A 72,089-nucleotide genomic window follows, 5' to 3' on the forward strand; every position below is an offset into this window, starting at 1 on the left:
CGGGGTGGAGCGAGATGGGGGAAAGATGATAAGTTCTGTTTTGTCAATGTTGAGTTTTAGAAAGCGGGAGGAGAAGAAGGAGGATATGGCTGATAGACACTCTGGAATCCTGGATAGCAAAGAGGTGACATCCGGACCAGAGAGGTAGATCTGAGTGTCATCGGCGTAGAGGTGGTAGCTGAAGCCATGGGACTCTATGTCCCAGGCCAGAGGTGTAGATGGAGAAGAGAAGAGGCCCAAGTACAGAGCCTTGGGGAACACCAACAGTAAGGGGACGAGGAGAAGAGGTGGTGTGAGAATGGGAGACACTAAAAGTGCGGTTGGAGAGGTAAGAGGAGATCCAGGAGAGGGCTAGGCTAGTGACACCAAGGGATGAGAGGATTTGTAAGAGGAGAAAATGGTCAACTGTGTCGAAGGCAGAAGATAGGTCAAGGAGAAGGAGCACAGAATATTGGCGCGAGGTTTTGGCAGTCAGCAGGTCATTAGCCACTTTGGTGAGGGCGGTTTCTGTGGAATGGTGGGGGCGGAAGCCAGATTGCAGGGAGTCAAAAAGCGAGTTGGATGAAAAATGGGAGGAAAGTTCATGGTAGACATCTTGTTCCAGGAGTTTTGAGGCAAATGGGAGAAGAGAGATGGTGCGGTAGCTGGATAAGGAGGTAGGATCAAGGGATGGCTTTTTGAGGATGGGTGTGATGGTTGCATGTTTGTATAGAGATGGGAAGATGCCAGAAGTTAGTGATAGATTGATAGATGGGTTAGTGCTGGGACAAGTGCTGAGGAGAGGTTGGGGATAAGGTGGGATGGAATTGGGTCAAGTGCGCAGGTGGTGGGATGTGATGTGGAGAGTAGTTTGGAGAGATGCCTTCTTCAAAGAGTAGAGTCTAAGGAGCCCCTGATGTTCACCAGACGGGCTTCAATGTGGAAAAATCCCAGGTTGCTACCCTCAGAGAAGGTCCCTAGTGATCACCAACAGAAGGAAATTGTATGTTCTTCTTCTAAAGGTCCAACTTTAATGTTTCAATGTGATGAGTTTAACCAGACTGGAGCTGAGCAGAGAACCAGAAATGGAACAAGATCCAAATGGCTAGAAGGTTGCTCGGAAGCGAGGAAAGTGGTTGATAGCCAAAAGCACAGATGTGGTTTGCTCACAGAAACAACACCAACAACTGAGCAGAGAGGTCTAGATGTCATGGCAATAAATACCATCAGGCGATTAGCCTAGAATTCACTACAATCTGTGTGCTGACCCTTTAAATAAAGGAGAGCAGGCATACACACTATAGGAAGCCCAATCACACAGGAAGCTGCCTTAGCACAGAATGCTAAGGCTGGTAAGAAGCAGGATGATAAACAGTTTGAAAGAGGGCAGAGTAGCAGACAGATGCCTAGACTGCGCCCCAAGATCTCTTTAACCTCATAGATGTCTTCAGTGTTTGACATTGGTTAAGCATGAGAGGCTTGAAGAGAGAAATGTCAGTTGGACATGTGCAAGGATGGAGGCTAATAAGAAGCTTTATTAATTTGTCTTAGAACCTCAAAGGGTTCTAAGACAGGATACTAACTTCAAACTAAGGACCCGTAGATGAATATTATAAGACGTCAGCCAGACTGTGTGCACAGGAATTTTGGGTGAACCTTTTATTATTATATAGGGATAAGAGGAATAGGACATGCTGTTTTAGAAGGCTACTCCATTGTTCTTTGGCAAGTAAACTGCTCATACTTTACTATACTATACTATGAGTTTCTAGAACACAAAGCCTAAATATATTCCGCACTGCCTCCTGGAGAAGTCCATAATAATGCTGATTTAGTTTAGCTCATGCAGGATCAGGTTGGCGTCTTCTTCTTGTGTAAAACTCTGCTAGATTTACAGTATGTAACATGTCCCAAGCCTGGTTTTCCTTGGCCATGTTCCTTTTGCCAACTTACTGAAATTGCAACTAAACAGTAAACACACATTTATAGCATCAATACATTCTGAACATTGTCCAATTAGATGATAAATCATGCCCCAATTAATATAATATGGCACTTAATAACTCTAAGGGTTTTTCCTTTTTAATTCCATTTTGTTGTTTAGGTAAATCCAGATCAGGCTGCAGTAACATTCTGTATGTAATATGGTAATCTATTTTTAAAGCCCAGTGCAGTGTATTGAAAATATAATTTGTCTGTCTGGAATATGCTTGAAAGCAGATGTGAGTGCCTAATTCATAATGCTCTCATAGTGGAAATTAGTTTAACTCTTCCACATATGTGGAAGCCCCACTCATTTGTACATTACTGGATGAAAGATTCTTTATCGAAATTCTGAGTTTTCTGTTGCCTTAGTAGTTGAGCTATTTTAAACTGCATACTAACAATTCTCATTTGTACTCTGATAAATGTGCAGAATAATCTGGGTTTATGCATTAAGTTGCCACAAATGTCTCAAAATATATAACTCCAGTGAGACATGGAATGGGACATGCCTGTCTCCTCTGCTGAACCCAGAATAACATGAGAATGTGAGGAAAAGTAAAATAAATACCAGTTACCTTGTAACATCTGCTCTCACTCTCTCCAAGTCTGCTTCCAATTTACATTCCATGCTGTAGATTTTGATCAGAATATTGTGAGAGCTAGAGCCAAGGGCTGGGGTTCATTTACTCAGCTCCTTCCCCGAGCAGCCAAGTCACGCGATTTGTGGAGTGGGGATCCCCACCCGTGATTAGCCAGGACGTCTAGGTTTCCAAACTCAGCCATAGAGGCCTCTGCCTCCCCTTGGCCCCATTTGATAACTAATTGCAGAATTTGGGTGGATATACCTGATGTCTGAATTTTTAAAACTGTTTACAATCCCTATAGTGTCTCTGTTTTCTTGCCATGCTATAGGCTAATTAAACCAGGTTGGATTAACTGTATAGAAATTCAGTCTAGCATATTATGTTACTATAAACAGAACTTTAAATCAGGATTTATTAAGACATTTGTTGGAGTAATTGCAAAATGCATATTTTTTATATATAACAGAACCATATGGCTATTACTATTACTAATATTGCCATAAATAATATTACTGAATATAAAGTGTACTACTGTTATGTTCAGAGGCACAACCTGAGCCTTATGGAGTCGTTACTCAAGTAAAGTATTTTTTACTACTTAAGTGCTTTAAGCGACTCTGTACCCACAATCTGCCCTCCCCCCCCCCCCCCCAAAAAAAAAAAAAAAAAAACGCTTGTACCTTCGGATAGCTGCTTTTTATCCAAGATTTGTCCTGTGGTCCGTTCGGCAGGTGATGCAGTTATTGTCATAAAAAATAACTTTTAAACTGGCAGCCCCGTGCCCTTTGGCCGTGGCTTAGTTTGTGTATGCATTAGGCTAGCACAACCTCTCCGTCCCTCCTCCCCACCCTATTCACTATTTTTCCTATTCCTCTGCAGTGAAAACTACACAGATGCCTTAACGATCCAGCCCATGTGCCAGGCTCACACAGCTGACGAAAAGGAGGCAATCTGCCTGGAGCATTCCTAATGACGAGGAGGGTAGAGAGGAGGAACAGAGAGGATATGCCAGTCTAATGCATACACAATGTAAGCCACGGCCAAAGGGCACGGGGCTGCCAGTTTAAAAGCTGTTTTTTATGACATAAACTGCATCACCTGCCGAACGGACCCCAGGACAGATCTTGGATTAAAAGCAGCTATCTGAAGGTACAAGCGGTTTGGGGGGGGCTGGCAGATTGTGGCTACAGAGTCACTGTACCCACAATTTCAATTCCCATTGAAATCCATGGGAGACTTGAGAATTTAAAGCGACACTAAATCCACCTACCCACCCTCCAAAACCACTGGTTCCGAACGTTTGATGAGAGTAAGTCCTTCCCAGCCATGTCTTAAAACGCGCCCAGTGCCTTGGTTAGGGTAGATCATTTTATCTTTAACTCTGCAGCAGCTAAGTCAATGTGGCAGGCCTAGAATGTCTGTGTCCCAGGCCTGTGACACTTCTCCTTTCCTCCTCTCCGCCATCCCCATCATTAGGAACCCTGCTGGCCAGATTTCTCCTATTCATTGCTTGCCTAAACAGCACACATGTGCCACTTCGGATTGTTAAGGATTGTTTAGAAAAGTGATGAAGATGGGAAATCCTGCCCAGGGGCGTTCCTAATGATGAGATGGGAGGGGAGGAAGAAAGGAGAAGCATCACAGGCCTGGGGAAGACACTCTAGACCACACCAAATTGACTCAGCTGTTTTTTTTACGCTAACCAAGGCATTTTAAAAGACATGACCGACTTACTCTCATGAAATGGGCGGTACCAGCAGTTTGAAGGAGTAGGTTGGTGAATACAGTATGGAGTTAACCAGTTTCCCCCCTCTTAGCAGAGCGGAGGGTACCTGGTTAATTTGAAATTGACATTTCGCCCCCAGGGGGTTAAGTTGATTCCCTGGGGTCAAGACTGGGCTCTGTTGGTTGTAAGGGGAGCTGTGAAATTATACTTACTACGACGGTCTAATATTATTTTTATTATTTATTTTTAAAGCTCTTGATTGCAGAGTCCTACACAAGAAAGATGGGGTGACAAATAGAACATTACAAAATCAAAACACCTTACATGAATAAGGTAAATGGCATGCTGGTACCTATGGATAGAGGAACCTGTTCGCGAGGAGTGCCACGGGGGGTGCCGCACGGGGGGGGGGGGGTCACAGGTGAACACTGTGGGGGCCACAGGTGAGCCTCGGGGGGTGCCGCAGGGGATTCCGCAGGTAAGCCACGGGAGGTGGGGGCGGGTGAGCCGGGGCCGCAGGTGAGCTCAGGGGCAGAGGGGGCACACAGTGCTGGTGACCTGGAAGGAGGGAGACAGCAGCAGCTGTCAGTGTCCTCCCTCACTTTAGTGTCCTCCCTCACTTAGAAGCAGGGCTGTGGAGTCGGAGTCGTGGAGGCGGAGTCGGAGCTAGTTTTGTCTGGAGTCAGAGTCGGAGTTGGAGTCGGAGCTAGCTTTGGCTGGAGTCGAAGTCGGAGTTGGAGTCGGAAAAAAATGTACCAACTCCGACTCCAGCTTTAAAAAAATCTTTAAAAAATGTAGAATTGAATTTTGATATGAATTTTACAAGTTTTGCTCATGAATATATATTATGAGCAACATTCTAATAGGACACTGGCCCTATTACATAAGGATGGTCATGGAAAAGTTGTCGGTCACTATTTGGCAGTTTGTTTCTGAGCTGGAAGAGTCCATTGTGTGTGTGTGTGTGTGGGGGGGGGATCTGTGCTGTTCTCTTCCTGGATGCTGGATGACTGTATATGAGCAGCAGTGTAATATGACGATACCCTGTGTAATATAGAGGAGAAGGAGAAGACATAAGTAGTGTAGCAGTAACCTCTGTCCTCAGTGTGGTGTTTTCTCTCTGGGAGAAGATTGTGTGTTTTTCTTCAGTGTTCAATGGCTGCAGCTGTGTGTGTGTGTGGGGGGGGGGGTGCTATGGCTGCAGTAGGCTGTGTGTGTGCTATGACTACAGCAGACTGTGTGTATGTGTGCTATGGCTGCAGCAGGCTGTGTGTATGTGTGCTATGGCTGCAGCAAGCTGTGTGTGTGTGTGCACACACACTATGGCTGCAGCAGGCTGTGTGTGTGTGTGTGTGTGTTTCTGTGTACTATGGCTGCAGCAGGCTGTGTGGGTGTGGGTGTATATGCTATAGCTGCAGCAGGCTGTGTGGGTGTGTGTGTATGCTATGGCTGCAGCAGGCTGTGTGTGTGTGCGTGCTATTGCGTGCCCCCACAGTGACCTTCTATATCACTGTGTGACCTCTATATCACTATGGCTGACGTCTATATTACAGGTATCTGGCATTGTTAGCAGTGTTTAAGTATGGTGAATATTTAGTTAGAAACATAGAAGATTGTCAGCAGGAAAAGACCACCTGCTCCATGTAGTCTAGTTGTGAGTTGTTCAGGACATGGAGGCTGGAGACTGGCTGCATCCACTGCACACACAGGAGAATCTGCTTTATATACAGTATTCCTTTATTCCCTCAGAAGTCGCCCCAGGATCATGAAGGACATTAGGGAGAAGCTGCTGAGCCAGTGTGATAAATAACTCCCCTGGTATATGACTGGCGGCAATTTATGAAGGAGCAGGAGTCGGAGTCGGGAGGTCGGAGTCGGTCCTGATAAAATTCAGGAGTCGGAGTCGGTCCTGATAAAATTCAGGAGTTGGAGACGGAGCTGCGGCTTACCGACTCCACAGCCCTGCTTAAAAGAGCTAACCCAGCCCATTGAAGAGATGGGGGACACATGACCTCGACACGGAGGGTGGGGGCCAGGAGCAGGGAGTGGTGACGAGTTGGACTGAGATTTGATGATTCAATGCGTTGGGTGGGGATGAATGCATCTAGATAACAGCAAAACTGTGCAGAATCCATAATAAATCTGTATTAAAAAGATGGAAAGCTATGGGTGGGGAACGTATTAATGCAAAAATAATTTTGGGGGGAATACCCCTTTAGGTATTAAATAGTTACCTAGGGTTGTGAGAGAGAGAAGATCTGCTGTTTAGCAGAGGTAAGGGCAGATTTAAAGTTAAGGAGTCCTTGTTTGTATGTCTGGAAGTCATCCGTAGAGAGGGTTTTCTTCTAGTGCAATTCAGCAGCCAAGGACACTTGCCTTAGTTGTTTGCTTAGGTTGGCGTACCTGGGCTGTCTATTGATGTCACGTTCTGCTGTCTTTGAGAGTTAAGAGCTGAGGTAATTGTGGAGTTGTAAAAGGTTGTTGCTGCATTTTCTACCCGTCGTCACTATTGCCGCTCAGCCAATCAGTGGCTGAGGCGGGACACTGCACTGCAGTCCTTCCTCAGTCGCTGATTGTCTGAGCTGTTATGGTAAAGACAACTAGATCACTCCTGTAAGTATACTCTCCCCCCATGTGGTTTTAAATATACGGATTTCTCAGGAGGGTACAGTAATGATAATGGGTGATTTTAACTATCTAGATGTAGATCAGGGTCACAGGTAAGCTAAAACTGCAAAGTTGAGAGAATTTCTTAATCTTTTCTAGGATAATTTTTGGGCCACTATGTTGCGGAGCCAGGGGACTTCTAATGTATGTGGGAAAAAAAAATATTTTTCATAAATTTTATAAAGGAAAAATAAATAAATAAACAAACATATTTGGTACGGCCACGTGCGTAATCGTCCAAAGTATTAAATTATCATATTCCAGATCTTGCAAGGTAAATGGCGTAAGTGTAAAGACCCGCCAATATACAAAATTGCTCATTTTTTTGTAATTGTACCGACTTGAGAAACATAGATAACATGTCAGTTTTATCATAGGTTGAACAGTGTAAACACATCTCCACCCCCCCCCCCCCCAAAAAAAAAAAAAAAAATGTTTTTTTTCAATTTCACCTTGCAAATAATTTTTTCCTGGTTTCCCAGTTATTTTTTTGTAAACAATTGTCTATTTTATTCGTTTTTTGTTTTTTTAACACTGTATACAAAAAGCTGTAAGAGTTATACACCAGTCCCCAACACTCCTGATTCAGACATAAAAAGATACAGGTAGCACAATAGTAATGTATCCTCTACAGGGAATCCTATGAGTAACACAAATCAGCAAGCATGTTAATCTAGTAACTTGGACTAGCAAAATCGCCATGGAGCGCCAACAGTGGCGCCATCAATCAGGAAACCAAACACACTGACACGAACAAGACAAGGACAACACAGGGGTGGGGTAAAGGAGACGAACATGGGGTAGGGGGGGGGGGTTGAGCAGCAACTCGGGGCATATATGAAACCTCATAGTAGGCATCCCATTGATTCCAAATTTTCCGAAATTTATCCACACGGTTAGCGTGCATAGCTGTCATGTATTCCATCCTCCTCACCTCTTGTATCCGATTGACCAGCTCAACCGCAGAGGGAATCAATGTCTGCTTCCAATACCGCGCCACCAGGCACTTAGCAGCTGTCAGTATATACAGCAACAGTCTGGCCAAATGCTTCTGCATGGTCTTGGGTGGGACATTTAGAATATATACCATAGGGTCTAAGGGAATAGTACGGCCTGTCACAGTCGCAATCAATCCCTGGATACCGCTCCAATATGGACGGAGCTTAACACAATCCCAAAATATGTGCGGAAAGGAGCCTGGTGCTTCGGAACAACGCCAACAGAGGTGTGTAGACTCAGGATACAGACGGTGTAACAACTCGGGTGTGTGGTACCAGTAAAACAGGATCTTGTACTGGTTTTCCCGATACGACACACTCGAAGAGGATTTGGCCGCTTGCGACCAGATAATTTGCCACACCTGGACGGGAATAGTCCTACCCAGGTAAGTCTCCCATTTAGCCATTTACGGGTGACTTATCTCCTGCCCCTCCTGAGGGGTGTTGAGAAGAGAGTAGATGGTAGAAATTAACCCTCTGGTGGAGGGGGTACTTTTACATAACCACTCAAAGGCGGTTGGTTTCGGGAATGGTGCATATCCCATGATCAATGCTGCCGTGGAGGAGATAATCTCATGATAGGCAGCTGACCATTGTGGGAGGCCCCTTCTGTCCCTCAGGACAGGGAATGTCAGAACTGTCCTGGTAAACGGGTCAACCACATCAGCAAAGTGGAACAAATTACCATGTTGCCATGGAGCTATTTCGTCATATGTACAACTACTCCCTATGAGACTGGTGTATATAATAGGAGTCAGTGGGGACGGGGTAGACCGTAAAGGGTACGCTGTCACCGCGATCTTCCATATGTCTAATGTATGTTTCATGGGACCTAAAAGTGTTGCCCGGTCAGTGCGCGCTATGGGGGACCATAACAACTCACATGGATGGATAGGGGCCAACCAGAGCTTCTCTATTTCCGTCCATTTGGTGAACGCCGGTCTAGCAGTTCCACACACCTCAGATGGACAGCCAAATAGTACTTGTGCAAATCGGGGACTCCAAGCCCACCAGACGTCTTTCCGGCACACAACACCTTTTGCGACACTCTGTGTCAGCCCCCTCTCCATATGAATCGTATCAGTGCCCCTTGAAACCTACGTAGAGCTAGACGTGGGATCGGGACAGGCAGGGTTTCAAGTAAGTAGAGGAACCGCGGGAGAACATTCATTTTCAGGGCATTGATTCTACCAATCCATGAGGTAGTGAGCGCGGACCATTTACATAGCTCCACTTCAATGCGCTGGAATAAGGGCGGGAAGTTAGCTCAATATAGTGTTCTCTAAGAGGGTGTGATATGCGTCCCCAAGTAACGGAGAGAACCTTCCACCCACCTATAAGGGAAAGACGATTTAAGAGACACTAACAGGGCGTCTGGCAGGTTTATCGCTAGCGCCTCAGTCTTATGTGAGTTAATTTTATATCTGGAAAGCATAGCGTATTCATCCAGGAGGGAGTGCAGATTGGGCAGAGAAACCGCTGGACTACTAAGAGTAAGCAGTATGTCATCCGCAAATAGCGAGAGTTTGAATTCTCTGCCCCTAACCTGGACTCCCCGGACATCCGGGGAGAGACTTATGCATGCGGCTAGTGGTTCTATACTAAGTACGAATAAGAGGGGGGAGAGCGGGCACCCTTGCCGGGTTCCGTTATGTATCGAGACTGGTCTCGAGGAGGCATGTGGCAATTTCACTTGTGCAGTTGGCACTGTATAGAGTGCATGTACCGCTTGGAGGAAGGGCCCTGAAAAACCATAAGCTGTTAGGGTCGCAGATAAGAAAGTCCAACTTAGCCTATCAAAGGCTTTCTCTGCGTCTAGACGCAGTAAGTAAAACCCCCTGGGAACCAGTCTTGTTCATAACATCAATCAGGTCTATGGTGCGGCGGGTGTTGTCGCCCGCCTGTCGATTGAGGACAAAACCGACCTGGTCTGCATGGATTAGACCAGGCAGCAGGCCCCCTAGTCTATTGCCTAGAACTTTTGTGAAAATCTTCAGGTCTGCATTCAGCAGAGATATGGGTCTGTAACTAGCCGGGTCTGCAGGGTCCTTGCTCTCCTTCGGAATAACAGTGATAAAAGAACTCAGCATAGTGGAGGGGATAGGGGAGCCCGTCATGTAGGAATTATAGACCTGGAGCAAATGGGGTAATAGCAACGGGGAGAATACTTTATAATATAGATAGGGAAGGCCGTCAGGACCAGGGGATTTCCCATTAGGTAGGTCCTTTATCACTTCTGCCAGTTCCTCTGGGGAGATGGGGCCGTTAAGGAAGCCAGGTTGTCAGAGGTGAGCTGGGGAAGTTGGCACCCATCCAAATAAGATTTAAGTACCTGGTGTCTATCGCTTATTGACCCTGAGGGGGTAGGGGGGAGGGAATAGAGTGTGGAGTAGTAGTCTGCGAATATGGCTGCTATCCGATCTGGTGTATAGTAGAGAGTCCCTGCATTATCTTTTAGAGCAGCTGGCGAGGTCATCATTTTTTGATCACGAAGTTGGGATACTAAAAGTGTATGAGTTTTATTGGCCTTATCATAGTATGTGTGTTTTGTGAAAGAAAGAAGTTTTTCTGTTCTGGCCAGTGCTAGGTCCTTTAGCTTATTCCGGAGCGCCACCACCCCCCTCAAGCTCGAGAGAGAAGGCTTAGTACGCAAAGAGTCCTCCTTCTCTTTAAGTTGCTGTAAATATAGGTCTACCTGATGGGAGGCCGTTTTTTTAAGATGTGAGGAGAGGGAGATGCAGGCACCCAGCTTTATGTGCTTCCCACAGCACAGACGGATCAGCAACACTGCCCTCATTGACCTGAAAGTATTCACGGAGGCCTTGGGCCAACTTGTCCTTATGTACTGTGTGGCGTAGGAGACTTTCATTGAGTCGCCAGTGACATACCCTACGGGGCTGTGACGACAGGTGGAGGTCAATGGTGACAGGCGCATGGTCCGACCATACAATGGGATGAATCTCTGAAGAGGCCATGGCTCTAAGTCCTAGAATGTTCGCTAAAAAAAGATCTATGCGTGTGTGTGTAAGATGGGGGTGGGAGTAGAAGGTATAGGTCCTTTCAGTAGGGTGACAGGCCCTCCACAAGTCAAATACTTGGTGAGATCTCATCAGCCGACGAAAAGCCTTAGACAGTTGAACGGTGCGTATAGGTGGGGCTGTATTCATCATGGTTGACCTATCCGAGGGTGGGGTATTAAAATCGCCCCCTAGAAGCAACAGGGCCGGAGGAAGTCGGGCTATTTTGGCATATATCCTCTCCAGGAAACGGGTCTGGCTGTCATTGGGGGCGTAGACGTTACAAAGCGTGACCTGAACTCCGTCCAGTTTACCATGAAGAATTATATATCTTCCTTGGGGGTCAATGTCGGAGCTATCCTCCTGGAATCGTGTCGTGCGACTAAACAGTATGGCCACCCCAGCCTTTTTTTGATCATTAGTGGCTGAGTATACCACAGGGTACTTAAAGTAGGCAAATTTAATCCCTCCTGTCTGTCCCATTCTATCTTTGATAGCTATGGTGAGTACAATACCTTATCCAGACTTGTGCTGTTTGGGGGCAGCTTCCTCCGCCGGTGGTGCTGGCTGGGTTTTGGTGTGAAATTTTTGGGTCTGGTCCTGTGTATCAGAATTTTTGGGACCCATGTGTATCAGATACCTGCACGAGGTACATGGGGCAGTGTGGCTTGATCAATTCACATACAGAATTCTGATGTTTTTTATGCAGCCGAGAGGTACTAGTATCAGCCATAGGTGTGAGGTGCAGCACTCTTTTTCTTCCCTGAACCGTATTTTGTTTCTCTCTTTTCTCCGTGTTTTGCACTCCTCCTGGTGAGACCCACATGACCGCAATTAGCAGGAGACACCTGAGTGCTCATGGTTTTAATCCCTCCTGTCTGTCCCATTCTATCTTTGATAGCTATGGTGAGTGCAATACCTTATCCAGACTTGTGCTGTTTGGGGGCAGCTTCCTCCGCCGGTGGTGCTGGCTGGGTTTTGGTGTGGCATTTTTGGGTCTGGTCCTGTGGCATGGGGGTTGCAGGGCTGTTCCATGGCCTCCCTTCCCTGACTGTGCACGCCTGCGGGGCTGGTGGTCACTGACCGGCACAGTGTGGACTTAATGTAGGGACCCATGTGTATCAGATACCTGCACGAGGTACATGGGGCAGTGTGGCTTGATCAATTCACATACAGAATTCTGATGCTTTTTATGCAGCCGAGAGGTACTAGTATCAGCCATAGGTGTGAGGTGCAGCACTCTTTTTCTTCCCTGAACCGTAAAGTAGGCAAATTTAAATGTACATGATCTGTCATGGTGGGTCTCCTGGACATAAGCTATGTCTGCTTTCAGGATGGACAGTTATTTCAGCAGTAGGCGCCGCTTAACATTAGAGTTAAGGCCCTTCACATTTAATGTCAGAACACGCACCATGACAGGTTCTCGAATGGGTGGAAGTGATCGCAAATGTACCTGAACCCTATTACAACGGGTTGTAGCCTTAGTAGGTCGGAATCCCAGCCAGTTCTGAACCAGGGAGATGAGAGTAAAGGCAGCAGCCAAACCACCCCACCATCTACATGTAACGGACAGTAGAGGTAACCATGCCTGTAAAACAAAGGGAAAAACATGAGGGAGGGAGACATGAAACATAACAACACAGAAAAACAAAACGAGAAAAAAATATGTTATGTGCCAGGGGGACAACAAGGACCCCTCAGCGCCCTATGAGCAGTGCAAGCATAACCAGTAGATATGAACATGTCTAAACCCCACCCACTAAGGACAGTATAGTGGGTGAGCGGGAAAGTACTCAGTGGGATATAGGGGAAAAAGGAGAGAAGAGATGTGAGAGGAGTCAGCGGAGAGAGCAAACAACACAGTTCGTACGTATGAACGGTGTGCAATACTATCCACAACCAGAATCAAACACGAATCAATACTCCGGTCCATGGCTACCAGTGGGAAGTATAAAGCTATAAGCACGATCCAGAATGTAGAAGAAGGACTTCATATAGAAAAAGGAGGGATGGAAGGACCCAGGCCAGGAAAGGGAAAAAAAAAGTAAGGCTAGAGCATCAAATAAAGCAAACATCAGCTATATGATGAATCGTGTTGCATCAGCGATTCCGCGGTGAGTGTGACTGTGCAGTCACGTTTGGAGGTGATCTGGGAGCATTGCGTTTCCTCGAGGACCGGACCGGTGTCCACACTGGCGGTGGTGGAGGAGGAGGTGGCAAAAGTTCCCAATTTTGCAATCGAGGAGGGGGTATGTCCAGTGTTTCACAGAACGCCTCGAGATCATCTGCCACTCTCATAGTGGCCGATCTTCCATCCCGTCTCGCAGTGAGGCTGAAGGGGAAACCCCACCTGTACGGTATTCCGGTATCACGGAGGAGTTGCAAGAGCGGGCGCAGTCTCTTCCTTTTTTGCAGTGTGACCCACGACAGGTCAGGGAGGAGTTGAATGCTGGAACCCTCATATTCAATATCTCGCAGATCCCTAGCCTTAGTCATTATTGCTTCTTTCAGGGAGTAATTGGTGATACAACAAATCACGTCTCGTGGTAGAGGTGAGGCATCTTTCGGGCGTAGGGCCCTATGTGCTCTGTCCATCTGAATCCGGTGATCCCTAGGGGCCCCTAGGATCTGGTTAAATATGGCCTCTAATGCAGGCCTAAGATCAGAGTCACGGATTTGCTCAGACAGGCCACGAGCTTGGACATTATGTTGACACCCCCTGTTGTCAATTTGCTTCTACGTGGCGTTGATAGTCGCAGATGGCAGAGTGTTGGGTTTGTACAGTAGCTTGAAGATCTTTTATGTAACAACGGGTCTCATCATGGTCAGTCTCTAGGGTTTCAATACGACGAGTCATGTGCTGGAGGTCCGACCGCACTGCTGCAATCTCTGCCTTAAAGGTCTCTTTCACCTCAGTGATCAGTCCCTTGAAGTCATCTTTAGTTGGCATATTTTGCAGGAAGCTAGACCAGTGTGTGTCAGATAGCCCGGGGTGGTCCTATCTCTCTGAAACCGGGGATTGTGATGATCACCAGTCCGCCCTGTCTCGCTGGGACCGCGGTAAGTCCATTCCCATTATGTCTGGGCTGAGGTGCTGCGCACTAGATGTGGAGGCCCGAGGTGGCTGCACAGGAGTACGCCCTGAGTGGGAGGCATCCCGCTGCGGTAGAGGCGCAGGGCTAGAGGATGCAGGGGCTGAAGCAGCCGGTGATGACTGAGGACTAACCTGGTCTTGTATGTTGGGATGCACCCCGGTCACATGGCGCCCGGCTTGTGGCTCATTTTGTACCTGGGAGGCTTCCGGCAGGAATGGAGAGGCATCCGGTCTCAAGGCACTGTCCCGGGGGGCATCCGATGCCGCCGGTAACCGGGTAACCCCATGAGGAGATGGCGGAGTCTCGTGCTGGTGAAGATGCAGAGCGCCTAGTGTGGGTGAGCCAGGATCTGAAGCCTCGCTTCTCGGTCGTCGGCGCCATCTTGGAATTAGCCGGCTGCCGCGCGCTGAGGAGATAGGAGTCCAGGGTGGACGGTGTGGTGGTCCCCGATGCCGGCAACTTAGCCTGGGACTTCTGAGGGGCCCTCTTCCCCATGTAGGTGAGTTGTGGTCCTTGCAAAATGGCTGTAGATCGCTAGATACGGTAGCCTGGGACAGAGCTCTCTGCCTATGCCACTGTCTCCATCGACTTCCGGTCCTGCCCCCATTTCCCAGTTATTTTATGGAAAAATTCAGTCTGCCATTGCAAAGTACAATTAGTGGTGCAAAAAATAAAGGCTCATGTGGGTCTTAATGTGAAAAAAGGAAGTGCTATGACCTTTTAAACACAAGGAGGAAAAACGAAAGTGCAAAAGCGAAAATTTGCCCTGTCCTGAGGGGTTAAAAGAGCTTTAAATAACAAAAAAAATACAAATCAGAGGGGTCAGCTGTAGCCTTTAAAAATTACAAAGAGGTTAATAAAACTTGTAAAAAGGTGCAAAAAGCTGCAAAAATTCCTAATGAAAGGCAGGTGGCCATAGATAGCAAAAAGACCCAAAATTTTTCAAAAAATACTAATGTAAAAAAAAAACAGAGCATGTAAATCCCCTAAATAAATGTGACAGTGAGTTATTTACTGTGGATCAAGAGAATGCTGACTTAGGGGTACATTGACACATCCGCTGTTTTGTCAACAACTACAGACACGCAATCTCGGAGAGAACATAGGACCAATGTTATTTATGGCCCTGTTCACATGTCCGTACATGTGTAAAGGACCTGCTGTAATGCGGACCGCATTTTGCGTCACAGATCGTTATGCTAATGAAGCGGAAATTTAGTGCTCTGTGAAGCACGGAGCACAAGAGATGCACAATAAAAGTGCAGGCCGTGCCCGCGGGTCTGTGGTTGCGGGCTGCACTATGGGTGTGTGAATATAGACTTAAAGCTTGTTGAAAGGCTGTTAAGCAGCCTTTTTGTTAATGAGCACCCAAGCAGCATGCAGTACTTGCTTTAGTATCGAGTACTTTCGAGTAGCCTGATTCTCAAGTGATTACTGTACTCTACAGAACATACTCGTTCTTCTCTAGTTATATGACCAGTGCTATAAATAATAAAGCGCCCCGGAGCGGGTGTCCACTGCTCTTTTCTAGCAAATATAGGCCAATACTATGTGTGCCATATGCTCTGAGACTTAGGACTGTAGTATGCTACTCCCACCACTTGGTGTCACTGTTTCCCAGAACACTATTAAGGTACAGTTGCAGGAGAAGAAATGTATGAGTTAATGGTTTTGGATTGATATTTCTAAGCTAACTGAGATCCAATCCCTGTTGAGGATACCTCACACAAAGTCCTCCCTCACTCCCAGCCTATTTCAGGCCTCAGATTCAGTCTCAGGGTGATTTTCCCCAGTCCTAGAGCTCCCTGGGGATCTACTGTAAGAAAACGAGTTTTTGTTCAGAAGTCATTTGAAAATAGAGAGGAGTTAGGCCGCATTCACACATTCCGTGTTCTGCAAGGAACACAGACATGGAAGGCCTTTACCAGAGTCTGTACCCCGTACGAGAGCATCTCTGATATGCTGCTGGGAGCGAGGGAACTATACAGATATACAGACTCCGGTACATGCCTTCCACGTGCGTGTCCCGTGCAGAACACGGAATGTGTGAATGTGGCCTAACTCTTCTCTTTAACTCACTTCTGAAGGGGTTAGTGCGACACTCTACACAACATAAACCCCTACAAAACAAGAGGTGCAATGTCAGTGTATCCAGCGGTGTGCAACCTACCACCCTTGGCTACTGTGACAAGTGCCCTAGTGGTACTTCAACTACTAGCCCAGCCACATAACACTTGGCCCCCTTTGTCGCTGCAATAATACGTAATAGTTGGGGACCCTGAAACAGATTTTGTATTGCACCCGGTAAATTCAAGTTAGCTTAAAACATAGCTTGGTTTGCTTTTGTATAGTCTCTAAATGCTTTCCATCAATATTATGGTCTGATTAAAATGGTTATAAGCACTAAAATTTAAAGATTTCTACTTAAAGTACCTTTAACCCAAACCCCAAAATATCATATGGTTATAAATGTTTATTTTCCTTTAGTATGCACAGTACTTCATTTGTTAGCGTTACAGGTTGTGCCGAAAAGTACTTCATGTACATGTACATCTGGAGTTACTTTACATGTATGTGAATGAGTTAAACTGATGTCGCATGAAATTGCGCAGTTTAACTGCGACCAGCAACTGATGACAGCTCCCCGACAACAAGCCACGAATCACCACTAGCCTTGACTGGGGATCACTGTGATTGGTCCGTCATAAGAGTAGAACCAATTGCAGTGTAAAATGATCAGAGCCAGGAGTGATGAACAGCCCCACAATGCAGAAAAGTTAAAAACTCAGAAAAAAGATAAATAAATCCCTTCCTACTTTAACCTAATAGTATCCCCTGTCCCTTGTTGTGGGCAGGGCCAGTTGTAGACTAAATTTGGCCCTGGGCAAAGTTGAAGGTGGTGGGGCCCCAAATGCTGAAATATTGTAGCAACAATTTAAGGTCCCCATACATTTTACACTTTTGTTGGTGGTACCTGCTGCTCGTGGTGGGTTCAGCCATCAGTGTAAGGTGCATGGGGTTCTCTGGACAGTCCTCTGACAGATAATATTGCAGTGTCCCAGACGTTTCCTCTTATTTTCCTCAAAAGTGTATTCTTATATCTGAATCAGTCAGTATTTTATTGTCCCTGTTCTGGAAACCATGGTCCACTGCAAACTGTATATTGTGTCACCCCTCTCAGTATTCAGGTCTGTTGTTTCATCTATTTCTTGTATATTTTCAGTATCAGTGTTAATGGTGTGGTGATGCAATGGCTTGATGTTACATGACTGCCCCTGCTGCCATGGTAACCCAAATAGCCATTGAGCTTTGGCTGGGGAGACCATGTGACTTCCTGCCTACCTCAGTCCTGTCTTCTACCTTCAGGGGGACAGGTTGTGTGTGTGTCCTCTCTCCACTGTCAGGAGAGAGACACGAGTGCTCTGCTGCTCCAGCGTTACTAGAAGTGTTCCGGTCCAGTCTGGACCTGGCTGTGTCTTCCTTCTCAAGTCCTAAAGATTCTTATCTCAACCAAAGATCTAGGTGCCGATTCTTCAGTTATTTCTCTCACCATCTCCCATGATCATCCACAGCAAGTATTCGTCTCAGCTTAATTCCGCCCAGTATCTTACTCTCAGTACTACTACTCCCATCATTCAGCACGCTACCATCACAGCCTATTGCAGCATCACCCATTGCGTTGCCTTATCCAAGTCTGCCTTATTCCCGGTTGCATCCGGAGAGACTGTTGCCACTAGTTACCACCGATTCAATAAATGCACAACTACCGTTGTTTCAGAACCCTGGCATTTGTTTAATTATTGGTGTCCTGACTAAGGACAACGAGGAATTGCTCGGCCTCCGCATGGTCAGGTCCCTGCTGGTTAGCTGCTATGCCTCGTGCCAAAACCGTGACTACCATCAGGCAAGTGGCTACCCGCGTTCCTACCCAGTACTACCACCTACTACTACTCTCAGTGGATTGGCCCAGCGCAATATCAGTGGACGTAGGGGGTTAGGCTTGATGGAAAATCAACGCCTAAACTCTTTGTTCTCAGAGAGATAAGCCGCCATCAGATCTCCTATAGAGAACACAGGAACAGTCAGCTGTGTCAAACATTCCTGTGTATGGGGAGGATGGGGCCGGATGGGAGAGATAATTGTCAGCTGAAGGATTGCGGCCAGTTTAAGGGCCGTATTACACAGCCTGCTATTCTGGCGAAGTAAGCACCAATCTGGTAGAATGGAGCTCGCTTAGAGAGCCTACAACATGGCTCGATTATCATGCAGCAAAGACTGATATATATCATTAGTGATGTCTGTGCAATCCTTGCTGTATATAGTAAACAATAAAGATATATACTACCTGATCACGTTCCGCATTGTCCTCAGGCCATGTCTGTGGGATCCCCCAGTCACTGCAGCTGCAGCTCTCACTTCTGGTCCCCTCTCAGCCAATCACTGGTCGTAACAAACAGACAAAGCCTGAGGACACCGGGGAACGTGATCAGGTAATTAACAGCTTTATTATGTTATACGCACGATCATCAGCCGATAATTTTTAAACTTGCCAAAAGACAATGATCAGTTGATGACTGTTGTCTTTATTACACAGAGCGATATCGGCCTGACAATTATTGGTCTGTATATTAGGGCCCTTAGTCACATTAAGTCAGTTCTGGATTGCCGCTACTGTACATGCCAGGACTGCTGCTACTGTACATGCCAGGACTTAATAACTCTATATACAGACCAATATTACCTCCATACCGTTACTGAAGAAAACACACTAAGTATAGGCCAATATTACCACCATAGAGTGACCACTGCAATAATGACACTATATACAGGCCAATATTAGCACCACATCATGACCGCCACATAAAGACTCTATATACACTATATACACAGACCAATATTACTGCTATAAAGCGACCACCACATAATGACTCTATATACACTATATAGAGGCCAATATTAGCACCACACCATGACTGCCACATAAAGACTCTATATACACCATATACAGAACAATATTACTGTCATAGAGTAACCACCACATAATGACTTTTTATATATACTATATAAAGACCAATATAACCGCCATAGACTGACCACCACATAATGACTCTATATACACACTATATACAGACCAATATTACGACCATATATACATATCAGTATATAGTTGGTGGAGGTTCTGTATACCTGTAGTGTATAGTTTTAGGGTCCTGTTTACCTGTAGTGTATAGCTTGGGGTCCTGTATACCTGTAATATACAGTTGGTGGAGGTGCTGTATGCCTGTAGTATAGAGTTGGTGGAGATCTTGTATACCTGAAGTATATAGTTTGGGGATCCTGTATACCTGTAGTGTATAGTTTGGTGGTCCTGTATACCTGTAGTATATAGTTGGTGGAGTTCCTGTATACCTGTAGTGTACAGTTTTGGGGTCCTGTATACCTGTAGTGTATAGTTTGGGGTTCCTGTATACCTGTAGTTTATACTTTTGGGGTCCTGTATACCTGTAGTGTATAGTTGGTGAAGGTACTGTATACCTGTAATGTATAGTTTGGGGGTCCTGTATACCTGTAGTGTTCTGTAGTATATAGCTCGGGGGTCCTGTATACCTGTACTGTATAGTTTGAGGGTCCTGTATACCTGTAGTATAGAGTTGGTGGAGGTGCTGTATACCTGTAGTATAGAGTTGGTGGAGGTACTGTATACCTGTAGTGTATAGTTTGGGGCACCTATATACCTGTAGTATATAGTTGGTTGAGTTCCTGTATACCTGTAGTGTATATTTTTGGGTCCTGTATACCTGTAGTATAGAGTTGGTGGGGTTGCTGTATACCTGTAGTGTACAGTTGGTGGAGGTCCTGTATACCTGTAATGTATAGTTTTGGGGTCCTGTATACCTGAAGTGTTCTGTAGTATATAGCTCGGGGGTCCTGTATACCTGTACTGTATAGTTTTGGGTCCTGTATACCTGTAGTATAGAGTTGGTGGGGTTGCTGTATACCTGTAGTATATAGTTGGTGGAGTTCCTGTATACCTGTAGTGTATAGTTTGGGGTCCTGTATACCTGTAGTATATAGTCGGTGGAGATCCTGTATACCTGTAGTATATAGTCAGTGGAGGTCCTGTATACCTGTAGTATAGAGTTGGTGGAGGTCATGTATACCTGTAGTGTATAGTTTGGGTTCCTGTATACCTGTAGTATATAGTTGGTGGAGGTCCCGTGCACCTGTAGTGTATAGTTTTGGGGTCCTGTATACATGTAGTGTTCTGTATACCTGCAGGGTCGTATTTACCATTAGGCACTTGTGGTCTGCCTAGGGCAGCACCTTGCATGGGTGCAGCACCAGGGAGCAGGTAACTACTTTTTATTTATTTTTATTTTTCTAGTCTTCCACCTCCTGTTCAGACTTGCCAGAAAATCTAGTGTCTTTTCGAAGGGGGGTATGGTAGTATTGGTGAGGTCTGGGGTGGCAGTGTTATCCAGTCACAGTATGGTGGTATTGGTCAGGTCTGGTGTGGCAGTGTCATCCAGTCACAGTATGACGGTATTGGTCAGGTCTGGTAGAGCAGTGTTATCCAGTCACAGTATGGCAGTATTGGTAAGGTCTGGTATGGCGGTGTTATCCAGTCACAGTGTGTCGGTATTGGTCAGGTCTGGTATGGCAGTGTTATCCATTCACAGTATGGCGGTATTGGTCAGGTCTGGTATGGCAGTGTTATCCAGTCACAGTATGGTGGTATTGGTCAGGTCTGGTATGGCAGTGTTATCCAGTCACAGTATGGCGGTATTAGTCAGGTCTGGTATGGCGGTATTGGTCAGGTCTGATATGGTGGTGTCAGGGCCGATTCAAGGGTTTCTGCCGCCTGAGGCAAACCTCAGGCGGCCGCCCCGAGTGATATCCGGCATCCCCCCGGACCGCCCCCCAACGCCCCCCCCCCATCCGCCGCCGCAGCAGCAGCCATCTACTCACCTGTCCCACACCGCAGCCGGCCCGCAATCTCTGCTGTCTCCACATCCCGTCAGGTCCCGCGATGTCACCCTGCAGCTGTCACGGACCTCCAGGCTGTGGTGAGTGAGTGGGGTGATCGGGTCGCGCGGGGCTGTCCCGTGCGACCCGATCACTCCAGCGCGTCCCCCACCGACCCCGGGCACTCACCACAGCCTGGAGGTCCGTGACAGCTGCAGGGTGACATCGCGGGACCTGACGGGATGTGGAGAGCGCGGGCGACGGGACAGGTGAGCGGCCGCTGTCATTTTTGTTAAGTGATACTTAACAAAAATGACAGCAGGGGGGACATAATGCCGCCCCCTGCCGAACCGCAAATTCTGCCGCCTGAGGCGGAAGGCTCATTCCGCCTCATGGCAGAAGCGGGCCTGGGTGGTGTTAAATTTGACCTCTGGAGCTATTACTTACCAATCTATCATAATGCTAATTAGTGAGTGAGGATGGGGTGTCCTCAGGTTTAGTGCTTAGGGCAGCAGCAGCTGGTAATACTGCCCTGTATACATGTACTATATAGATGGAGTAGGGGGTCTACCAGTTATTTCTGTGGATGTTGTGAGGCAGCTGCCCTAGCAACCACAGCTCCCTGTGAAAATGAAAGTAGTAATCCTATTGGTTGCTAAGGCTCCCAACTGCCATTTACTGCTGGGCAGAGCTGCAGCTAATTATGTCACCTGTGTGTGCAGTGTGGAGATTTTCCCATTCATTTCTATGGGGCGGTCTTCCACATCCCCCTGCTCTCCTGTATCTCCTGTATCTGGCAAGGACGGGACATTCACTCTAACCTTCCCGGGCACCCAATGTATCTGTGTGCCAAATTTGGGGTCAAACGGTTTAGGCGTTTGGAAGTCTATATGGGACAGATGGACAGACAGACAGGCAGACTTTCATTTTTATGATATAGATATACATATACACTCACACACATAATAACACATCCATAAAAACACATTATACAGATCCAAACCATCCAGTCCATACACTATACACAGGACATGTAACACACACTACATTCATACATTATACACATAGCAGCAGCAGCAGGCTGGGATCCTCATCCTCCATCGTCCCGACTGCTGAGCTGCAGGAGGAGGAGGTCACGTGATGTAAGAGGAGCTGAGGGGAGGGGGAGCTACACACGGAGGACACACCGAAGCAGACCGTCCTGTAGCCTCTGTGTGACCCCTGGAAGCAGCCATCAGCTGAAGCCAAGGATTCCACTTAGACACTGCAGGACGCTGTCAGTGCGCCCCTGCCCCTAAAACTGCCGTAGAGGAGCCCCCAGGGGATAGGGGCCCTTTGAAATTGCCATGTTTGCCCCCCCCCCCCTAACGCCGGCCCTAGGATAATCTCCCTTATGCCCCATTAATATACCGGCCATCACCCCTGTTACAGTACCTGATAGCAGGGGCGGACACAGACTGCATAGGTCCCCTGTGCAAAAAATGTGCCTGGGCCCCCCCACTGCCTCCCACCAACCTTTGTAAACCTCTCCCTCTGTAGTTGTTCCCTTCATACTGTATACCTCTCCCCCTGTAGTTGTTCCCCCCATACTGTATACCTCTTCCTCTGTCTCCCCCTGTAGTTGTTCCCCCCACACTGTATACCTTTTCCTTTGTCTCCCCCTGTAGTTGTTCCCCCATACTGTCAACCACCCCCTCTGTCTCCCCCTGTAGTTAGGCCCCCATACTGTATACCTCCCCCTGTAGTTGTTCCCTCCATACTGTATACCTCCCCCTCAGTCTCCCCCTTTAGTTTTCCCCCTATACTGTATACCTCTCCCCCTGTAGTTGCTCCCCATAATGTATACCTCCCCCTATGTCTCCCCCTTTAGTTGTTCTCCCCATACTGTATACCTCCCCCTGTAGTTGTTCCCCCCCATACTGTATACCTCTTCCTCTGTTTCCCCTGTGGTTGATCCCCCCATACTGTATACCTCTTCCTCTGTCTCCCCCTGTAGTTGTTCCCCCATGCTGTATACCTCTTCCTCTGTCTCCACCTGTAGTTGCCCCCCCATACTGAATACCTCTTCCTCTGTCTCCCCCTGTAGTTGTTCCCCCCATACTTTATACCTCTTCCTCTGTCTCCCCCTGTAGTTGTTCCCCTATGCTGTATACCTCTTCCTCTGTCTCGCCCTGAAGTTGTCCCCTTCATACTGTATACCTCTTTCTCTGTCTTCCCCTGTAGTTATTCCCCCCCATACTGTATGCCTCCCCCTCTGTCTCCCCCTTTAGTTGTTCCCCCATACTGTATACCTCTCCCCCTGTAGTTGTTCCCCCATACTGTATACCTCTTCCTCTGTCTCCCCCTGTAGTTGTTCCCCCCACACTGTATACCTCTCCCTCTGTCTTCCCCTGTAGTTGTTCCCCCCCATACTGTATACCTCCCCCTGTAGTTGTTCCCCCCATACTGTATACCTTTTCCTGTCTCCCCCTGTAATTGTTCCCCCCATACTGTATACCTCTTCCTCTGTCTCCCTCTATAGTTGTTACCTCCATATTGTATACCTCTTCCTCTGTCTCCTCCTGTAGTTGTTCCCCCCATACTGTATACCTCTTCCTCTGTCTTCTCCTGTAGCTGTCAGTGACAGCAGTTGGCAGTGAGCGGGGGCAGCAGTACACAAGGACACCGGTGAGAGGCCGCCTGGGACCAGGCCGCAGCAGCTTCCTGTAGGACCCGGGCACCCTGCTGTCGCACACCTTCTGCTGACCCTGGCTGCGGCGGTTCCGAGGACATGCTGCCGGGAGTGCCAGGGACACATGGGGCGCAGGACTTGCTAGTTTGTCACCAGATGGGCATCAGGATTAGCATTGAAATCCACGGCTGATCCATGGAGACCCGAACTTTCGGATCAGCCGTGAATTTCACCGGTAATCATGATGCCTGGCTTGTGACAAACTAGCAAGTCCTGCGCCCCATGTTCCCCTGGCACTCCCGGCAGCACATCCTTGGAACCCCCGCAGCCAGGGGCAGCAGTAGGTGTACGACTGCAGGGTGGCTTGGTCCCACAGGAAGCTGCTGCAGCCTGGTCCCAGGTGGCCCCTCACCGGCATCCCTGTGTACTGCCGCCCCCGCTCACAGCAGCAGTGTCCCGCCCTCTCCTCCCCCTCCCCCGACCCATCCCAGAGAGAAAGGGGCTTGTGTAGCAGGTTAGGCTACTGTGGGGCCCTGGGCATTGAAGGGGACCGCCAGGCTGAGAGTCCAAGCCTGGCGGGCACCTCCTCTGCCCAGGGCCCCTGTGCAGCCAAACCGGCTGCACAAACGATAGGTCCGCCACTGCCTGATAGTATACCAGATACCTGATAGCCCCCATTGCTGTACCTTATAGTTGTTTGTGTATTAGGACACTTGTTCAGACCTTTCTACCCCTGCTCTGTTCTAGCAGTGACATTCAGGTACACTAGGGCCACTTCACATATATCAGGTGGTCTGGCTCCATTTCCCTCTGAAACAATAGCAAAGTGCTGGAGAGAAAGTAATGTTTGAATTGATCCCATTTGAATGGCACAGTTCATAATATCTGGTGCTTCAATATGGACTCTGATTTGTGCTTGGAAGATGGGGGCTGTGAAAACATCAAGACAGCAGGAGGGGGTAAAAACATGCACAGTTTCAGACCTCTGTTCACACTAGGTAAAGTTTGCTGAGGGTCCTAACACAGTAGGATCATCTGTGCTGAGGAGCTGGTGGCTGTCAGAACTTCAGTGAGACAGCAGGCAATGTCTACTCTAATGTATTCCCAAAAAGTGTGCACTGCATGAGAATTACTGCAACTGGGCTAATTGAAATTGCCAATGTATAAAAAAGGGGTTATTCTTTAAATTGAACTACAATTGGCTGTTAAAGGGGTACTCCGCAGACTGAGAATTTTTTTTTTGCATTGCTTTAATAAAGTTATATTACCTTATAATATAACAAATATATAAAAAAAATGTATCCTTTTTTATATATATATACGCAGCACACTACACGGCCCCTCTGCTGCCACCAACATTTGTGACAGGAACTGCAGGGCTCTAATTCCCTGCTCTGTTCTAGCTCTGCTGAACAGTGCTATCTCTATACAGAGCACAGGATATATTTCTCTGTAGACTGTAAATTCAAATATACAGTGCACAGGATGAAGAGGGCTAGAGAGGCTGCCCAACATGATGGCAGCGCTGACAGCCTCTGCAATGGGAGCAGTGACTGCGATCATTGCTCTGCGGTAGAAGCAGAGGGAGAAATGATACCAGTCATCCCTATCATTGCAGAGGCTGAGGGCATGGCTGTCATGTTTGGCATGGCTGTCATGTTCCGCCTCCCTGGTGGCAGCAGGGAGGCGGAATTGCCCCTTACTGCTGCCACTAACTAGAACTGTATATGCATTAAAAATAAAAACAGTAATTTTTTTATTTTTTTTCAATAATGAAGTAAAATACATTACTTTGACTTATAGGGCCTCTTAATATGGTGGTTTTGGTAATTTTCCTACAGGAGTCACCCCTCTGCTTCCCCCCCCCCCCCCCCCCCCTAGAGGGATATCTGGCAAGTCCTGTGTTTTGAGACTCCTAAATGAGGCTTCATGGGCTCTTTTTTGCAAGTTTGTATTTCCTAGGAAGCTATACACGTAGGATTTCACTGTGTTGAGCGTTGCAGCCGACAGTCTTCTTTAGCTGGTCTCCCTGAGATCAATGATCTGTTTCTCAAATGGCACTACTAGCTATTGCTCCCACCTAGCCAGAATCCTGATACACACTGATGAGAGGCAATACCCCAAAACAGCTGTCTGTGGCTTGATACCTGGCCTTGGTTTTCTCTTGTCAATACACTGACTTATAGGGCCACTTAATTTAATGGTTTCCCCCCAGGAGTCAACCCTTAGCTGGGCCCTTCCTGAAGGGATATTTGGCAAATCCTGTGTTTTGAAGCCCCATGGGCTCTTTTTTGCGCGTTTGTATTTCCTAGGAAGCCATGCACCTAGAATTTCAGTTTTCTTCAGCTGGTCTTCTGACATTAGTGATGTTTCCCATATGGCACTAATAAGCATTGCTCCTACCTAACCAGAATTCTGCTCTACATTGTTGAGGAGCAACACTGTGAAACAGCTGTCTGTGGATGGATACCTGGCCTTGGTTTTTCCCATGTCCTAACATTAACATTTAGGGACACTTTATTTGGTGGTTTCCCTCCAGAAGCCACCCCTTGAGTGTGGCCCTTCCCAGAGGAATAACTGTCTAGTTCTGTCATGAGGCTCTATAGGCTCTTTTATGCAAATTTATATTTCCCAGGAAGATATCCACATAGGATTTCACTGTGTTGAGTGTTTTAGCTGATGGTGTTTTCGTCAGTTGGTCTCCCTAAGATCAGTGATCTGTTTCCTGTATGGCAGTACTAGACATTGTTCCCACATAGCCAGAATCCTTCTCCAAACTGATGAGGGGCAAAACCCTGAAAGAGCTGTCTGTGGATACCTGGCCTGTGTTTTTTCCCTTGTTATTACATTGACGGATAAGGCCTCTTAATATGGTGGTTTTGGTGATTTCCCTCCAGGAGCCATCCCTTGGCTGGTCCTGTGTTTTGAGACTCTTAAATGATGCTTCATGGGCTCTTTTTGAAAGTTTGTATTTCTCAGGGAGCAATGCACCTAGGATTTCACTGGGTTGAGTACCGACAGTGTTTTCTTTAGCTAGTCTCCCTGAGATCAGTGATCTGTTTCCAAAAGTTATATCACAAAATAATATAACTTTATTAAATCAATATATTAAACATAATTTTTAGAGTACCCCTTTTCTACAAAAAAAAAAGGGTTCTTCCAGTCTTCCAGGGGCGTAGCTAATGTCTCATGGGCCCTGGTGCAAGAAGTGAACTTGGGCCCCCCCACGCAGTACCACGTGACTTCAGAACCGCAACCCATCCCCCACCCCACACGCAGAAATGTGAAAATTTAGCGATGGTGGCACAGGCAGGGCGGCTTCTAGCTTTTTTATTGCCAGAGGCAAAAACAGTTAGGTTCCCTGTATTAAAAAAATAAACAAAGGGTCCTCCTTTAACCCCTTAACGACATCGGGCGTAAACTTACGCCCTCGCGCCCTGGTACTTGGCGCATCAGGGCGTAAATTTACGCCCGATGTTTCCCCGATCGCTGCGTGTTCACACACAGCGGTCGGGGAAGATGGCCTGCTATAAATCATAGCAGGCCATCTTAGCTTCACGGCACGGGGGGTGGTTAACACCCCCCGTGCTTACGATCGCCGCTATTGGCTGATCAATTCAGATCAGCCAATAGCGGCGATCGGAACCTTTCCGGGTCATCGGCGACCCGATGACCCGGAAAAAAATGGCGGTCGGTGCTGTCCGAGGACGGCACCGACCGCCATTACTGTAAAAAGTAATGGTGATCGCCGTGCCACCGGCCCGATCGCCGTGAACGGCCGGCCGTTCACGGCGATCGGGCCGGTGGCACGGCGATCAGAGTCCCACAAAATAGTAAATACCTGCCCTGGACCCCTCAGCTAGGTAGCCGAGGGGTCCAGAGCAGGTATTTGTACATTACTCACCTGTCCCTGGCTCCTGATCGGCGTCTTCCGGGTTCGCGGCATCCTCGTCTTCGTTCGGGTCTTCGGCTTCTTCCGTGACGTCACGTTCGGCTTCTCTCGGCTATTTTCGGCTCCAGCGTCGGCTCTTTCCGTATTTTGCGCTCTGCTGCCCTCTAGCGGCTGATATGTGTAATACACTTATCAGCAGCTACAGGGATGTTCAGAATGTAGAATTTTTTTTTTTTTTTTTCAAATTTTTTTTTTTCTATTTTCCGCACCCTATCGCCGCTGAGTATTGATCAGCATCGCACGAAAGTGCGCTGCTAATCAGCAACTCCTCCTTTTTGGCGTAGGGTGTTTTTTTTCTATATTCTACTGCCACAGTCTGCTAATAAGTGCCGCACATAAGTGCGGCATTTATCAGCAACTCCTTTGTTGGCGTAGTTTTTTTTTTTATACTTACTGTAAAAAAAACATGTAAAAAACACTACATTACACCACACTACATTGAATAAAGTTTGACACTACACCACTATATACCCCATATACTAATCCCCGTATAAAGATGGCCCCAGGGTGTTTTCGGCGTCAGAGGGATACGTTATTATTACCTCCGACACCGAAACAGCCAGTGAGGATGAATGGGGGGATCCTTCTTTCCTCCATTCATCCTCATCATCCTGTGACGTGTCTGGGGGGTAGCGTAGCGTACGCTGCCCCCCAGACACATCTTTTATGCCAGAACCGTCCCAATAAGAGATGACGGTATGGAGTGAAATTCTACAAACTCTGTGAGTGTACCTCAGGGTACTCTTACAGATTTAGGGTACATGCACACTGCGGAATGGCGAAGGATAACCCTTTGTGCATTCCGCAGCTGGCACCCACCGGCGGACTGATGGAGGCGCATGTCTCCACCCGTGTCATAGACTCCATTCTATGCACGGGCGGAATCCGTCGTCCATCCAAAGAATGAATACGTTGGACGGAGAGCGGAATCCGCCCGTGCATAGAATGGAGTCTATGACACGTGTGGAGACGTGCGCCTGCATCACTCCGCCGGTGGGTGCCAGCTGTGGAATGCACGAAGGGTTATCTGTCGCGATTCCGCAGTGTGCACGTACCCTTAGAGTGTATGTAGGAAGGGACACCCGAATCCAGCCCCCAGATGCCCCCCCCCCCCCATCCTCGGAGTTAGTGGGAAGATCGTCCGGGAACTGATCTTCCCACTGCTGGATAAAGGTCACCACCTGTACGGGGATAACTTTTATACCAGCACCCCCTCCTCTGGTCTCTCGCTGCCCTGTAGCTTGCGGCACGATCCGAACATATCAGAAGACGTAATAGTGCCCTAATATTTAGCAGCCATGGAGCGGACCCAGCGCTTCTGGATATGAAGGACCCCGTATCGCACCAGGACAACATTTTCCAGGTGACGTCCCCCACACTGGAAAACAGGAGACCCCAGAAGAAGTGCAGAGTGTGGCGTTACAGGGGGATCAGGAAGGACACCATTTTCCAGTGTGACACCTGTCCTGATCCCCCTGGCCTCTGCATACTGGATCGCTCCAAGGCGCACCACACGTCATTGGGGTTCTACATTATCTAAATTCTGTCCCTTATTCCTATTTCAGGGGTCACGTTGGTCCGGGGATTATTCTAATCGCCATTATGGAGTCAGGAAGGAATTTTTCCCCTGTGATGAGGCTACTGTCGTCTGCCTTACGAGGGTTTTTTTTTGCCTTCCTCTGGATCAACACAGGTTGAATTTGATGGACACCTGTCATTTCCAACCTTATAAACTAATAATTGGCCTAATACCCCCAAATAAATTGGAATTGTCCCTTTTCCCCAGCTAAGTAGGTATGGCCGCCATTCCCATTAGAGGATGCCATGATGCAATTACAAAGCCTCTGTGCGGCCAGGACAGTAGAAACCCCCCACAAGTGACCCCATTCTGGAAACTACACCCCATAAGGAATCTAAGAAGGGGGGCAGCGGGGATATGGCCCCCTGGTGACGGCCACATTTGGGACGTGAAAATGAAAAAAATTGTATTTTTTATTTTCTCGGCACATGTTCTACGTAAGTGCCCGTCACCAGTGGGGTCCATATGCTCACTGCCCCCCTTGTTAGATTCCTTATGGGGTGTAGTTTCCAGAATGGGGTCACTTGTCGGGGGTTTCTACTGTCCTGGCAGCACAGGAGCTTTGTAATTGCGACATGGCCTCCATCCTCCATTCCAGCCTCTAAATGGCGCTCTGTCCCTTTGGTGACTTGCCCTGTGCCCATATGGCACATTATGCCCACATGTGGGGTATTTTCGTACTCAGGGGACACTACCCTACCCGTTTTGTGTTCATTTTCTTTTTTAACCCCTTGTGGAAATGGAAAAAAAATCAAGGCTAGACCAACATTTAGTGTAATTTTTGTAAAATTTTTACTCTAAATCATTAATCTTGTCATGTTTTTTCATTTTCACAAGGGGTTAAAAGATAAAAAAAAACATTTAATGTGTAGAGCAATTTCCCCTGAGTACGGAAATACCCCACATGTGGACATAAAGCGCCATGCGGGTGCAGGGTAAGCCTCCGAAGGGAAGAAGCGCCATTTGGTTTTTGAAGGCTGGATTTGGATGGAATGGATTTCGAGGGGCCATGTTGCATTCAAAAGGCCCCTGTGTTGCCAAGACAGTTGAAACCCCCCACAAGTGACCCCATTATGGAAACTACACCCCTCAAGGAATGTAACAAGGGGTGTAGTGAGCATATGGACCCCACTGGTGACGGACACAAATGTGGAACAATGTGGCGTGAAAATGAAATATTACATTTTTTACACTATAATGTTGGTTTAGCCTTGAATATATCATTTTCACAAGGGGTTAAAAGAGGAGAAAAAAAACAAAATGTGTAGCGCAATTTCCCCCGAGTCCGTAAATACCCCACATGTGGACATAAAGCGCCATGCGGGTGCAGGGTAAGCCTCCGAAGGGAAGGAGCACCATTTCATTTTTGAAGGCTGGATTTGGATGGAATGGATTTTGAGGGGCCATGTTGCATTCAAAAGGCCTCTGTGTTGCCAAGACAGTTGAAACCCCCCACAAGTGACCCCATTATGGAAACTACACCCCTCAAGGAATGTAACAAGGGGTGTAGTGAGCATATGGACCCCACTGGTGACGGGCACAAATGTGGAACAATGTGGCGTGAAAATGAAATATTACATTTTTTACACTATAATGTTGGTTTAGCCTTGAATTTATCATTTTCACAAGGGGTTAAAAGAGAAAAAAACACACAATATGTGTAGAGCAATTTCCCCCGAGTCCGTAAATACCCCACATGTGGACATAAAGCGCCATGTGGGCGCAGGGCAAGCCTCCGAAGGGAAGGAGCGCCATTTGGATTTTGGAGGTTGGATTTGGCTAGAATGGATGATGAACGCCATGTCGCATTTACAGAGCCCTCGTGCTGCCAAAACACTGGAAACCCCCCACAAGTGACCCCATTCTGGAAACTACACCCCTCAAGGAATCTAACAAGGGGTGCAGTGAGGATATGGACCCCTTGATGACGGGCACATTTGTGCCATGAAAGTGAAAAAATGAAATTTTTTACTTTTATGTCACATTGTTCCACATTTGTGCCCGTCACCAGTGGGGTCCATATGCTCACTGTGCCCCTTGTTAGATTCCTTGAGGGGTGTAGTTTCCAGAATGGGGTCACTTGTGGGAGGTTTCCAGTGTCTTGGCAGCAGGAGGGCTCTGTAAATGCGACATGGCCCTTGAAATCCTTTCCAGTGAAATTCAGCTTCCAAAAGCCAATTGGCGCTCCTTCCCTTTGGAGGCTCGTCCTGCGCCCCCTTGGCACTTTATCGCCACATGTGGGGTATTTCCGTACTCGGGAGAAACTGCGCTACACATTTTGTGTCTTTTTTTTCCTCTTATCCCTTTAAGAAAATAAAAAATTGAAGGCTAGAACAACGTAATTTTTCTTTTTTCACGCCATATTGTTCGGAAAATCTGTGAAGCACCTGTGGGGTCCAAATGCTCACCGCACCCCTTGTTACATTCCTTGAGGGGTGTAGTTTTCTAAATGGTGTCCCTTTAGGGGTGTTTTTTAGGTTTTGGCACCCCAGAGCCTCTGCCAACCTGAAGTGGTACAGTCAGAAATGACCAAATATAACGGAGGTGTTGAAATTCACTAGGCGCTCCTTTGTATCTGAGGCTTGTGGTTGCGTCAAATAGCGCAATAGGGCCACATATGGGGTATTTCTATAAACTGCAGAAACGGGGCAATAATTATTGGGGTGCATTTCTCTGGTAATAGGTTTATAATTATGAAAAATATTGGATTACAATAAAATCTCTGCACAGAAAATTAAAATTTTCAAATTCCTTACACACTTAGCTTTTATTTCTGTGACTCCCCTAAAGGGTTAAAACACTTTCTGGATATGCTTTTGCAGAGTTTGGGGGGTGCAGTTTCTGAAATGGGGTGCTTTGTGGGGCTTTCTAACATACAGGCCCCTCAAATACACTTATAACCTGAACAGGTCCCTAAAAATATCTGATTTTGAAATTTTACTGAAAATTTGGAAATTTGCTGCTAATGTTTTAAGCTTCCTATCGTCTAAAAAAAATGAAAGATAGTTTAATAAATGCCGCCAACATAAAGTAGACATGTTGCTAATGCTATTTAATATATAATTTATGTGGTATAACCACTTTCTGTATACGCAAAAAAGTTGGAAAAATGCATTTTTTCACATTTTTTCACATTATTTGGGTTTTTTTCATAAAGATTTGTTATGAGTATCGACTCCAATTTACCAGAAATGTAAAGTACAATATGTCACGAGAAAACAATCTCAGAATCAGCCGGATAGGTAAAAGCATCCCGAAGTTATTAATGACTAAAGTGACACTGGTCATATTCATAAAATTTGTCTCTGTCATTAAGGCCATTTCAGGCTCTGTCCTTAAGGGGTTAAAGGGGACCAGTCAAAACATTTGTGCTGATTCCAGAACGGCTGCACAGTTCTCGCAGCTGTGTCATCTATCGTGTCGGAACAAAGAACAAAAAAAAAAAAAAAAAAGGCAGAGCGCCTCATAGAGTAGTACCTCAGGATAGAAATAATGATCTAACACATGTAAAAAATCATTGCTCACCTTTTGGGGTTGTGGAAACAGAGCCACAGCACCCAGCAGCACATGTAATGGTGTCCAACACACCTCCCAGGGATAGGGGTAGCAGCAGTCTTCACAACAGGTCTAAACCGGGCTCCTTATGCAAGGACCCGTGGAGTCAGGTAAAACCAAATGGTGCCAAAAATGACAAAAAATGACCTGGAGATTGCGCTCACCACCAAACAACGTAGTAGAAACCGATGTTCACATAAAACACGATTTATTCAGTCCACCAATCTATCGTGTCGGGGGTTTGCAGCTCCGTAGCTTCATGTCGGAGTAAATAATTTGATACTCACTTGTACAAGGCAATGGAAGAGCCGTGACTAGTCATTTGGCAGCTCTGCAGGAGCGACTGACAGGCAAAGTGACCGTTAGAGGTCAGTCTGTAACATGGGTGTAGAAAGGAGTAGGGGTCGGGAAGTGCAAAATGGGGGTAAGAACAAGGAAATTGTCTCTGCAATAACGGCCTAGGAAAAACATTTAAAATAATGAGATAAAATAAATGTAAAAAAAATAATAATAATAATAATAAATAAAATAGATTAAATCATGCCTTTAATGGAAGATGTTGCAGTAGCAACTACCACCACCACCACCACCAACATCTTAGGGAACTATTCAGCTTTCCATCCCACAAACCCTGGAAAGAAAGAGAAAATACAACCACTCGCACTCACGATCCCTGTTCTAAACTGAGGCATTGCAAAACTCATTTTCTTTGAAATTCTCCCAATGCTGCTGGTGGAGATGGAGAGTTTTTCAAGAACTGGATGTCAGTGGCTGCCCCTAGTATGTAACTCCCAGCTGCCACTTGTTCTCTAGATGGGCTATTCCTCACCTGCCACAAGAAGTAAGAGGGAAGACACGGTGAGCCATCAGTGCCAACTGATATGTTGACCAGTAAACACAGTCAGAGACATTACATATTCTAAATTGCAAACTTGCTGATTGTAGTGATGGCTGAGCCTGACAAGAGAACACTGCTTGAAAAAGAACTCATTGTGAGTTTGAAACGTTGCGGTTTTGGGTGAATAAACCACTTATTTTTTCTTCTTACTTTGAGTGCCACAGTGACTTTCCATTTTGTATATTATAGCACCTATGGTCACAAGGATGCACAATGGTTGGCACCAGAAAGTTTTTTGATTAAGGAGTGCTGCACTACAAATTACTTTTCATATATATATACTAGAAAATGTACCCGGCGCTGCCCGGGTATAAAGTGTCAGTGTGTTAATTAGATTTGTTCTAAGGTGCCCAGGAGGCCAAGCTAAAGGTATTGTTTCATCTGAGTTAATCAGTGGAATTAGTGTATACCTGTAGTGCATAGTTGGAGGGGTTCTGTATACCCACAATGTATAGTTTTTAGGGGTCTCGCATATCTGTAGTGCATAGTTGGGGGGGCTGTATACCTATAGTGTATAGTTGGGGGGGTCCTCTATACCTGTAGTGTGTAGTTGGGGGGGGCTGTATACCTGTAGTGTAGTTAAGGGAGGTCCTGTATACCTGCAGTGTACAGTTGGTGAAGGTCCAGTATACCTGTAGTGTATAGTTTGGGGTCCTATATACTTGTAGTATATAGATGGTGGAGTTCCTGTATACCTGTAGTATATTTGGGGTCCTGTATACTTATAGTATAGAGTTGGTGAAGGTGCTGTATACCTGTATTATAGAGTTGGTGTAGGTCCTGTATACCTGTAGTGTATAGTTTTGAGGTCCTGTATAACTGTAGTGTATAGTTTGAGGTCCTATATACCTGTAGTATATAGTTGGTGGAGTTCCTGTATACCTGTAGTGTATAGTTCGGGGGTCCTGTATAGCTGTAGTGAATAGTTTCAGGGTCCTGTATAACTATAGTATAGAGTTGGTGGAGGTCCTGTATACCTGTAGTGTATAGTTTGGGGTCCTATATACCTGTAGTATATAGCTGGTGGAGTTCCTGTATACCTGTAGTATATTTGGGGTCCTGTATACTTATAGTATAGAGTTGGTGAAGGTGCTGTATACCTGTATTATAGAGTTGGTGTAGGTCCTGTATACCTGTAGTGTATAGTTTTGAGGTCCTGTATACCTGTAGTGTATAGTTTGAGGTCCTATATACCTGTAGTATATAGTTGGTGGAGTTCCTGTATACCTGTAGTGTATAGTTCGGGGGTCCTGTATACCTGTAGTGAATAGTTTCAGGGTCCTGTATAACTATTGTATAGAGTTGGTGGAGGTCCTGTATACCTGTAGTTTATAGTTTGGTGTCCTATATACCTGTAGTATATAGCTGGTGGAGTTCCTGTATACCTGTAGTATATTTGGGGTCCTGTATACTTATAGTATAGAGTTGGTGAAGGTGCTGTATACCTGTATTATAGAGTTGGTGTAGGTCCTGTATACCTGTAGTGTATAGTTTTGAGGTCCTGTATACCTGTAGTGTATAGTTTGGGGTCCTATATACCTGTAGTATAGTTCCTGTATACCTGTAGTGCATAGTTTTGGGGTCCTGTATACCTGTAGTGTATAGTTTTGGGGTCCTGTGTACCTGTAGTGTATAGTTTGGGGTCCTATATACCTGTAGTATATAGTTGGTGGAGGTCCTGTATACCTGAAGTATATAGTTGGTGGAGGTCCTGTATACCTATAGTGTATAATTTTGGGGTCCTTTATACCTGTAGTGTAAAGTTTGGGGTCCTGTATACCTGTAGTATATAGTTTTGTGGAGGTCCTGTGCACCTGTAGTGTATAGTTTTGGGGTCCTGTATACCTGTAGTGTCCTGTATACCTGCAGGGTTGTATTTACCCATATGGCAGTGTTATTCAGTCACAGTGTGTCGGTATTGGTCATGTCTGGTATGGCGGTGTTATCCAGTCACAGTATGGCGGTATTGGTCAGGTCTGGTGTGGCGGTGTTATCCAGTCACAGTATGGCGGTATTGGTCAGGTCTGGTATAGCGGTGTTATCCAGTCACAGTATGGCAGTATTGGTCAGGTCTGATATGATGGTGTTATCCAGTCACAGTATGGCGGTATTGGTCAGGTCTGTTGTGGCCGTGTTACCCAGTCACAGTTTGCCGGTATTGGTCAGGTCTGGTATGGCAGTGTTATCCAGTCACAGTATGGCGGTATTGGTCAGGTCTGGTATGACAGTGTTATCCAGCACAGTATGGCGGTATTGGACAGGTCTGGTGTGGCAGTGTTATCCATTCACAGTATGGCGGTATTGGTCAGGTCTGATATGACAGTGTTATCCAGTCACAGTATGGCGGTATTGGTCAGGTCTGGTGTGGCAGTGTTACCCAGTCACAGTTTGGTATACCTGTAGTGCCCTGTATATACATGTAATGTATAGTTGGAGTATGGGGTCCTGTATATACATGTACTGTATAGATGGAGTAGGGGGCCCTGTATATACATGTACTGTATAGATGGAGTAGGGGGTCCTGTATATACATGTACTGTATAGATGGAGTAGGGGGTCCTGTATATACATGTACTGTATAGATGGAGTAGGGGGTCCTGGTCAGGTCTGGTGTGGCGGTGTTACCCAGTCACAGTATGGCGGTATTGGTCAGTTCTGGTATGGAGGTGTTATCCAGTCACAGTATGGCGGTATTGGTCAGGTCTGGTATGGAGGTGTTATCCAGTCACAGTATGGCGGTATTGGTCAGGTCTGGTATGGAGGTGTTATCCAGTCACAGTATGGCGGTATTGGTCAGGTCTGGTATGGAGGTGTTATCCAGTCACAGTATGGCGGTATTGGTCAGGTCTGGTATGGAGGTGTTATCCAGTCACAGTATGGCGGTATTGGTCAGGTCTGGTACGGAGGTGTTATCCAGTCACAGAAAGGCGGTATTGGTCAGGTCTGGCAGTGTTATCCAGTCACAGTATGGCGGTATTGGTCAGGTCTGGTATGACAGTGTTATCCAGCACAGTATGGCGATATTGGTCAGGTCTGGTGTAGCAGTGTTACCCAGTCACAGTTTGGTATACCTGTTGTGCCCTGTATATACATGTACTGTATGGATGGAGTAGGGGGTCCTGTATATACATGTACTGTATGGATGGAGTAGGGGGCCCTGTATATACATGTAATGTGTAGTTGGAGTAGGGGGTCTTGTATATACATGTACTGTATGGATGGAGTAGGGGGTCCTGTATATACATGTACTGTATAGATGGAGTAGGGGGTCCTGTATACATGTACTGTATAGATGGAGTAGGGGGTCTACCAGTTATTACTGTGGATGTTGTGAGGCAGCTTCCCTAGCAACCATTGCTCCCTGTGGAAATGAAAGCAGTAATCCTATTGGTTGCTAAGGCTCCAACTGCCGTGTCTGCTGCAGCTAATTATATCACCTGTGTTTGCAGTGAGGAGATTTTCCAATTCATCTCTATGGGGCGCCTCTCTTTCCTCTCCCCCTCCCCTCCTGTACATCTGGTGGGGACGGGACCTTCGCAATAACCTTCCCGGGCACCCAATGTATCTGTGTGTCAAATTTGGGGTCAAACGGTTCAGGCGTTTGGAAATCTATAGGGGACAGACAGACAGACAGAAGGACAGACAAACAGACAGACTTTGATTTTTATGATATAGACTAGAAAATGTACCCGGCGCTGCCCGGGTATAAAGTGTCAGTGTGTTAATTAGATTTGTTCTAAGGTGCCCAGAAGGCCAAGCTAAAGGTATTGTTTCATCTGAGTTAATCAGTGGAATTAGTGTATACCTGTAGTGCATAGTTGGAGGGTTTCTGTATACCCACAATGTATAGTTTTTAGGGGTCTCGCATATCTGTAGTGCATAGTTGGGGGGGCTGTATACCTATAGTGTATAGTTGAGGGAGGTCCTGTATACCTGCAGTGTACAGTTGGTGAAGGTCCTGTATACCTGTACTGTATAGTTCGGGGGTCCTGTATACCTGTAGTATATAGTTGGTGCTGTATACCTGTAATGTATAGTTGGTGGAGGTCTTGTATACCTGTAGTTTATAGTTTGAGGGTCCTGGATACCTGTAGTGTATAATTGGTGGAGGTCTTGTATATCTGTAGTATATAGTTCGGGGGTCCTGTATACCTGTAGTAAATAGTTTGAGGGTCCTGTATAACTATAGTATAGAGTTGGTGGAGGTCCTGTATACCTGTAGTGTATAGTTTGGGGTCCTATATACCTGTAGTATATAGCTGGTGGAGTTCCTGTATACCTGTAGTATATTTGGGGTCCTGTATACTTGTAGTATAGAGTTGGTGAAGCTGCTGTATACCTGTATTATAGAGTTGGTGTAGGTCCTGTATACCTGTAGTGTATGGTTTTGAGGTCCTGTTTACCTGTAGTGCATAGTTTGGGGTCCTATATACCTGTAGTATATAGTTGGTGGAGTTCCTGTATACCTGTAGTGTATAGTTTTGGGGTCCTGTATACCTGTAGTGTATAGTTTGGGGTCCTGTATACCTGTAGTATATAGTTGGTGGAGGTCCTGTATACCTGAAGTATATAGTTGGTGGAGGTCCTGTATACCTGTAGTATATAGTTTTGGGGTCCAATATACCTGTAGTGTAAAGTTTGGGGTCCTGTATACCTGTAGTATATAGTTATGTGGAGGTCCCGTGCACTTGTAGTGTATAGTTTTGGGGTCCTGTATACCTGCAGGGTTGTATTTACCCGTATGGCAGTGTTATTCAGTCACATTGTGTCGGTATTGGTCATGTCTGGTATGGGGGTGTTATCCAGTCACAGTATGGCGGTATTGGTCAGGTCTGGTGTGGCGGTGTTATCCAGTCACGGTATGGTGGTATTGGTCAGGTCTGGTATAGCGGTGTTATCCAGACACAGTATGGCAGTATTGGTCAGGTCTGATATGATGGTGTTATCCAGTCACAGTATGGTGGTATTGGTCAGGACTGGTGTGGCGGTGTTACCCAGTCACAGTTTGCCGGTATTGGTTAGGTCTGGTCTGGCAGTGTTATCCAGTCACAGTATGGCGGTATTGGTCAGGTCTGGTATGAGAGTGTTATCCAGCACAGTATGGCGGTATTGGTCAGGTCTGGTATAGCAGTGTTATCCAGTCACAGTATGGCGGTATTGATCAGGTCTGGTATGACAGTGTTATCCAGCACAGTATAGCGGTATTGGTCAGGTCTGGTGTGGCGGTGTTATCCATTCACAGTATGGCGGTATTGGTCAGGTCTTATATGACAGTGTTATCCAGTCACAGTATGGCGGTATTGGTCAGGTCTGGTGTGATAGTGTTATCCAGTCACAGTATGGCGGTATTGGTCAGGTCTGGTGTGGCGGTGTTACCCAGTCACAGTATGGCGGTATTGGTCAGTTCTGGTATGGAGGTGTTATCCAGTCACAGTATGGCGGTATTGGTCAGGTCTGGTATGGAGGTGTTATCCAGTCACAGTATGGCGGTATTGGTCAGATCTGGTATGGAGGTGTTATCCAGTCACAGTATGGTGGTATTGGTCAGGTCTGGTATGGAGGTGTTATCCAGTCACAGTATGGCGGTATTGGACAGGTCTGGCAGTGTTATCCAGTCACAGTATGGCGGTATTGGTCAGGTCTGGTATGACAGTGTTATCCAGCACAGTATGGCGATATTGGTCAGGTCTGGTGTAGCAGTGTTACCCAGTCACAGTTTGGTATACCTGTTGTGCCCTGTATATACATGTACTGTATGGATGGAGTAGGGGGTCCTGTATATACATGTACTGTATGGATGGAGTAGGGGGCCCTGTATATACATGTAATGTGTAGTTGGAGTAGGGGGTCCTGTATATACATGTACTGTATGGATGGAGTAGGGGGTCCTGTATATACATGTACTGTATAGATGGAGTAGGGGGTCCTGTATTCATGTACTGTATAGATGGAGTAGGGGGTCTACCAGTTATTACTGTGGATGTTGTGAGGCAGCTTCCCTAGCAACCATTGCTCCCTGTGGAAATGAAAGCAGTAATCCTATTGGTTGCTAAGGCTCCAACTGCCGTGTCTGCTGCAGCTAATTATATCACCTGTGTTTGCAGTGAGGAGATTTTCCCATTCATCTCTATGGGGCGCCTCTCTTTCCCCTCCCCCTCCCCTTCTGTACATCTGGCGGGGACAGGACCTTCGCAATAACCTTCCCGGGCACCCAATGTATCTGTGTGCCAAATTTGGGGTCAAACGGTTCAGGCGTTTGGAAGTCTATAGAGGACAGACAGACAGAAGGACAGACAGACAGACTTTGATTTTTATGATATATATATATATATATATATATATATATATATATATACATACACTGTATATATATATATATATCCTGTTGGTCACTTGGTCACACACACACACACACACACACATATATGTATATATATATGTGTGTGTGTGTGTGTGTGTGTGTGAGACCAAGTGAGCAGCAGGATATATAAGTGATAAGTGACCAACAGGATATATATATATATATATATATATATATATATATATATATACAGCTCTGAGGGCCTGAGTGTGACATCCTTGCTGTAGTCAGTGTGTAATGGAGGTCACCCAGCTTTCCCAGTATCCTGTAGTGAGCATAATGGAGGTCACCCAGCTTTCCCAGTATCCTGTAGTCAGCATAATGGAGGTCACCCAGCTTTCCCAGTATCCTGTTGTCAGTGTCATGTAGGTCACTCAGCTTTTCCAGTATCTTGTATAGTAGTCAGCATAATGGAGGTCACCCAGGTTTCCCAGTATCCTGTAGTCAGCATAATGGAGGTCACCCAGCTTTCACAGTATCCTGTAGTCAGCATAAGGGAGGTCACCCAGCTTTCCCAGTATCCTGTACTCAACATAATGGAGGTCACCCAGCTTTCCCAGTATCCTGTTGTCAGGGTCATGGAGGTCACCCAGCTTTCCCAGTATCTTGTATAGTAGTCAGCATAATGGAGGTCACCCAGCTTTTTCCAGTATCCCTGTTGTCAGTGTCATGGAGGTCACCCAGCTTTCCCAGTATACTGTAGTCAGTATAATGGAGGTCACCCAGCTTTTCCAGGATTTGTACTCAGTATGATGGAGACTGCACATAGGTCTGTACTAAACAGAGGAGGGAGGAGTGTACTACACACAGGGGGGCAATACAGTAGAGAAGACTACACTCCAGAGAGGGGGGCAATACCAAGAGAGGCCTATACTACACAGAGGCTGCATAGAGGGAGCTACACTACAGGGGAGTTTGTATAAACGGTACAATCTGGTAGTGATTGGACCTAGATACACGCTGTGATACCCCAGTCCAATGAGCAGTGAAGTTCTATGAAGGTGTACTACAAATCCCAGCAATCCAATGTAGTACAGCAGGACCACCAGCCCCAAAATCAAAAAAGAGTACACTGAGCACTTCTTAGGGCTCTCTATGCAACACCTAATGTCCCCTTTCTGCCAGCAGCCGATTACCACAGTGTGCTGGTTAAATCGTGGTAGCAGCACTGCAAGTCCCAGCCAGCAGTCTGTAGTAATACTATTAAAAAACTATTTGAAGCCCTGAAAAGGGCTGTTTGTTTGCATTGCTAGTATTCCCTGCCTACTGGAAAGCTAAATCCTACACTGACGCTCTCCCCAGGGGCGTAGCTAATGTCTCCTGGGCCCTGGTGTGAGAGGCCAACTTGGGCCCCCCCCCCTCCTTTCACGACCAAGTGATGCTATTGGTGTATATATATATATATATATAAATATATATATATATATACCAAGACAGATATTACCAACAACACCAGCATATTGGAAGAGAAAGTATTATCACCATACATATTACCGCCATACTGTTACCGACCAAATCCTTTATACTGAGACCAATATTACCAGTAATACCAGTATATAGGAAGGAAACATTACCGCCACACCACAACCACTACCATCACCACCATATTGTTACTGACCAAATCCAGTATACTAAATCACCTTATCCAGTCATATAGAGGTGGCCCCAGCTCTACACAGGTTCTATACACCATATACATTACAGTGCAGTTATATCAGGTGACTCACAGGAGACGTCTTTTCTGATTGGAGTTCTTTCCTTTTCATCTTACATATTAGGCTCCTCACTCTGGCACCATCCACATCTCTATACACACTGCACATCTGTATTGGCCCCTTTACATCCTCATTTAGTGGGTAGCCCTGACTCTATGTGACCCCCTAATAATATATGCCCACCTCTGTGTATTCCCTCTCCCCCTATGTTGCCCCCCCAAATAGATGGCCCCTCTCCCCCCATGTTGCCCTCCTTATAGATGGCCCCCTCTCCCCCCACCCTCCCTTATAGATGGCCTCCTCTCCCCCCTCCATATAGATGGCCCCCTCTACCCCCTCCCTTATAGATGGCCTCCTCTCCCCCCTCCTTATAGATGGCCCCCTCTACGCCCTCCCTTATAGATGACCCCCTCTATCCTCACCCTCCCTTATGGATGGCCCCCTCTCCCCCCTCCTTTATAGATGGCCCCCTCTCCCCCCTCCTTTATAGATGGCCCCATCTCCCCCCACCCTCCCTTATAGATGGCCCCCTCTCCCCCCACCCTCATAGATGCCCCCCTCTTTCCCCCCACCCTCATAGATTCCCCCCTCTTTCCCTCCACCCTCAAAGATGCCCCCTCTTTCCCCCCACCCTCATAGATAACCCCCTCTTTCCCCCCAGCCTCATAGATGGCCCCCTCTTTCCCCCCACCCTCATAGATGGCCCCCTCTTTCCCCCCACCCTCATAGATGTCCCCCTCTTTCCCCCCACCCTCATAGATGCCCCCCTCTTTCCCCCCACCCTCATAGATGCCCCCCTCTTTCCCACCACCCTCATAGATGCCCCCCTCTTTCCCCCCACCCTCATAGATGCCCCCCTCTTTCCCACCACCCTCATAGATGGCCCCCTCTTTCCCCCCACCCCCAAAGATGCCCCCCTCTTTCCCCCCACCCTCATAGATAACCCCCTCTTTTCACCCACCCTCATAGATAACCCCCTCTTTCCCCCGCCCCTTATAGATGCCCCCCTCTTTCCCCCACCCCCGTGCAAGCTGATAAAAAAAAAAAAAAACTTAACTCACCTGACAACGCGCTCCCACGTTGATCCTCTCTCCTCCTGGTCTGTCCCCGGCTGCACGGCTGCCGGGGGTGTCGCGTCTTATCCCCGGCAGCGCGCGCATCCCAGAGCTCCCTGGGCGCCGGAACCTGGAAGTCAGGGCCCAAGGCGCTCAGGGAGCTCTGGGATGTGCGCGCTGCCGGGGATAAGACGCGACAACCCCGGCAGCCGTGCAGCAGCCGAGGGAAGATAGAGCCGGACTCTTGTGACCGCAAGCAAAACAATGCTTGCGGTCACAAGAGTGATTGATTGGGAGTGCCTTGCGGGGCCCTGAGGGCCCTACGGGCCCCCCTTTGTGGCGGGACCGGTCGCTGCGGCGACCGCCGCGACCGCGGTAGCTACGCCACTGGCTCACCCTGAGAAGCAGCAGCTCTTTCCCTAATCTCTCACAGCATGCGTCTGAAGTGAGTACTGCCGGCTGCGCGTTTTATATGGCAGGGTCATTTGATCTGGCCAACCAATCACTGCTATCGACATGTATGGGTCCCACGTGATCGCAGGATGTACCAAAGAGTCTCCTGCATGTTTATTGGCTGAGAAATAGCGCCCAAACTTACAAGAAACGGATGATGAGATTTTGTCGAGTATCAGGAGATGCTCATCCGAGTAACGAGTACCATTGAGTACCCTAATACTAGATCGAGTACCAAGCTCGGACGAGCATGCTCGCTCATCACTAATGTATATGTGTATGCATTTACAGTATGGGTGTGTATTATGCATGTACAGTATGTCTATATGATATATGTGTATGCATGTACAGTATGTGTGTATGATGCGTGTATATGTGTATTCTTGTACAGTATATGTGTAGGTGATATATGTGTAGTATGTATATGTGTAGTCTATATAACAGTGTGAACAGGATCCTATGTTGCACCTGGGTGTTGGGTGTGTTTCACTACTGCGGCTCCACAGCTGTCCCAATCACCTATCAGTCCATAAAGAAGCACATACAATACTTCTTTTCAAATGGTCAAATCTTCATGATTAGCAAATTCTAGCAGCACATACAAATGTACATTAGTAATAACATCCATGTATACCACCCAGTGCATACAGCGCGACTTCAGAGAACATCTATTCCTCCAAGTTCAGTCTTTGACATCTCAGGCGTTGTTCACAGAGGCGAGATGATACATGTGTAGTGATGAGCGAGCATGCTCGTCCGAGCTTGGTACTCAATCAAGTATTAGGGTACTTGATGGTACTCGTTACTCGGACGCGCATCTCGTGATACTCGAGAAAATCTCAACATCCGTTTCCTGTAAGTTTGGGCGCTATTTCTCAGCCAATAAACATGCAGGAGACTCTTTGGTACATCCTGCGATCACGTGGGACCCATACATGTCGATAGCAGCGATTGGTTGGCCAGATCAGATGACCCTGTCATATAAAACTCAGCCCCGGCAGTACTCGCTTCAGACGCATGCTGTGAGAGATCAGGGACAGAGTTGCTGCTGGTCAGGGAGAGAGTCGGTGTAGGATTTAGCGTTGCAGTAGACAGGGAATACTAGCAATACAAACAAACAGCCCTTTTAAGGGCTTAAAAGCTTTTTTTAATATTATTACTACAGACTGCTGGCTGGGACTTACAGTGCTGCTACCGCGATTTAACCAGCACACTGTGGTGACCGGCTGCTGGCAGAAAGGTGACATTAGGTGTTGCATACAGACCCCTAAGAAGTGCTCAGTGTACTCTTTTTTGATTTGGGGGCTGGTGGTCCAGCTGTACTACACTGTATTGCTGGGATTTGTAGTACATCCTGCATAGAACTTCACTGCTCATTGTAAATGGGTGACAGAGAGTGTGTATCGTTCCGGCCAATACCAGATTGTACCATACAGCCCCCCCCCCTAAACTAGTGGGTACTACACTGTATTGCTGGGATTTGTAGTACACCTGCATAAAACTTACTTCACTGCTCATTGTAGGGGGGTGTCACAGCGTGTGTGTATAGTTCCGACCAATACCAGATTGTACCGCACAGCCCCCCCTAAACTAGTGGGTACTACACTGTATTGCTGGGATTTTTAGTACACCTGCATAAAACTTCACTGCTCATTGTAAGGGGGTATCCCAGCGTGTGTCTAGGTCCAGCCACTACCAGATTGTACCGTGCAGCCCCCCCTAAACTAGTGGGTACTACACAGTATTGCTGGGATTTGTAGTACACTACCCCTCAAGTGATGATCCCTTTGCATGAGACAATTGCCAGATCCTCAAGGATCAAAGTCAAATTCAAAATCAAAACAGCGGTGGGAGGAGGGGTGGTGAGTCACATTATGCAGGTACTGTTACCCCAACTGCTACAGTCAAATTGAAAATCTAAAGGGAGCTGGGGGTAAAAGGCTATTTGTTCGCTACTGCTCGGCCTCAACTGGCATCCATGTTGACTACTGGTGTGCCTGCCCTTGCCTCCAAGTTGGCTACTGCTGGGCCTTCACTGGCATCCATATTGACTACTGCTGGGCCTTTACTGGCATTCATGTTGACTACTGCTGTGCCTGCCCTTACCTTCCTTGTCTTGTCCATTTCAAACCATATTATCTGTGGATGTCATCTTATCTTACGGCTGTCCTATGCCATTCTTTCATTAGTACCTTCTACCTTTTTTCAATGTTGTAGCCGTTTTTAAGGCAGGATTGACCAGAGCAGTAATGGACATCCATAATGACTACTGCTGTGCCTGCCCTTGCCTCCATGTTGGCTACTGCTGGGCCTTAACTGGCATCCATGTTGACTACTGGTGTGCCTGCCCTTGCCTCCATGTTGGCTATTGCTGGGCCTTCACTGGCATCCATGTTGACTACTGCTGGGCCTTTACTGGCATCCATGTTGACTACAGGGGTGCCTGCACTTGTCTCCTTGTTGCTGGGCCTTAACTGGCATCCATGTTGACTACTGGTGTGCCTGCCCTTGCCTCCATGTTGGCTATTGCTGGGCCTTCACTGGCATCCATGTTGACTACTGCTGGGCCTTTACTGGCATCCATGTTGACTACAGGGGTGCCTGCACTTGCCTCCTTGTTGCTGGGCCTTAACTGGCATCCATGCTGACTACTGGTGTGCCTGCCCTTGCCTCCATGTTGGCTATTGCTGGGCCTTCACTGGCATCCATGTTGACTACTGCTGGGCCTTTACTGGCATCCATGTTGACTACAGGGGTGCCTGCACTTGCCTCCTTGTTGCTGGGCCTTAACTGGCATCCATGTTGACTACTGGTGTGCCTGCCCTTGCCTCCATGTTGGCTATTGCTGGGCCTTCACTGGCATCCATGTTGACTACTGCTGGGCCTTTACTGGCATCCATGTTGACTACTGGTGTGCCTGCCCTTGCCTCCATGTTTGCTACTGCTGGGCCTTAACTGGCATCCATGTTGACTACTGGTGTGCCTGCCCTTGTCTCCTTGTTGCTGGGCCTTAACTGGCATTCATGTTGACTACTGGAGTTCCTGCCCTTGCCTCCTTGTTGCTGGGCCTTAACTGGCATCCATGTTGACTACTGGTGTGCCTGCCCTTGCCTCCTTATTGCTGGGCCTTAACTGGCATCCATGTTGACTACTGGTGTGCCTGCCCTTGCCTCCTTGTTGCTGGGCCATAACTGGCATCCATGTTGACTACTGGTGTGCCTGCCCTTTCCTCCTTGTTGCTGGGCCTTAACTGGCATCCATGTTGGCTACTGGTGTGCCTGCCCTTGCCTCCTTGTTGCTGGGCCTTAACTGGCATCCATGTTGACTACTGGTGTGCCTGCCCTTGCCTCCTTGTTGCTGGGCTTTAACTGACATCCCTGTTGACTACTGGTGTGCCTGCCCTTGCCTCTTTGTTGCTGGGCCTTAACTGGCATCCATGTTGACTACTGGTGTGCCTGCCCTTGCCTCCATGTTGGCTATTGCTGGGCCTTCACTGGCATCCATGTTGACTACTGCTGGGCCTTTACTGGCATCCATGTTGACTACTGGTGTGCCTGCCCTTGCCTCCATGTTTGCTACTGCTGGGCCTTAACTGGCATCCATGTTGACTACTGGTGTGCCTGCCCTTGCCTCCTTGTTGCTGGGCCTTAACTGGCATCCATGTTGACTACTGGTGTGCCTGCCCTTGCCTCCTTGTTGCTGGGCCTTAACTGGCATTCATGTTGACTACTGGTGTGCCTGCCCTTGCCTCCTTGTTGCTGGGCCTTAACTGGCATCCATGTTGACTACTGGTGTGCCCGCCCTTGCCTCCATGTTGGCTATTGCTGGGCATTCACTGGCATCCATGTTGACTACTGCTGGGCCTTTACTGGCATCCATGTTGACTACTGGTGTGCCTGCCCTTGCCTCCATGTTTGCTACTGCTGGGCCTTAAAGGGCATCCATGTTAACTACTGGTGTGCCTGCCCTTGCCTCCTTGTTGCTGGGCCTTAACTGGCATCCATGTTGACTACTGGTGTGCCTGCCCTTGCCTCCTTGTTGCTGGGCCTTAACTGGCATCCATGTTGACTACTGGTGTGCCTGCCCTTGCCTCCTTGTTGCTGGGCCTTAACTGGCATCCATGTTGACTACTGGTGTGCCTGCCCTTGCCTCCTTATTGCTGGGCCTTAACTGGCATTCATGTTGACTACAGGTGTGCCTGCACTTGCCTCCTTGTTGCTGGGCCTTAACTGGCATCCATGTTGGCTACTGGTGTGCCTGCCCTTGCCTCCTTGTTGCAAGGCCTTAACTGGCATCCATGTTGACTACTGGTGTGCCTGCCCTTGCCTCCTTGTTGCTGGGCCTTAACTGGCATCCATGTTGACTACTGGTGTGCCCGCCCTTGCCTCCATGTTGGCTATTGCTGGGCCTTCACTGGCATCCATGTTGACTACTGCTGGGCCTTTACTGGCATCCATGTTGACTACTGGTGTGCCTGCCCTTGCCTCCATGTTGGCTACTGCTGGGCCTTAACTGGCATCCATGTTGACTACTGGTGTGCATGCCCTTGCCTCCCTGTTGGATTCTGCTGGGCCTTAACTGGCATCCTGGGTTCATGTGTAATTAGCAGTGAGCTTGGTTGTGTGTGACAAGGGGCGGAACCTGGTGGCTGCTCTGCAACTCGGCAGCCTCACACATGTACCATGCCTGGCCCACATCTTCAACCTAGTTTTGCTGCGGTTCCTTAAAACTTACCCCAATGTGGCTTACTTCCTCACCAAGGTGCACCGCATCTGTGCGAATTTCCACAAGTCAACCAGTTAAACTAACCCCAACTGCTACAGTCAAATTCAAAGTCAAATTCAAACTCAAAACAACGGTTGGGGGTAGAAATGGGGAGTCACATGATCCAGGGAATGTTACCCCAACTGCTAGAGTCAAATTCATAGTCAAATTCAATTTACCTTCCTTGTCTTGTCCATTTCGAACCATATTATCTGTGAATGTCATCTTTTCTTAGGGGTGTCCTCTGCCATCCTTTCACCAGTACCTTTTATCTTTTTTGGAAGTTGTAGCCGTAACTGACATCCCTGTTGACTACTGGTGTGCCTGCCCTTGCCCAGTACCTTCTATCTTTTTTGGAAGTTGTAGCCGTTTTGAAGGCAGGATTGGCCAGGCCTTTCACCAGTAGCTTCTATCCTTCCTTGGATGTTGTAGTAGCCTTTTTGAAGGCGGGATTGACCGGGCCTTTCAACAGTACCGTCTACCTTCCTTAAATGTTGTAGCCTTTTCAAAGGCAGGATTGACCAGGTCTTTTTAATAAACACTTGCCCTCTCTTATGGTGCGTTTACACGTAATGATAATTGGCCGGATCGTACGATTAACGATGTCGGAGTAACGATTTTTTTTTCATAACGAGCAGCGTTTAGACGGTACGATATATCGTACGGAAAATTTGGTGTGTTTGGTGTGTTTGGTTTTGCGAACGCTTAAGCCTATCTCACACATTGGTTAAATCGGCGAACGACTGTTCACACGGAACAATTTGCGAATTTTTGGCAAACGACGATTTGATAACATGTTGAAAGATCAAAATGCGCGATGTATCGTTCGTCATATGATCGTTCGCTATGTTTACACGTACGATTATCGTTCAAATTCGATCGTTATCGCGCAAATTTGTACGATAATCGTTACGTGTAAACGCATCATTAGAGACTGTTTAAAGGATTTAAAGTGCATTCATTTGTTCAAATCAAATTCCGGGGCCTCTTAAGAAGACTGTATTGTTATTCTTCGCCCCAACCTCCAAAGAGATGCCTCTCACGCACAACTGCATGAGGGTGTGAGGCTAAATCTAACCATAATCCGGCTAGATTATGCACCTACTACCTTCCTTGGATGTTTTAGCCATTTTGAAGGCAGAATTGACCAGGCCTTTAACCAGTAGCTTCTTTCCTTCCTTGGATGTTGTAGTAGCCTTTTTGAAGGCAGGATCGACCAGGCCTTTAACCAGTAGCTTCTTTCCTTCCTTGGTAGTTGTAGTAGCCTTTTTGAAGGCAGGATTGACCAGGCCTTTTACCAGTAGCTTCTTTCCTTCCTTGGATGTTGTAGTAGCCTTTTTGAAGGCAGGATTGACCAGGCCTTTTACCAGTAGCTTCTTTCCTTCCTTGGATGTTGTAGTAGTCTTTTTGAAGGCAGGATTGACCAGGCCTTTTACCAGTAGCTTCTTTCCTTCCTTGGATGTTGTAGTAGCCTTTTTGAAGGCAGGATTGACCAGGCCTTTTACCAGTAGCTTCTTTCCTTCCTTGGATGTTGTAGTAGTCTTTTTGAAGGCAGGATTGACCAGGCCTTTTACCAGTAGCTTCTTTCCTTCCTTGGATGTTGTAGCCTTTTTGAAGGCAGGATTGACCAGGCTTTTTACCAGTAGCTTCTTTCCTTCCTTGGATGTTGTAGTAGCCTTTTTGAAGGCAGGATTGACCAGGCCTTTAACCAGTGGCTTCTTTTCTTCCTTTGATGTTGTAGTAGCCTTTTTGAAGGCAGGATTGACCAGGCCTTTTACCAGTAGCTTCTTTCCTTCCTTGGATGTTGTAGAAGCCTTTTTGAAAGCAGGATTGACCAGGTCTTTTTAATACACAGGCTTACGCACTTGCCGTCTCTTAGAGACTCTTTAAAGGATTGAAAGTGTATTTGTTCAAATTCCGGGGCCTCTTAAGAAGACTGTATTGTTCTCTGTGTCCTCCCTGCCATGCTCTGACGTCACACTACGTCTGCGGAGGAGCGGGACTGGTTGCCGGGGGCCCGCTGATCGTGCCCCCGCCAACCAGCCAGCTGTTTTATTTTATTTATTTTTTTGTCTAGCTGTGGCCCGGGCCTCACCACCCCCGGTTGAGAGGCATAAGGTTTACCCTTGATGGTGAGTGGTGACTGACAGCTGGCCTAGCCAGTTAGCTGTCAGCACCCGGGTTCGTGTCCACTAAATATCCCAGCCCCTGGACTCAATCCAATTTTTGGGTGGGCTCACTTGCTTCCTCACTCACTTGTAATGGTTCTCTGTGTGCTGAATGCCCTGCAGTGTCTGGCCCAATTTTGTGGAGGTTCAGTTGCTTCCTCACCCACTTGTAATGGTTCTCTGTGTCCTCACTGCCACGCTGTGTCTGGCCTAATTTTTGGGAGGCTCACTTGCTTCCTCACTCACTTGTAATGGTTCTCTGTGTGTTCAATACCCTGCAGTGTCTGGCCTAATTTTGGGGAGGCCCAGTTGCTTCTTCACTCACTTGTAATGGTTCTCTGTGTGTTCAATGCCATGCTGTGTCTGGCCTAATTTTGGGGAGGCTGACTGGCTACCGCTTCTACCATGTTCACTCTGTCCTCACCGCCATGCTGTGTCAGGCTGAATTTTTGGCTGGTTCATGATATGCTACCTCTGTTTTAATGGTTCCCCGTGTTCTCAAATTCCGGGGCCTCTTAAGAAGACTGTATTGTTCTATGTGTCCTCACTGCCTGACGTCACACTACGTCTGCGAAAGAGCTGGATTGGTTGCTGGGGGCCCACTGATCGCGCCCCCGCCAACAAGCTAGCTGTTTTATTTTATTTTTTTTAGTCTAGCCATGGCCGGGGCCTCACCACCCCCGGTCGAGAGGCATCAAGTGTACCCTTGATGGTGAGTGGTGACTGACAGCTGGCCTAGCCAGTTAGCTGTCAGCACCCGGGTTCGTGTCTACTAAATATCCCAGCCCCTGGACTCAATCCAATTTTTGGGTGGGCTCACTTGCTTCCTCACTCACTTTTAATGGTTCTCTGTGTGTTCAATGCCATGCTGTGTCTGGCCTAATTTTTGGAAGGCTCACTGGCTACCGCTTCTACCTTGTTCACTCTGTCCTTACCGCCATGCTGTGTAAGGCTAAATTTTGGGGTTTTTCTTCATATGCTACCTCTGTTTTAATATTTGTGTTTCAGGTGATTTGATCTGTATTGCACTATATGCATGGAGCCGGGCCCCAGCCCGTGGCCTATGGGAAGCTCTGATGCGGGCGCGCGCTAATGCGCCCGCATCAGAGCTCTGCGGCCGGACGGATCATCCGGCCACAGACCGGCCGCTCCATGACCCGGCCGGGGTCACAGAATGGTCGGTCTGTTACGTAGTGTTAACATAGCCTTAGTCAGCTTGTGTGTAGCTAAAAATTAATACTCTACAAAATTCATCCCATAGTCCCACCTAATCTGACATAATGCAAGCTGTTATAGAAAATGTATCACAGTTTAGACAATACCCTGCAGTTTTGCTTCCACTGCTGTTCTCTTTAGGCTATGTTCACATACAGTATGGTCAGTATTTTGGTCGGTATTTTTCAATCAAAATTAGGAATGGATTGCAACACGGAAAGGCTATGTTCACACTGTTGACATTGAGTGGATGGCCACCATTTAATGGAAAATAATTGCCGTTATTTAAAAACCAACAGCCATTGTTTTGAAATAACGGCCATTATTTGCCATTAAATGATGGCTATCCACTAAATTTTAACAGTGTGTGAACATAGCTTTTCTGTGCTTTCAATCCACTCCTGGTTTTACTTGCAAAATACTGGGCAAAAATACTGTGTGGGAAAATAGCCTTAACCTGTATTATGTGTTCTTTGAAAAAGAATTTCCATATTATTGATAACCCCAATATTGCATCCTTGTCCCACTAAACCTTTTATACTCATATACCGAAATGCAGTGCCAGACTGGGACATAAAATCAGCCCTGGCACTCAAACCTCAGCAGCCCACATACCATATCCTCCCTGATATATTATTGATAGCGTTGTAATAGAATTCTGCTCACTACTCCCTACTTCCTAATTATTTGAACCTCACCCTCAACACACAAAAAAAACAACATAATCTGCTGCATACAGGTGCAGGGGAGGTATAAGTGACAGGACCTTAAGTCCAGTGTAAATTTTTAAAATCATCGGGGGGAGATTTATCAAACATGGTGTAAAGTGAAACTGGCTCAGTTGCTCCTAGCAACCAATTAGATTCCACCTTTCATTCCTCCCAGACTCTTTGGAAAATGAAAGGTGTAATCTGATTGGTTGCTAGGGGCAACTGAGCCATGGTCACTTTACACCATGTTTGATAAATCGCCCCCATCCTTTTTATTACCAGCTGAAGTTACATGAAGTTACATACATGGCAATGCTGCAGTTGTCTCTGTGACACTTTAGCTGGTAGTAAAATGGATGATTATTAAAGGAGTTATTGTAGTGCAGTGCAGTTATATCCAGTGACTTACAGGAGGCGTCTTCTCTGCATGAATTGCAAGTGACGTTTTTGCTGAAGTTGCTCTCTTTTTCTTGCTCGGCTATTATGAAGACTTCTCTGGCCACGACTCCTCTTTGTAGGATCTACCAGACAAACATTTTAGGATCCTTGTTCCAGCATCATCCCCAAGTGTATTGCTTCACACAGTAACCATGCTCCCATATAATAAGTTAGGCACAGTCTGTGCCTCTAAATAGTAGTCTGTCCCCTCTGTACCTCTATATATTATAGTATCAAGTCCCCCCTGTACCCCGTATAGTTATACAAATCTTCTGTGCTGTGTCTCCATATAGTAATGCCAAGGAGTAAGCCATTTTTCTCCCTTTATACTAGTAAGGCCCACTCTGTGCCCCAATATATTATAGGCCTCCTCTCTATCCCAACATAGTATTGGACCACCCTCTTTGCCTGCATAAAGCATAGGCCCCAACTATAAGCCCATATAGTATAGGACCTCTCTAAGCCTCTGTACAGTATAGTCTGGGCCCCCCTAACAAAAGCGTTTATTAATACCCAATAAAAGAATAATTTTAACATGAAGATTTATGTGATACTATTAAAAATACACTCATGGTCACCCATATATGAAGCGTATGCCTATACTATAGTAGCTGCAGGCTACTATGCATAGAACAATACTGTTGACCCAGTCCTATATTAAAAGCTGCATGGCTCCTCAACTAGTTTGACTTTGCAAAGAGCGTCTGACATAAGCCCTCCTTCTGAATTTGCCCCCCTCCTCCTGATGACGCTCCATGTGGAGGGGTTATCCAGAATTAGATAAACATGTCTGCTTTCTTCCCAAAACAGCACCACATTTGTCCTCAGTTTGGGTGCGGTACTGCAGCTCCAGGGAAGTGACTGGAATGGTAATACCACACACAACCTGAGAAAAAGGGTGGCACTGTTTTTGGAAGAAAACAACCATATTTTTCCAATTCTGGATAATCCCTTTAATTTTAAAGTAATGATTATGACCATAAAGTTACTACAAGTGTGTGCAAATAGCCCTTCTAATATCAAGTTTAATTGAACACAATTAACCGTAAAAAAAAAAACAAAGCAGCTACTGTACGGCATGGCAAACATATATACATACATACAGACATACACACTGTGCATATATACATATATACATATTTATACAGACATACACACTGTGCATACAGACATATATACATATTTATACAGATATACACACTGTGCATACGTACATATATACAGACATACACATTGCATACATACATACATACATACATACATACACACTGCATATATATATATATATATATATATATATATATATATATATACACACACAAACAGACATCCACACTGTGCATACGTACATATATACAGACATACACATTGCATACATACATACATACACACTGTGCATACATACAGACAGACATACACACTGCATATATATATATATATATATATATATTATATACACACAAACAGACATCCACACTGTGCATACATACATACATATAGACAGACATACACACTGCATATATATATATATATATATATACACACTGTGCATACATACATATATACATATTTATACAGACATACACACTGTGCATACAGACATACACACTGCATACATACATACATACATATACACATACAGACATCCATACTGTGCTTACATACATATATACATATTTATACAGACATACACACTGTGAATACATACATACATATATACATACAGACAGACTTTACACACACAATACACATAATGTGCATATTGCAAACTTGAACAAACAGTCACTTACTTTCATAAATAAGCTGCTTAAATCTCAGGTGCAGACAGGTTCTCCCTTCCTACTGACAGCCAGCATCGTGCTCCCCTCCCCCCTCTGCATCCACAGCAAAGCAGGAAGAAAACAAAGTCCCTGTGAGGGAGCAGGGAGAGTTGGTTGGGTCCTTACACTGGGGGACAAGGGAAGGTGGCAACAGCAGCAAAGGCACCCCCTCTGAGTGAGACCTCTGAGTGAGACCTGAGCCAGCCCCTTACAGCAGCAGCAATAATACCTCATGACAGCCCTGTCGGCTCCAGTCATCAGCAGACAGCCCTGCAGGGGGCAGCAGCTTCCTCTCCTCCTGGAATCTGCTCCTCTGCGGCATGTCCAGGAAGTGACGTCAGCCGTCAGAGAGCAGGTTATAGGAGACAGACATGCCTGCGCGGCATATCTGCTACACATCCGGAAATAGGGGCAGAGCGGCCCTATGTTGTTGCGGGGGGTGGGGGAACCAGGGGGAATATGCCGCCCAGCCTGAACTTGCAGAGGCCGAGTGAACAGCGCGGCTGGCGGCCGCGATGTTCTCTCAACCACTGCAGGGGGCCGATGCAAGTCTGCAGCAGGACTGGCGGCCCCACTGACTGGTAATCTTGGCGGCCCAGCGGGCATTTGCCCGCTTCGCCAAATTACCAATCTGGGCCTGCCGAAATGTATTAGAAAAAGGCAACACAAAGAAACTCAGCTAGCTGCTACTGGTTTGGGACTGATTCAGGGCCGTATTTACCAATAGGCACCCATGGACACCTTGTAGGAGGGCAGCACCAGGTCTGGTGTGGCGGTGTTATTCAGTCACAGTACAACGGTATTGTTCAGGTCTGGTGTGGCTGTGATAAATGTCACGCCTGGAGCTATTACCTACCAATCTACTAATCCTGTGGTGAGAATTCCATCAGACAATATGCAGAAGGCTATAATCATTGATTCAATGTGGAAATTTGTTTATGTTTTAAGCAGTTAAAAATCATGAAAATGCAATTTAGACAATGTTTTTACATGTAGAGAAAAGCATGTGGACAAAACGAAGCTTCCCCGCGCTCCCCAAGATGGGGCGTCTTCAGGTACAGTGCCTAGAGCAGCAGCAGCTGTGAATACAGACCTGGGCTGGTCATGTAGTGACCCGGTACGGGCCCCTAAGTTCTATTGCATCTGAATAAGGTAACTCCCTTGGGGATGAGGTATTTACTGTAGTTAGTGTTTTCCCCACTAGGTGCTGCTCTGTATTATATGTTCTATGTCAGGGGTCCCAAAACTTTTTAGACAAAGGGCCAGTTCACTGTCCCTCAGACTGTTGGAGGGTCGGACTATAAAAAAAAACTATGATCAAATCCCTATGCACACATTTTATTTTAAAGTGAAAACAAAAAAAACTAAGTAAATTTTACAGGTTGAAATAAAGAAGACTGGACTTTTCAGGTTGAAATAAAGAAGACTGGACTACTACGGAAAGAAGAGGATCGCTTTTTTATGTAATAAAAGGGTCAATGAGGGTTTTCTAGGAATTTTTATTTCAATAAAGATCCTTTTAAAGTTGTGTTTTTTTTTTCCTTTCACTTCCTATCTGGCTTAGTAGTGGAAGCTAACAGATGGCGTCCATTACTATGTCGGGCTTATCGTTAGCCCACAGAACAGCTAACACTAACCCCCCACTTATTACCCCTGTACCTACTGCCACCAGGGGTACTGGGAAGAGCCAGATACCATCAGGCCTGGAGTGTCAGAAAATGACAACCCGGGACTGGGCGGCAGCAGGCTGGTGTTATTAGGCTGGCTACTTGCCACCCTGATAGTGTCAGGCGCCTGCTGCTGCTTAGTTTTGTATCTGGCTGGTTATGGAAAATAAGGGGGACCCCATGCATTGGTTTAATAAATAAATAAATAATAATAAAAAAAATGTGTGCAGTCCCCCCTATTTTCCATAACCAGCCAGATACAAAACCAAGCAATAGCAGCCTGGCATTATTAGGGTGGCAAGGGCTGCTGCTGCTTTGTTTTGTGTCCGGTTGGTTAAGGAAAATAGGGAGGACCCCATGCATTGGTTTAATAAATAAATAAAATAAAAATGCATAGGATCTTCCCTATTTTCCATAACCAACCAGATACAAAACTAAGCAGCAGCAGCCGCCTGACACTATCAGGGTGGCAAGGGCCATTTATTATGGCCATTGCCAGCCTAATAACATTAGCCTGCTGCCGCCCAGTCCCGGATTGTCATTTTCTGACACTCTAGGCCTGATGGTATCTGGCTCTTCCCAGTACCCCTGGTGGCGGTGAGTACCAGGGTAATAAGTGGGGGGTTAGTGTTAGTGGCTCTACTGACTAACACTAAGCCCGGCTTAGTAATGGACGCCATCTTTTAGACAGCTTCCACTCCTAAGCCAAATAGAAATAAGGGAAAAAAAGCACAACTTTAAAAGGATTTTTATTGAAATAAAACTCCCCAGAAAACCCTCATCGACCTTTTTGTTATATGAAAAAAGCAATCCTCTTCCGTTGTAGTCCAGTCTTCTTTATTTCAACCTGTAAAGTAAAAATAAAATAATGACACTTTGACTGGTAGTCTAATGTCACTATTAGGGGATCTCAGCAGAGGCTCTCCCCAGCCTGTGCTTAGACCCCCTATTAATGACAGTAGAAGGGAAAAAAAACACCTTCCCCCTCCAAATTAAAAACTTCCATATTCCTTTCCACCCCTCCCCCAGCCCCCGCTCACCCCCTCACTCCCCACTCAATTCCCTCCCTCCCTCTCTCACTCACTCTCTCTTTACCCCCTCAATGACCCCTCCATTCCCTCCGAATACTTACCACACCTGCTTGAAGGAGGCACCTCTAGAAGGATGACAGGCAGGACGAGCACAAGTGACAGTTACCTTCCTCACGCACGTCCCGCTGCGGCAGGCCGAGACAAGTGACGTCACGCAGTGGGGCGTGCGTGAGGAACATAAATGTCACTTGCACTCGGGAGGATCAAAGGACCTGCTGTCAGCGATTCGCTGAACAGCGTCCCGGGAATGGCGGCAATGGCGGCTGCAGCATGGATGCAGAGCAAGAGATACGGGGCATGGTCAAGGATACCCGGCGGGAGAGTTTCACTGCACCTGGTGAGATCCAGAAGGGGGACCTCTTCTACTAGTGGTCGGTGGGAGGAGTCCTCTCACTAAGTAAATGTACAAGATAATCCTGGAGTGTACAGGATGTGGCTTTCTGGAGGCAGACCTGTGCTGCGTGACTCTGGCGTCATTGGAGTGTGCTGCAGGATGTGTGGTGGGGGAAATGCCGCAGGCCAGCGCCAGTATTGATGGTGCACAAGAGGATTAGGTGAGTAGGGGGTCGCGGCCTTACTTTTGGGGGGTGTCTTAGTTTAGGAGGGTGCCTTATTTTCGGGGTGATGTCTTACTTTAGCCTAGTTGGTAGGATAGTGGGGTCTTATTTTATGAGGATGTCCTATTTTCAGGGAAACAATACTTAAAGAAGCATTCCACAATTTTTTGCTAGGCTACAATCTTTAATGGCCTTCAGGAAAAACTCAGCTTACCCACCAGTCAAGCTTCCAAGGCTGGCGAGTGTGCTTGACATTGGATGCTGCTGGGTTTTACCACTCACATGGGAAGAAATTGTAACACAGGGTGATTCTAACAGGCTTGGACGTAGGTAGCAACTTTCAGTAAGACCCAGTGATCAGGTGAATACTAGCCATGCTGGTATTGGGGAAAAGAACCTTCAAAGTTCCACAGCACTCCGTAGTCAATCCTGGAGCCAGCAATCATCAGAAGGGTCCTCAAAAAGCAGTGCCAAAAGCAATCCGTGCTGAGGGCAGGACATTTCCTCTGTCCTGTCTCCTGCAGTGTCTCAGCCGCAAATCAGCTTTGAAGGACCATCGGAAAGAGAGCTTCAGTCAAGCCTAGCACTTCCCTCAGAGTCTCAGTCGCTTTACCCTGAAGATTTATAAGCCACAAAACAGTCAGGAGAGCTAGGGAGGGGCAGCCTATGACAAAAGTACAGGATCTCACCACATACCCCTGGAAGAAGAGAGGTTAGGCAAGGTAACTTTGTCCAAGACGACGATGATGATGTAGCAGACCCTACGTGAAATCTCGGTTCCCAGATCTCATCATCAGGGGATAAAAATGTATTTGTTCCACCATGCCAACATCAGGTCCCTTCCATAGCTTGTCATTCCAGAGACAAAAAGCAGGAGGGGTGTAGTGTCAGCTAGTCGCCAGACTGATGTTCAGGAAGGCACATCCACTCATCGGGTACTTGGCAATGGCAGAACTCAACAACAGTCTATCAGTGCACCTGCTACGAAGAACAGCCCACTGCGATCAGTAGTGTGGCAGTTTTTCTGTGTCAGTGGTGTGAAAGACCATGATATCTGTTGCATCTGTGACCATAAAGTGGGTCAGGTTTGGATTCAAACCTAAGTACTACATCTATGCACCAGGAGCACCACCACCCCATTGCCTAGAAGAAATGGAACCCCCATGCCACTTCTTGCTCATAAACAACAGCTGCAGGTAACATCCTGCAGTCCCATCACTGCAAGTCAGGATTATGCAGCCTCAGTTGGAAGCAGTAGGTCCCTCACGTCTACCGCTGCCTCCTACATCTGGACCAAGGGAAAAACACTGCTACTGCTGAGACAACAGTTGCTGGGTAAAGCCATTACCAGGAGACAGCACTACTTCAATCCAACTGGCTAAGTTGATTGTCCTGTATTTCTTTTATTAAATTGTTAAATATAAAATTACTAAATACAACAATAAACATACCATATCTTAATTAAACAAAATAATAAAAATTAACAAAACATTATTAATAGAGATGAGCGAACCTCGAACATTCTCAAGTCCATCCGAGCCCGATCGTTTGGCATTTGATTAGCGATGGCTGCTGAAGTTGGATAAAGCCCTAAGGCTATGTAGAAATATAGTCATTGGCTGTATCCATGTTTTCCAGACAACCTTAGAGCTTTATCCAACTTCAGCAGCCACCGCTGCTCAGATCAAATGGCGAACGATCGGGTTCGGATGGACTCGAGCATGCTCGAGGTTCGCTCATCTCTAACCATAAGATAAGGGTAAAACAGGTCTATCCCTACACTCATTCCTCCCCACTAACAACCTATACAATCTATAGCTACAATATATCACCCCAAAATTTTAACTACATAATAATGAGCTATATACACTACTATATACAACACATTACTATATATTATTAAACAAATAACTATCTAAATGTGAAATCCCTGGCTCAGTTGTATTGTGCCTAACCTAATACCACCCAAAACACTAACATTTATAGAAAGTTGGCAACTCCTTGCATCTCTCTGTGTGTAATCAGCACGGACATGTGGAGTTCTCAAACATGGACAAGGGCGGTATATGTCCATCACTGCTCACTGGATAAACATCCTTTTACGAGAGCTGGCAGCTGCAGCAACAACAAATGGAGATCACACCACTTTTGCCTCCTAGGTTCATACAGGCCCATTATCGAGACACCTCATCGTCTGTCTTCACCACCTTGTCCTGTCATTACACAGTATTCCTGCTCCAATCCTTCTCTCCTCTGCACACAGTCGACAGCCCGCCTCCAGGAAGTGAATCACACTATATGCAGTTTACAGTCTGTAGAAAAAACACGTTGCAAATGTACTAATAAGTATTATTGAATATACCTCGGCTTCTTGGACTCTCCAGCCTAACAGCGCTCCCTTGAATTTCAAACTTGTCTACGTCTGATCCATTCAGGAGTGGTGGGCAAGACCGTCAGACCCTTTCTGACTCTTGGCACCTATACCAGTGTTGTGCCTGTCCGATGCATATCTCTAGAGGGTAAGGACTCGTAGAGATGAGCGAACCGGGTTCGGGTTCGAGTCCATCCAACCCAATTGTTCAGCATTTGATTAGCAGTGGCTGCTGAACTTGGATAAAGCTCTAAGGTTGTTTGGAAAACATGGATCCAACTTCAGCAGCCACCTCTAATCTAATGCCGAACGTTCGGGTTTGGATGGACTCGAACCCGAACCCGGTTCACTCATCTCTAGTAAGGAGACTATCCCTTAGAGTTCTGATGGCCCCCTGACCTTTTTTCTTGATTGGGAGGTTATTGTGCTAAGGAGCGCTCCTTTTTTATGTTTTTACCATATACAGGGTAAGAGGGAGGTGCTAAAATCACAGTGGGGATTGCAGGTGATGGTCGCAAGAAATTATTGATAATCCCTTCCTCTCGCCAAGTGTGGCCGCCATGTTTAGCAAATTTGTTAATTAGAGATGAGCGAACCTCAAGCATGCTCGAGTTCATCCGAACCTGAACTTTTGGCATTTGATTAGCGGTGGCTGCTAAAGTTGGATAAAGCCCTAAGGCTATGTGGAAAACATGGATATAGTCATTGGCTGTATCCATGTTTTCCAGACAACCTTAGAGCTTTATCCAAGTTCAGCAGCCCCAGCTAATCAAATGCTGATCGTTAGAGTTCGGATTGACTCGAACCCGAAACCGGTTCGCTCATCTCTATTGTTAATGAATCGTGTAGAATTTACTCTGCAGAACGGAGCGAATTGACAGAATTCTGAATGTGACAACCCTCCGTTTCTAGAGATGTGGTTTAGACTGTGGGAATGGCTTACTTTTATTAAAAGTAAAAATATTATTATATGTAATAAACAAAAGTGACTGTATAAAAAAGTGAGTCAAAAATCAGACATCTTACATATGATGTATATTGTTTCCATTCTCTGTCTACACTCTGCCTTTTTACGCAGCAAATGCAATACACCGTGAAAGGCTTACTCCTAATAGAGATATGCAGAGTAATTGACAAAGTCTGATAAGCTTGTCACAGTTGATTAATTTAAGTTCCTGTTCTCCACAGCTGAGACTCAGGTGCATTTAATCTTCTTTGTTTGGGCAGAATACAGCTTTAAATTCACATAGCACCTGAGTCTGGAAAAAGAGGGGGAAGTAGCGTGTGAGCGGAGATTAGCTGAAATTCTTCTTTCTCAACACCATATACTTGGCACTCAGAATTTTAACACCAAGTTTAGAAAAATGATTCGCTGCTGGTTCACATTCCAGAGCAGCCACTCGCAGCATGGATCACGCAATGTCAGATTAATTTCACATGTGGACATTTTTAATATTCTTCCATAAATATTCATAAACTATGAAAAATGGGAAATTGTTCACTTAACTGAGAAAAGAAATTAGGAGACATTTTTGAAAGCGAAAACTTGCACACAGTCCTACAGCTTCTAATTTTCTCAAGTTTTTCCCCCCTTTTTATCATTAAGAAAAAGAAAATAGGCTTTGTGTTAAAGATTCCCCAAAAGGTTGCTACCAAGCTTTTAACAGACCCTGAACACTTGAGTCTCCATTGTTGTAATACCTGCTTCTATGTATGGCTCACTTATTAGTGACTAACATTTCTATACAATTTTAATGTCACTTTTTACAATTACTTTTTGTTGGAATGATCTCTCAAAACCACAGGTTGTCCCACTCAGTCAACAGAAATATGTAAGCCCGCACTCACTTCCCCCTCATTCCATGCTTATTGCCTGTAATATTACACACACAGACAGCAAGCGGGGGCCAAGGGGACCATCATTAGATTGTCTGGGCCACCCATTGAAGTCTGCTGCCACTACTCCTATTACAACGTGACGTGACGTGCAGAAGACATGATCAGGATTTTTCAACAAGTTAAAAGACCATGATCTGCCGACATTGTGCATGTTGACTGATCGTGGTCTTTTAACTTCTCCTATTACACTAAACGTTTATTGTCTGATACGGCTAATCATCCAGGTACAGCCGATAATTTTGTGCACTAGGGCCTTTAGATAGCTGATAGATCAAGGAGACACATGGGGGGAGATTTATCAAGAGGGGATTTTTCTAGATGTGGTCCATTTCGGCTTTGACATGAATAGACTGGTCTATTTAAAGTGCAATTTACTATCAGGGATAAGCCTAGTCTATTTTCAGTGGTGCTGATTTGTTTGGCTTAGAATTGTCTCTAAATAGTCTCAGAATTGTCTCTAAATAGTCTCATTGGCCCTGGTTCGCCTCCTAGGTAATGAGCATTTTCTTCTCCCTTTCTTTTTCAGATACCGGCATGCAGAGGATTACGTCGGATTCGTTTGGACTACGGACCAGCGGACTTTACTGTTTAATAAAATGGTCGAGGAGGGGTGTGGGGGTGTTTTTATTTGAATAAAAACATTTTCTAGGTGTGTTGTGTTTTCTTTCATTACTTTACAGACTTAGTAATGGATTCCGTCTATCAGACAGCTTCCACTACTAAGTCAGGGATTAGTGTTAGCCGGTATAAAATGGCTAACACTAACCCCCCCCCCCCCCACACACACACACACTATTACCCCAGTACCCAATGCCACCAGGGGTACTGGGAAGAGCCAGGTGCCAGTGGTCCCGGAGCGTCAAAATTGGCGCTCCCGGACTGGGCTGCAGCAGGCTGGTAATATTAGGCTGGGGAGGGCCTAAACCAATGGCCCTTCCCACCCTGGTGTTACCAGGCTGATGTTGCTTGGTTTTTAACCTGGCTGGTTATGGAAAGGGGGGGGGGGATCCTATGCGTTTTTTTAAAATAAATAAATAATTTAAAAAAAAATGCATAGGATCCCCCCTATTTTCATAACCAGCTGGGTTAAAAACCACGCAACAGCAGCCTGGTAACACCAGGGTGGGAAGGGCCATTTATTTTGGCCCCTCCCCAGCCTAATATTACCAGCCTGCTGCCGCCCAGTCCAGGAGCGCCAATTTTGACCACTGGCACCAGGCTCTTCCCAGTACCCCTGGTGGCTTTGGGTACTGGGGTAATAGTGGGGGTGGGGTTAGTGTTAGCCATTTTATACTGGCTAACACGAAGCCCCGACTTAGTAATGGATTCTGTCTATCAGACAGCTTCCACTACTAAGTTTGCAAAGTAATGAAAGAAAATACAACACACTCAAAAAAAAATGTATTCAAATAAAAACACCCCACACCCCTTGTTGACCATTTTATTGTACATTAAAGTGCACCGGTCATCGACGTAGTCCAAACGAATCCGATGTAATCCTCCGCATGGTGGTATCTGAAAAAGAAAAAAAAAAAAAAAAACGCAAGCAAAAACAAACAACAAGTAAGGGGTGAAGGTCACCCATGCTTACAGGATCCTGGGAAAGCTGGGTGACCTTCAGCATGGGAGTTACAGTCTGGCTCCCAGGGACTTAACCCCCTGGGGACCAGACTGTTGTGGCACTGCACCTGCACCAGCAAGGAAGGGGGTTACGTGCCTCCCTTCTTTGCTGGGGAAGATGCAGTGTGCTCTGGGGAGGGGGGGAGGGGGGGTTACTTGCTGCTGCTAGTTGTCCCAGGATGTCCCGGTATGTCTCGGTAAGCCCTGTCCGCTTACCGTAATTACGGTAATTCCCAGCCAGCAAACGCAACAGTGAGCTAAGCACAGTGTGCGCCAGGGACTGGGACACTCCCTGTACCGGAAGTACCAGCCCCACTGAGCTTGCTGGTGCATGTGCTGCCCAGGAATCCCTGGGACACCCCCCAAGGGAGCTGAGCAACAACCGGGGGAGAAGAGGAGAAGACAGCCGCGATGGAGGAGCATATTGTAAGGTGAATTGTGTTTTTTTATCTGCTTTGCATAGGGGGCCATCTATAGTGGGATACCACAGGGGGCCATCTATAGGGGGGACATCTATATGGAGATATTACAGGGGGCATCTATAGGGGATACTAAAGGGGGCCATCTATAGAGGGATACTACAGGGGCCCATCTATAGGGGGATACTACAGGGGGCCATCTATAAAGGAATAATACAGGGGCCCATCTAGAGGGGGATACTACAGGGGGCCATCTAGAGGGGGATACTACAGGTGGTCATCTATAGGGGAATATCACAGGAGGGCATCTATAAGGGGGATAACAAAGGGGGCATCTATAAGGGGGATAATACCAGGGCCATCTATAAGGGGGATAACACAGGGGGCATCTATAAGGGGGAAACACAGGGAGCATCTATAAGGGGGATAATACAAGGGGCCATCTATAAGGGGGATAACACGGGGGCCATCTATAAGGGGGATAACACAGGGGACCATCTATAAGGGGGATAACACAGGGGGCCATCTATAAGGGGGGTCACATAGAGTCAGCCTACCCAGTAAATGAGCAGGTAAAGGGGGCAATACAGATGGTGCCAGAGTGAGGAGCCTAATGTGTTTGTCTGGCAGATTCTGTGGCTTAGAGAAGTTCTCATAATGGCCCAGGGCAGATGGAGAAAAAAATGAAAAGGGAAGAACTCTGATCACAGAAGACGTCCCCTGTGACTCACTTAATATAACTGCACTGTAATGTATATGGTGTACAGAACCTGTGTAGAGCTGGATCTACTCCTATATGGTTGTATAAGTTGATATTGATCTGATTTGGTCAAAAAGAATGTGGTGGTCATGGTAGTGGTTGTGGTGTGGCGGTAATATTCCCCCCTTGTATACTGGTATTATTGGCAATATTGGTCAGTATACCAGCTTACAGGATTTGGTAATAGCATCGCTTGGCCGAGGCCCAAGTTGACAGTCTGCAGCCCTCAGGATATGCTGGGAGTTGTAGTACAGTAAAGAGGCGATCCTCTGATAACTGCCGCTGTAGAGAGATGTATTGGTGGACCCTCAGGAATGATGGTTGTTACCCACAGATTATAGCCACCAGTAGTCTCTGCACACAGTGATTTATTAAAGTGTTCTCCTCTTAGAAAATACAACTCTTAGCATACCCTGAGAGCTTTATGAATGCAGGGTATTCTGAGAGTTTTAGCTTGACTGAAAATGTTGTTCACAAGGGAATTGTCACAGATACAGATGAATTTAGGAAATGACCGGGTCAGCATGCCGTGTCTCATTGGTTCTATATTGGTGGACCTCAAGGATCATTTTCTCTGGTGGGCCCCAAGTACCCTAGTCCAGCACTGGGCCCAGGTTGTCAAAAAACAGAGTTAGCATATGAACCACCCCAAAATTTAGCCTGACACAGCATGGCAGTGAGAACACAGGGAACCTTAAAACAGAGGTAGCATATGAATCACCCCAAAATTTAGCTTGACACAGCATGGCAGTGAGAACACAGGGAAACAATAAAACCGAGGTAGCATATGAACCACCCAAAAATTTAGCTTGACACAGCTTGGCAGTGAGAACACAGGGAACCATTAAAACTGAGGTAGCAAGTGAGCCTCTCAAAAATTATGCCAGACATAGCATGGCAGTGATGACAGTGTGACCAAGGTATAAGTGGTAGCAGGTGAGCCTCCCAAATATTATGCCACAACAGCATGGCAGTGAGGACAGAGTGACCAAGGCAGAAGTGGTAGCAGGTGAGCCTCCCAAAAATTATGCCAGACACAGCATGGCGGTGATGACAGAGTGACCCAGGTAGAAGCGGTAGCAGGTGAGCCTCCTAAAAGTTATGCCAGACACAGCATGGTGGAACAAGAATTGGCTGTTGGCTGAGAATTGAAAGAGGAGGAGAAAGAGAAGGAGGAGATGATATACGAAGAATCCTCATGTTGAGCTTCTTTCCCCGGGTGGACAGTTGAATTGAGGTGAAATCTAGGCTTTGTTAATTTTTATAAACGTCAGCCTGTCAGCGCTGTCAGTTGACAGGCGGGTGCGCTTATCAGTGATGATGCCACGAGCTGCACTGAAGACCCGCTCTGACAACACACTAGCGGCAGGGCAGCCCAGCACCTCCAAGGCGTAAAAGGCAAGTTTAGGCCACGTATCCAGCTTTGCAACCCAGTAGTTGTATGTAGCAGAGTGATCGGGAAGGACATTGGTATAGTCAACAAGGTACTCCCTCACCATCTTTCTAAAGGCCTCCCCCCTACTCTGTCTAGACTGGGGACAGGTGATATAGTCTTGCTGGGGTGCCATGAAGTGCAAAATTGCGCATATACGCAAACAAGGTACCAATAGAAAGAACACAATAGAAACCTCACATAACCCCAAAGACCAAAGGATAAAAGCGTTATAAGCATAGTAATAGAGCAATTTTAAGGAACATATATTTCTTTAAAAAGGCTTTAATTTTTTAAAAGCCATCAAATAAAATAAAAGTTATACAAGTTACATATCATCGTAATCATACTGGCTTGAGGAACATATATAAGAAGTCTGTGTTACCCTAGGGTGAACGGCATAAAAACACATATATATTTTTTTTTTTTTTTCAATTACACTACACATATAATTTTTTTCTGGTTTCACAGCATATAAAATGGCCTTATATACACGAGGTGGAAAAAAGGAAAGCGCAAAAATGAAAACTGGCTGTGTTAATATAATCAGTAATTTCATTAAATAACAGTCGTGGTTGCAAAACTGCAACCACGCCCATTGTTTAATGAATTTATACATAGTGTGAACTTAAACTGCGTATTTCCCAAAGTCTATGTAGTACTGACCGGCATAAAGATCTGCTGATGTTTTTACGCAGCAGCCCTGGGGCAACATGTGAATGCACCAATGTTTACTGCTGTCCAGGGACAAAATTGATGTTATGCCACTGGTCCACCAATGTCTACTCTACTGCTTTCGTCCTGGGAGAAAGTGTCATTTTATGCCCCTCATTTACCAATGCTGTGGACATTCAAAATAAATTTTAAAAAAAGTTAACCCTTTTTTTTTTGCAAAGTCTGCTTGTTCCTACCACTTGTGACGCTAATGAAGTATATAAAGTATTAAGTATAAATAAAGTATGATGTTTAATAACTTATGGAGAGACTTTAATGGACACTACTTGCGATGTGTTAGAGGATTTCTACCTACAAAAAGGAATTCTTATTCAAAGGAAACTATACAGATCTACAGTATCCAGAAGTCTTATTTTATCTTATCACCTCTATTATTTTTACTGAACCACCTTAAATGACCCATCTGTTGCTGGCGGCTATTTCAAAGGTACTAAACAGATAAAAGATTGGAACCTATTGTACCGGTCTTTCTGTTGACTGATTTCTACTGCACCTCACCAACACCAAGGATATCCCTGTAATCACCTCAGACAACAGTATAAGGGAGATGGCACCAGGGGAAAGTCCAAGATCCAACAATATTACCAACACCCAGAGGCAGCCCCCCTTAAACCTCTGTTGCAGATCTCCTTAGGAGAGAGTTATAAGAAATATCCTGTGACAAGACTTTATTATTGTTTCAATATACCTTGGTGGATCACTGCCGTACAGTCATACAGGGTTAACTGCACCCAGGAGAACTGTGGACACCGTGTACAGATAGATAGATAGATAGATAGATAGATAGATAGATAGATAACATATTTAGTTCAAATAAATACAATAGAATGTATTTTACTCTATCTATCTAGATAGAATACAATAAATAAATACAATATTGTATTTGTACTAAATATTTGATTGTAGAGTAATGTCAGAATACTATGTGTCAGACTTAGAACACTTTTACAGCTGCCCTCTGCATCTCCTGGGAATGTGTGTATATCCTAATCAACCATATAATTTGTCTGTAGATCAACAAACAGCTTGCCCCTAAAGGCATTATTGTTTCATGTCATCAGGGTGTAAAATCTCAAAGCCTGGTTACTAACAGCCTGAAAACAAACTCCCATCTATTCTTTACAGTTTGCTAACAGGAAAAATGTGAATATATTTATTCTTAAATTACTTTCTACAGTATATAAATGTGCCTAAATACAAATACATTTATGTGCCTTGTATAGTGTCCTACAACTACAAGTAAGAAGTTGCATATGTACAGTGTCCATATTAGGACATAGTCATCAAAAAATAATTTTAAGTAGAGATGAGCGATTCACTCGGAAATTCGTTTTGTGAAGTTCGCGAATATTCGCACATATTTGCATACAAACGAATTTAATTAAAAATAGTGGTGAGCGAATATGTTCAAAAATGTTTGTTTGAACATGCCGCTAATTGTTCATGTTCACCAATACAAACTATTTTTTCAATGATCGGAATGGTTATAACAATCATTTTCGAACATGCAAATGTTTATCTCGTGATTTACGCAACTGCGTTATGTTCTTACTACTTCTTACTACTGACCTCTGACTACTGACTTCTGACAAATGACTACTGACTTCTTATACCTGACTTCTGATAAAAAAAAAAAATTATGTGTGATATCTAATCTCTGAAATGTCAGTAGTTAAGTATTACAAGTCCCTATTCAGTTTAAGTTTCACTTTCACTTCTCTTGCTAGGCAGCCCCTAACTTGCATTATTCAGGTAACAACATAAGGTGAGGAGTCAAAAGTAACAAGTCCTGTCTCACTTGTTCATTGCATACAGAGACCTTCTTATAGAATATGTACCTCCTTCTTGAAGTGGAACTGTTAACTGTTTGCCAAAGTAAATAGGACTTTATGTTTACATTTTCAAGTTACTCAAGTCTCACCATCAATGGCTCCCAACCTACACCTGCCAAGAGACATACACACGGGCATATCCTGGAGAAACAACCACCAGCATCATCATAAAGTGCGAACCCCACTGCGCCTAAGTTGTGTAAGGAATTTGGTGGAAAAACCCCAGCTAGTAACAAATTGTTACTGGCTGGGGTTTTTCCACCAAATTCCTTACACAACTTAGGCGCAGTGGGGTTCGCACTTTATGATGATGCTGGTGGTGCGTGCACAGTGTTTGAGCTGTGTAAAAGGCTCTTGAAACAAGCACCGATCATCACTCATTTAGTCTGTCTAATAGGGTCCTTAAAAATCTTTGCGGATCGCCTGTTTTCACCTGGAAATCTGTGAAGAAATTGATGACCCAGTGTTCCCTTTGCGCCTACAAGCTGACACTGTCCAATCTTGGCTAACGCTAGCAGACTGTACAGGGACACATCCTAATGACCATAGAATTAGTGACATCCAGATGCCAATCAGGTCCAGGCTACACATAGACTTTTTGTAGCTACTAATTGTTGTGTCACAAAGAGAGTCTAAACCAGGCCTTACACATAATGTGTACAGCGGTGTTAAGCAGAAACATGAGCCACATGAGCATCAGGTTGCCATGGCACAGCTATGGTAGTGAAGAAGAGGGCAGCTGAACTGTCAATAGGCAATGGAAGAATAGGACCACCATCACTGCTTATTAGTCATAAGCGGACCCATTGAGACCCAAAAGTCGAGGACCCAAATCTGAACCCAAACTCTATTGAAATCCATGGGAACTCAAATTTATGGGCCCAAAGATGGCTGTAAAATGGGTATAGGAAGGGGTAGCAGCTCTGAAAAGGGATTAAAAAAGGGAGGGGAAAAAAACAGGGCAGTTTACCTGCAATAAATGGAGTTGGAAAAGTACTTAATAAAATAAGATAAAACAAAAATAAATTAAATAAATAAATACATAAATAAATGAAGTAAATTTTAATAATAATAATTAATAATAATCCCCCAAAAATGGTCGGACCTTAAGTACAAAAGTCTCTGTAAAATTGCTGAGATTTGTGCCAACATACATCACAGTGAGTGATTGTGGGATGTGTAATATACTGGAGTTGTGATACGTGGATGTGTATATACTGGAATGGTGATATGGGGATGTGTAATATACTGGAGTCGTGATACAGGGATGTGTAATATACTGGAGTCGTGATACGGGGATGTGTAATATACTGGAGTCGTGATACTTGGATGTGTTATATACTGGAGTCGTGATAGTGGGCACGTTATACACAAGCCAAAAAGACAGAAATGGCAGCACATCGCACCCATGGTTGGCACGAAAGCTTGTTCAGCTACATTTAAAAACCAACATCAGAAGTTAGTATATAATTTGAGCAAACCATATTGCCTCATGTACCAACGTGCAGGTCTCACATGAGATACACATGAGTCCCTAACCAAAGAACATCACTGTGCCGGTCAGTGAAATCTGCAGAGATGATGATGACGAGACACAATTGCCATCAGGGGAGGCTATGGGTCTGTCCATTGGGAAGGAGGAAAATCACAGTGATGAAGTTGAGGAGGAGGCGGTCGATGACTTAGTGACCGACTCCACCTGGCCTGGGGAGTTGTCCAGTGGAAAAGTAGTGGAGTCGCGGAGGCCCTTGAACCTCCCCGAACTGCGTCCAGAGGAAAAGGCGTGTCCAGAGGCAGGGGACACTTAGTAGAGAGAAGACAGGCGAGAGGCAGCAGAGCGGAGGCCCGCATCAGCCCCCTGCATAAAGCTCCCACCTCGAGGGGCCGTGTTTCTTTGGTTTGGATTTTTTTAATGTCTGCGCCGATGATAAATGGAGTACGGTGTGCTCACTGTGCTATTCAAAAATCAGTCGGGAAAAAAACAACCTCACCACCTCGGGAATGCGGCGTCATTTGGAAGGAAAACACTGGGCTGAGTGGGAGAGAGCGAATGCGGGACAAGCTGCGTCAGGCGTCATCGCAGCTTCCTCTTCCCCTCATTTCTCTGCTGCCTCTGCAGATCGGATGACCAGGCAGGACACTTACACATCGACCTCCGCTTTGGTCACGTCTTGGCCTTCCACCTCAGCCTCCCCTTCGCCTGTGTCCGCCCCTTCACCTTGTTTGCCTCCTCCCAACAATTGGCTATCGTGCAGGCCTTTGAAGGCAAGCAAAAGTAACGAGTCACCCACAAGACCCCGTCCTTCCGCGACCTGATGGCGGCTGCCACGCCATGGTATTCGGTTCCTAGCCGCCACTATTTTTCCCCCGCCTTGCACCAGCACATGTCCGGTAACATCAAGCGGGCCCTCAGATACTCTGTGAGCTACATCTCCCTTTTGGCACACTGGGTCAATGTGGTAAAACCTGGGACCGGGTCTCAAACTGGGAGTGACTACCTCAACCCCCACACACAAAATTGCCGTCACGGGTTCTCTCAACCCCACCTCCTCCACCTCCTCCCCTTCCGCCTTAACATCGTCCTTAGCCGCTGGATGTAAGCGCTGCAGCACTGGCGTGGGGAGACATCAGCAGGCCGTGTTCACGCTTATTAGCTTGGGTGACAAGAAGCACAGCGCCTTAGAGGTAAGAGATGCCATCTTGCATTAGGCATACATTTGGCTCTTGCCGTTGCAGCTGGTACCACGTATGGTTGTGTGCGATAATGGCCGGAACCTGGTGGCATATTTGGAGCTTTCCGAACTCAAACATGTTCCATGCCTGGACCACGTTTTTAATTTGGTGGTTCGTTTCCTAAAAAGTTACCACAACCTCCCCCAGCTACTGTTGAAAGTGCGGCGCTTGTGTGTCCACTTTTATAAGTCGTACCGCTGCCAGCCTGAGGAAGATCCAGAAACGCCTCCATTTGCCTCAACACCAGCTAATGTACGACATCACCACTCGCTGCATTTCCACCTATTACATGTTGTCCAAGGTTTGTGCGCAACAGAGAGCTGGAGGAGGAGGACCATATAGCAAGAGATGTTTTGGAGCGGAACACAGAGCACACTGTTGACAGCTTCTCAGCGGCAGGAGGAAGAAGAGGACGACGACATAGAGGAGGATTTGGAAGAGAAGGAGGGTGCTCATACTTTTGAGGGTAGCACTCGGGTGTATCCCGTCGGTTAAGAGTGGATGGGGAAAGGAGGAGGCTGAGGAGGAATTGTAGAGTCATCCTTCTGGTGGGGACAGCCCATTGTTGCTTGTTCAGAGTCTGGCCTACATGGCAGACTTC

The sequence above is a fragment of the Dendropsophus ebraccatus genome, chromosome 14 (genome assembly GCF_027789765.1).
Source record: "Dendropsophus ebraccatus isolate aDenEbr1 chromosome 14, aDenEbr1.pat, whole genome shotgun sequence".
NCBI lineage: Eukaryota > Metazoa > Chordata > Amphibia > Anura > Hylidae > Dendropsophus > Dendropsophus ebraccatus.